Source organism: Bidens hawaiensis, unplaced genomic scaffold (assembly GCF_021521415.1).
Source record: "Bidens hawaiensis isolate Kalapana, Puna unplaced genomic scaffold, B.hawaiensis_p1.1 tig00035931_1, whole genome shotgun sequence".
Taxonomy (NCBI): domain Eukaryota; kingdom Viridiplantae; phylum Streptophyta; class Magnoliopsida; order Asterales; family Asteraceae; genus Bidens; species Bidens hawaiensis.
The window spans coordinates 28,030-100,118 of NW_027496259.1; the positions used below are offsets into that span (position 1 = coordinate 28,030).

A 72,089-nucleotide genomic window follows, 5' to 3' on the forward strand; every position below is an offset into this window, starting at 1 on the left:
CCACATTTACAGACATCTGTAGAAGAAGTGGACCAAACCTCTGCAAGAAGAAGACTATTTGTTTTTTGACGTTTGTAGACTGCTAAATAAACTAGTGGTGGTGTACAAACAGGTAGTGGGTGGTGGTGGACGGTGGTTGTGGATGGTGGTGGTGGTGGATGATGGTGGCGGATAGTGGGTGGTGGCGGTGATGGACGGTGGTGGTAGACGGTGGATAGTGGCGGTGGCGTCTGGTGGGTGGTGTATACAGCGGTGGTGGTAGACGGTGGTGGTGGAGATGGTGGTGGCGGATGGTGGACAGTGGTGGTGGGTGATGGACAGTGGGTGTTAGTAGGTGGTGGTGTTTAACCTTTTATAGATCTTAGAAGTAGATGAATCCAGTCTGCACCAAGAAAACATGTTCATTAGAGCATAGAAAATAGCTTACATGCTCACTAATAATTTTTATTTAATATTGAAATTGTCATCAACGGTTACTTTCATTTGATTAAATGTTAATATGAAAACCAGCAAAACATTTGTAAATTTCAAAATCAAACTTTTAACAATTCTTTTATAATTGTAGAAAAAAATAAAGGAAAGTGTCAAAGACTAACATTATTGGAAAATTATTTTATGACATAATCTTCTTAATTCAGCTGGCAACCAAAGACTTCGAACATTTTTGTAAAAACAACGCGTACGTGCTCATCTTCCTTTTCAATGTTTGCTTATTATTAAGTGTTTCCAGCTGGTTATTTGAATCACCAGTTATATAGCAGGTTGTTGCCTGTTGGCATATAAAAGATTATATATTGTTATTCCCTTATTCCTATCCATCAACATGCTTACTGTAAAAACTTATTTTGGTTACCAACTAATATTTTTTTTTTTCATTTCCTTTTGTTATTAGGCAAGTATTATAAAATAAAAAATAAAAGAAAAATATATAGCTCACGAACTTACTTATATATATATATATCTACCTATTCTAATAAATTAAAATAATTGTGAACACTTGTCAGCTTATGGTTAATTCTCACCATTTTTTTTCCTCCCAAACTGAGATCTTGATTAACCCTAATATATGTAATAGATAAATAATTATTCACATTCCTCTTATACTCTATTTATATTATATCTATATATGTTTATAAAAATAAATATTAACATATTCTTTTACTACATGTTTCAAAATACTTGGTGAAATCAAAAAATTAACAAACTTTGTTTGTCAAATATTGAAAAATAATATAATTTTAAATGTTATCATTAACATATTATACTATGTATATTGTGGGAGATTGTAACAAAAAGTAAAACTCGAACATGCTGTCATTTTACAAAGTTATTTTTTAATTATTAGATTATAAATATATGCCTAAAAGTCAATCCATTTTTTTTAAATCAATCTATTTATCTATTATTATTATTATTGTAAATTGTCATATAAACTTATAAATTATAAATCTATGCCTTAAATCTATCCATTTATTTTTCGGTTAATTTAGTATACTTTATATATGTTAAAATGTAAGGATAGTATATACCAATCAATTTCAGATATAACAAAGCTTATCATATTTAATTTCTTAGTATTTTTATCTAGGATTGTTCCAGGTTTTTTTTTGTGGAACTTAAATTTTATTTTTATGGGTCAAAAGTTGGTAAATAGATTGTTTGGTACAAGTTAACTACATTTAGGATCAAAATTTGTTACATGTCAAAAATGAGAAATCTGAGTATTTTTAAAAGTCTGAGAATGCAAATAAATTTATCATCAAATTAGTTACAGGTTCAAAGTGCTGACTTGAAAATGTCAAACGGATGAAAGTTAGAATTCTAAACATAATTCGGGTATCAAAATTATTTTCAAGGGAATTTTTGGAAATAATCAAAGGTTCGGGATTTGGCAAATTGACTATTTTCCCCTCGACTATTAAAATTTAAGAAAAGATTGCGAACACTTTCGACATGCCACCCCAGACCTATCAATGCTTATAACTTTTATCAAATTTGAAATATTTGTGTACACATTAATTTTTCCTTCAATGGTGATCAGAACGTTGTATGGGAAGCATGTCATGCAAAACTATGCTTAAATGAAGCAAAATATTCACAAAATTGAATTAGTTAACATGTTATTTTTTATTCTGTCATTATGACAAAGCTGAGAAGCTCCCTGAAACTTATCAAAATATTTTTCACGGTGTAGCTCAAAAAACATAGTTCATGAAGAACATCCGTCGTTATAATTTAATGTTATCTTTTCCTTCGATTGGTGGTAAATTGATAAACACATCATTAAAGGTAACACTTGTATTTAGCCTTAGTGGTTAGAACTACTATTTTATGAGAAGTCATATTCCTGAAATTGGTTAATAACCAAAATTCTTTCAATTATACATATATGACATTGAGAATGAATTTTTCAATAGAAAGAGCGTTCTCGGGTATATTTCTGCACGTGCATTTTTTTATTAAGTTTATTTAAAAAAATCATTTTATGATATAAATAAAAATTAATTTATGTACACATAGTATAGATACAAGCATATATGTAATATGTTTTTTCATATACGTTAGTGTAATTATTTGCTTTATTTGTAATTTTATAATTTGGATAATCTCGTGTATGACACGAGCTCTAAATCTAGTATATATATAGGGTAAGGTTAAAATGAAAACCCATTTGAGTTGTGAAAACCCTATGTAACATCGTTTTTTTTGTTACATGTAATATATGTTGTAACAATTAATACAAAATATCGAAACATTAAAAAAAAATGTTTTGCTATTTTTTAACATTTTTTTACTAATTTTTATATATGATTTCAGAATAGAGAAAAAGTTATATTTATATTTACATTTTTTATTCACTTTAATTGTGGACCACAAGATTTAAACATTAATTAAAAGCATGTGGTTGAGAATGAGTTTTTAGAGTTTTCACAACTCAAGTGGGTTTTCATTTTATATTTAGCCTATATATATATATATATATATATATATATATGATTAGGTTCATTCGAGAAGTATTCTTAGAGAGAGAAGTGCGAGAAATAAAACCAATTAATCACAAATTTTCTTTTATTATATGATTTATTTTAATCATAGGGGTATTTTATTATAAATGTTTTTTTATGTTTGGTAACTAATTATTAATTTAGAACAGTTACACTTTAATTCTTTATTATTATTATTATTATTATTATTATTATTATTTTCTTATTATAAATTATATATGATGCTCCGTAGTTACATTTATCAATATAGAAAAACCCATCAATTTATCAACAAACAAACTTTTTCTTAATTACAAATTTTACCATTTTTAATTATAATTTACCATTTTACCATTTTTAATCAACAAACAAATTTTTCCATTTTTAATTATACATAATTCGAAATCTCATAATCTATATTTCTTAATTACTGTTTATCAACAAACAATATACATCTTTTTTTTAGTTTATAATTTAATAATTTTTATAATTTATATATAAAACCAACAACGATCTAAACAATTTAAAGCTATCATTTTCGTTTTAGAGAAAAAGCGTATTATGTTCTAAAAAACAAGGGTTCATTGAAACAAAATAAAATTTCAAACACAACGATAAAAAACGATATAGTAAAAATCCATTATATACTACACATCAATACATAATTATAAATTAGTGAAATGTCCTACGTATCAAAAAAATATATATACACTACTCATTAAACAAGTGTAGGAAATATGTTTTTATATGTGAAAACATAAGTGAGTAGGCCGGTCATGCGAAAACATAATTGTTTGTATATGTTTTTTTTATGTAGGTTAATAATATACACATGTGTAGGTTAACTTATATGTTTTTTAGTGTAGGTTGTACACATGTGTAAGTTATATGCAGGTTATATGTATATGTGTAGGAAATATGTTTTTATATATGAAAATATAAGTGTGTAGGTCATGCGAAACCACAAGCGCATGTTATTTGTTTCTTGTGTAGGTTAATGTACGCATGTGTAGGTTATGTGTTTATGGGTAGGAAATATTTTGTTTAACCAAATAGACACATACACAGATAAACATGAAAACTACCAACACTTACATTTAAACGAACACCATTCAGACTTCCATACACTATCACATTTGAACTTACACAATCAGTGACCCTATGCTTTCATATTTTAAGATATCCAATAACGAATAATCACATACAACAAATATGATATACTACAAATCCAACATTATATACTACACAACAATACAAAACTATAAATAATTAAAATGTCCTACACATCAAAAAATATACACTACACATCAAGTAAGTATATTAAAATAAGAAATTATACGTATTAAATAAACCTACACATAGCTAACAGGTCATACACAAGCTACTTATGAGCACAAACTCAATTTACTCGCTGCTTGTTAGTAGCTTAGATACACATCATACACTATGTTACAATATATGATAACTACCATATATAACATACACACTACACTCTAAATATACATGAAAGAACACATTATCCATAGCCAATATACAAGAATCATTTTCTACACGATTCATTTTTTACACAATTTCTTTTATTGCTATATTAATTGAGGCATAAAAAGAGGGAAACAGATGAAAACACTTTCAATAATTTAATTATGCATATTTGTATCAGAAATTTCTACCCTTTTTACTTTTATATTTGTTATAACAATGTCCGAATAATTACAAATGTGCCATTTATGATTTCCATTATTGATTACACATAATCAATAGTTAATATTAAATTCTCGCACTTCTCACTGTAAAATCACTTCTCGCATGAATCATTTCCTATATATGTATATATATATATATATATATATATATATATATATATATGATAAGGATCCTAAGAGAACCATTGGCAAATTGAGAACTTTGAGAACCATTTTGGACCACTAAAAAAACCCTCTAAAAAATATTAAAAAAATTATAAAACAAACAAAACCGAATATTTTAAAAAAGTAAAAAAACCAAAATTCTTATATTTCATTCCGGTTTTATTAAAAAAAAAATCCGAATTTTTTTTATTCTTTTTAATTCGTATTATACCTATACACATATGTATACTTTCATTTAATCTCTAGTTACGTAATATACACATATGTACATTATCATTTACCTTAAATTATATATATATGTATATGAAAAAACACGTGTGTATATATTATACATATATGTATAATAAAAAAAACCGATTTTTTTTTCTTTTTAATTTGTATTATACCTATACACATATGTATACTTTTATTTAATCTCTAGTTATGTAATGTACACATATGTACATTATCATTTACATTAAATTATACATATGTGTATAGGAAAAAAACATGTGTGTACATATATGTATAATTTAGCTAAATCGAGATGATAAATAAGAAATTTGGTTTTTTTACTTTTTTTATTTTTGTGTTTTTTTTGTTTTATGATTTTTTTTATTTTTGGGTTTTTTTGTGGTCCAAAATGGTTCTCATAGTTCTCAATTCCCAAAAAGTTTCACATGATCCTGATCCTATATATATATATATATGTAGCTTACGAAGTTACACACACATGTATGTATGTATGTATGTATGTATGTATGTATGTATGTATGCATGCATGTAGGTGTGTATATTGTAATAAGATATAAAAAAATTAAAAAGTTTTTTGTTTTAAAAGTAGTTTTTTCGTATCTTTTAAGTTTTCTTATGCATGATCCCTTTATTATCTACACTATGTTATAATAATATATATAGTAGGAGGATTAAAAAATAATTTTATATAAATTTAAAAGTTTAAGTAATTACAACTTTTGAACATATGATACAATCCTTTAAGTTCCCTTAATGATTTTTAAACGATCATAACTTTTTTATACTTTCATAATTTTCTTAAATACTTTATAAAAATAATCATTTTATTCTTGAGTATGATAATGTTATAGTTTCTTTTAAAGTAAAAACAAATTTAATTATCTAAATAACTAAGAAATTGACACTTAATTTCATTAGGCCATTTAGGACACTCATAGTAGTGGCTAGTTTAACAAGCTGGTTAATATCCTTCAATCCAACATCAATAATAGCAGTTAGTATATTAACGTGTTGCTTATACCCTTTTCTAACATGTTTGAAATTGTCTACAACAAGATGGACTGAAAATATCTTTTTATATTTGTTTTGTACAAACAGTACAAAGTCAAGATAACTCCAATATTTCATGCACGTGTTTCTGTTTTTTAGAACTACATTTAAGTCGTTTTTGAATTTATAGATTCAAACACCAACAACTGGTATGAGTTGTAAGCGGGTAATAATAAGAAACGCAACTAGTCACTGTAAGATACCAAAGGAAAAATAATCAACTATTGATTGAATTGGTGTAGTATGGTATTATAGCCCAATAGGTGCATCGTGCACAATGCATGCATAAAATAGGTTTTCTTTCTTTTTCTTTTATCCCTGGTATTATGCAATTTCATAAGTGTTGATAATTTGGATCAATAAAGACCAAGTATCAAGGCAATGGCCTTTTCTCAAAAAAATGTGTATTAAAATAATTACATTATTATAATGAGTTGTAAAGTTTTGTGTTTTTATGCATTCTATGCCTTTTAAGTTGTTATGTGACCTTACTTATACTCATATACTAAGTTATATATTTAACCTAAAAATAAAAATATATACATGAAAGAATACACCTTCTCCGATGGGTATCTATTCAGTGAGTCATATGTTGGACTTTAGATATAACCAGGCGTATACCGAAGAGAAAAGGAAATTAATTTTCTTGGTAACCTTTTGGATTTTATGGAAAATTGGAAATGACGTGATTTTTAATAATAGGAGATCATAGGATTTACGTGTACTAGAGTTGATAAAAAAGAAAGCTTATCTATGGTTGAAAAACTCGTTGCTTTGATTACTCTCTGTATAATATTTAACTGTTTGCAACTTGGTCCCTTTGTGTCTTAGGTAGTATTAGGTATGAAAAAAATAAAGATTGAAATCAAATGGATCATTCCAAAGGAATAGAATATTAAACATGTTTAATTGTCATGTATCAATGAAATTGATCATTCCAAAATGAACATAATTCCTTTCATTTATAGTTTTTTTCATTCTTTGAAAGAGGTGTTATTTTTTATTCCTTCAAAAAATAAAATGAAAAAAAGTCATCAATAATAATAATAATAATTAATATTATAATTATTATGTTATTATCAATATTACAATATAACTATTGTCATTATTATAATTATTATTTTGTAATCGATGCTACTTTTCTATTATAATATAAGTATATAACTATTATTATTATATTATAATTATAATAATATTTATATTATTATATCATTGTTATGTTATTTCTCCTCTATTAATTGATGAAAATGGTATGTGTGTGTAGTTTATTATTTAAACAAAATAATATAAAGTGATGATTAATTTCATTCATTCATGGTAACCAAACAAAGCAATGGAATGATAATGATCCATTTCACTTTTTTGTTCATTCCATTACCCCGTTCATTCAATTCCGTTATTCATTCCATTATCTCATACAAAGCAGACCCTTTTACAGCCTTGGTTCTACTGGAAAACCGGACACTTGGGCTTTGTTTATAATACACACCATTTAACAAAAAAAAAATCACAAGTACAATGTTGAATAATTGCTGGTTGCAATTTTAAGTTGTATAATAATTCCTAAAATTTGCTAGATCATGTTTATGTTGTTGCATAGACTATTATTATTATTATTATCCTTGAATCCAAGTTGCATATAACATGACGTATATGATATATCATTAGTTCAAAACTTCATACTTTGTAAACAGTTTAAAATAAGAAAATACTGCATGTTTTGAATTGTCATCCCTTGCCGGTGAGCCGGTGTCCATGTCTTGAAAGCTTGACTGGGTACGTACGTAACAAGACAACTATAAGACCATGAATGGTATTTAAACAACCTTAATTACTAATTTTAAAGCAAACCCTTTCATGTGAATTGAGAAAACAAACTTAAAATGAAGTTTGGAAAAGAATTCACTTCCCAGATGGTGCCTGAATGGGAGGAAGCTTACATGAACTACAATCACCTTAAAACAATCTTGAAAGACATCTTGATTTTCCGGCGACTGCAAACATCTCCACCACACCAGTCCCCTGAAAATGGAGAGTTATTAGAAAGACACTTACTTTATAGAGCTTTTAGTGGACTAACGACGAACCGATTTAATAGTCACAATGACAGAAGCATTGATGATGATCAAGTGATTCTTGTAAGTCAAATACAACATGAGGAGCAACCACAGGAGAGCTGGAATTACGAAACCATGTTTTTCCGATCCTCCGAGGAAGGGGCAGAGAATGAGGTTATGTTCTTTAGAAAACTTGATGATGAGTTTAATAAAGCAATATGTTTCTACAAACGCCAAGTGGATGAGGTGATGATGGAGGCTGAGGAGTTGAATAAACAAATGGATGCTCTCTTTGCTCTTAGAGTCAGAATTAGTGCTCCTCAGTTTCACAGTTTGTCTACACAGTCTAATTCAGGTAATTAATCACTCAAGAACATGATTAAAAAAAACATGGGTTGTTTACTTGTTTAAGTATACATCTTACTATTTTTGGAAATTTTTTAAAGGTTTATCTTTTTAAAGGTTTATCCCCATTTGAGGAGATTCGGGAACTTGAAGAAACTCCGGAAAGAGACCAAACAAAGATGGTTTCTTTAGAGATTCTAAATCACGTAAAGATCAATGTCACACCAGAATCTGCATTATCAACCTTGAAAACTATATTTGATGCCACGAAATCTGATTTATCATTCAGCAAAAGAGAGGTTAGGACTGCGCAGGCGAAACTAAAACAAGCTTTTGTAGAGTTTCATAGAAAGCTCCGGCTTTTGAAAAGCTATTGGTAAGTTATTAATACGGGTTAGCTAAACGTATCCATTCCACTAACTTTTCATCATTGAAGATGCAAAATAAGATGTTTATTTGTTTACGGTGAAAAGAAGGAAATATTAGTGATGTGACAAGTTAAAGGATAAGGAGTAACTAAAAAATAGAGGGGGTGGAGTTAAAAACAAAGGGATATTCATTGATTTATGTTTAACCAGTTTTTTATTTGTTCTTGATAGTTTCTTGAATCAGCTGGCTTTCTCTAAGATCATGAAGAAGTACGACAAGGTCTTAAATTCTTAATGATCATAAAGTAATTAACGGGGTGTGTCAAGTTTTGACATTGTTATGCATTTAGGTCACATCAAGAAACGCATCAAAAGCTTACCTAGAGATGGTTAAAAGTTCTTACTTAAGCCAACCAGATGAGGTAAAACCAGAAATTATCATGTTTTAATTTGCATATTAATAAAAAGTTAATATTAAGTTTCTAGTTTTTCAGGTTATTAAACTTATGGAAAGAGTAGAATCTGCGTTTATTACACATTTTGCCAACGCAAATAGAAGTCAAGGAATGAGTAATCTAAGGTCAATAGCTAAAAGAGACAAGCATCGAGTAACATTTTTAGTTGGTAAGTTGTGGCAACATTAGAACATTTTGATCTAATTTCATGGAAACCATTGCAAGAATATGTTGTTATTTTATGATGTGCAATTTATCAATATAGGTTGTTTCTTTGGCTGCTCGATAGCACTTGTGGTGGCAATCGTCTTAACAATTCACGCCAGAGATCTTCTCAAGAGTGCAGGTCGTGACCAATACATGAATAATATATTTCCGCTATACAGTTTGTTTGCATACATTGTATTACATATGCTAATGTATGCTGCAAACATATACTTTTGGAAGCGTTTTCATGTCAACTACACTTTCATCTTCGGGTTCAAACCGACAACAGAATTGGGATATAAAGAAATCCTGCTTCTCAGTTTTGCTCTTTTAGTACTCACTCTTGCAGCTGTACTCTCAAATCTTGAAATGGAAATGGATGAAAGAACTCAAAGTTTCACAACTTTAACTGAACTGGTCCCTCTAGGTTTAGTCACTGTAAGACTTTCCTATTTTACTCTTATAAATTCTTCGAGCATGTATATATGATAACTCGTTCTAATTTTTATTTTGTAGGTTGTCTTGTTGGTCATGGTTTGTCCGTTTAACATCATGTATCGCTCAAGCCGATTCTTTCTCATAGTGAGCTTGTGGCGCTGTGTTTGTGCATCTCTTTATAAGGTCACATTCCCTGATTTCTTCTTGGGCGATCAGTTGACTAGTCAGGTAATTGACTATATATCTGACCACATGTTACATTTTAAGCGCTTACATAAAGCAATATTTTATGTTTCAGGTTCAATTGTTAAGGACTGTGGAATTCTATATATGCTACTATGGTTGGGGAGACTTCAAGAAGAGATCAAACACATGTAATCAAAGCAATATATATGAGTTGTTTTATATATTTATTGCGGTTGTCCCTTACTGGTTTCGATTCCTACAGGTAACCGAACTTCACACGCGCATCTTACCAAGTTTTATAACTTTTATTCAGTGCAACACACTCTTTAAAAGCTTAAACATTTTAAAAAGTTTTTTTGATAGAAAATCTTCATAACTGGTTTTCGTTATCACCTCATCAACATGAAAAAACTTCAAAAAGGTCATTAATGTTAATGACATATATGTTATCTAAAGCAAAAATAAGGCCAAAGTATGTAACTTTTTGAATAATGACTTTGGTCTCATGATATTGGGTGTAACACACTATGTTGTGCATCAGTGCATGCGTCAAGTGTTTGAACAGAAAGATTATGGTCCTGGCATGAATGGGCTCAAGTACTTGTCGACAATTGTTGCGGTTGTAACAAGAACGATTTATGTTCAGAGGAGAGGAACAACTATGAGAGTCATAGCTGCATCTAGCTCGGGTGTGGCTACAATTTATAACACCTATTGGGATATGGTGGAGGACTGGGGTCTTCTCTGTAAGAACTCCAAGAACCCTTGGTTAAGAGATAAACTCATTTTACCGAACAAATCAGTCTACTTTGTAGCAATGGTAATATATATTAATTCATGTAAATGTGATTCATTTAGTGACTTAACGAGTTTATAATCGATCTTTGGTTATGGATACTTATAAATGTCGACGAATTTGTAGGTAATGAATGTTATATTGCGACTCGCATGGATGCAAACGGTTTTAGATTTCCATGAAGCTCCTTGGCTCCATCGAAGTACAATGATATTCGTTGTTGCTAGTTTGGAGATTTTTCGTCGAGGTTTATGGAACTTTTTCAGAATGGAAAACGAGCATTTGAATAATGTTGGGAAATTTCGAGCTTTTAAATCTGTCCCCTTGCCCTTTAGCTACGATGACGGGTACAAGGAACTATGATTCACAAGCACAAAAACCATCAAATAAATGTTCAGCTTCAATTTGATTTATTTTAATGACTTAAACTTAATGTGATATGATTGAGGGATTTTTTTTTCCTTTCTGAAGATATAAGAATTTTCTTTGCATTTAAAGCTAAGTAAAAGATATTGTATATCACTGAATATTTAAACTGTTGTACTTAATAAAATCTAGTCGATATATACCAGTGTTGCGGCGATTAATCACTGATTAATCGCTAGTCCCCACTTTACTGATTAATTTTGGTCTAATCGGTCAATTAATCGGTCAATAGTCAATTCCTGCCAAAATAAACAATAATCAGATTTCATCGGCTTTTTTTGATGAGGTTTAGGCCAAAATTGGTGGTTTCCGACGAGATTCCGACAAAAATCAGCGGTTTTCGATGAGATTCTAGCAAAAATTAGCGTTTTCAGCGAGACTTCAGCCAATTTTTGGCCAAAATTTGTTTGTGCATGTATAAAACTAAAAATTATACATTATGATCCGATTAATCTTGATTAATCCCGATTAATCAACAGTCCTCACCCCACGCCCGACTAGTGACTAATGATTTTTATAAGACTGTGTATAACCATGTGTTCGCGGTGGGAAATTTATAAGGCTAGATTCATAATACTAGACATTTAGGTAGTGTTTGGTATGAAGTAATGATAGATGAAATGGAATAGGATCATTTCAAATAAATGAAATAAAACACGTTTGGTTGTCATTAATCAACGAAATGAATCATTCTTAGTGAATGAAATTCCTTTCATATATAACATTTTTCATTCCTTAGTAATGGATGTTTTCTTTCATTCATTCAAGAAATGAAATGAAAAATGATAAACAATTATTATTATTATTATTATATTTTTATATTATATCGTATTATGTTATTACCGTTTCATTAACTGACAAAAATATATGTGTGTATAGTTTACTATTTAATAAAATAATAATAATAAAGTGATTGTTCATTTCATTTCTACATGGTAACCAAACAAGATAATCGAATGGTAATTATTCATTTTATTTATTTGTCCATTCTATTCTATTCATTCGTTCATTCTATTATCCCATACCAAACATACCTTTATGTGTAAAATGTATTTAAAAAGTTTTGAAATTTGCTACATAAAAAAGGTAAACGATGTTACCTTATATACAAAAATGAAACAATTAAATAACTATGATAACTTGCATGTGTAATTCAAATAAAATTTACGCCACGTTGATAAAAATCGAAACGTGTGAACATGACGCAACAACATATTTAGAGTTTAAAAACAAATCATATTATGAAAGTAAAAAAAAAAAAAAGCTGATGCTCGATTTAATAAAAACATAAAACACGACGTAAATTAGTCTCACGAAATGATAGTCTTACACCAAATGAAATTTAATAAAAAAAAAAGAGAAGGTAAAAAAACTAATCCTACCAGACTTAGTTTTAAACCTAGTTTAGAGCATTCTCATCCAACCCCTCATTTAATGTGACGGGTGTTTTTATAATTTAAAGAATGATTCACGGTGTTGTGAGTGAATAGTTTTTATATTTTAAAAAAAATAGTGATTTTTCTGTATATTTAAAAAACTACTGTTCACCCCTATAATTTTTTAATATATTTTGAAAGTGGTTGTGAGTAAAGAAAAGAGAAAAGATAATGATAAAGGTATAAAATGTATTATTTAATTAAAATAAAAAGAGAAAATATAGTGGGTTTTAGTATAATTTTTGGTTCATGGATAGGGGGTGGGATGAGAATGCTCTTAGAGCATTCTCAACCTATACTCCATCCTCATCTTTATAATTACAATAAAAAACATTACATTTCTCTCTCATGTTTAATTAGATAATACTATTTTTATACTTTTATAATTATAGTTTTCAATCTCCTCTACTCACAACCAATTCGACAAACATTAAAAAATAAATATATGCAAACAAAGTTTCCCCAAATTTACAAAAAATCACTATCTTTTCTCTCTCCGTCCTAAAATTTACACTCACAACCACTCAAAACCTCACCCTATAATTTGCAAACTCCCATCATAAGATTTTGAAGGATAGGATGAGAATGCTCTTTTATTGAAATGCCGTGATTATATTATTGGAATTTAAGAAAACATTTTTGTTTAAAAGGTTGGAGAGAATTCCATGAATGGTCCATGTGGTTTGAGTCAAATTTTATGCATGGTCGCTAATGTTTAAAACTTGTATGTATGGTCCATAACCACCAACTTTGGTTTCATTATTGGTCCAAAAAGATAACCCAGTTAACTTTTGGTGTTAAATGTTGCACGTGAGGGGTAGTTTGGTCCATTTAATTCTTTTATCTTTCCATGTTTCCTTTTAGAGCATTATTATCACTTCCACGAGCTTTATATCTAAAATTACACTAAAAATTATTACATTTTTCATTTCTTTTTAATTAAATAATATTTTTTGAATCTTTATCATTACCTTTTCTTTCTTCTTCACCCATAACCGCTTCCAAAAAATATTAAAAAATTTATAGGGTGCTACAAGAACTTTTTAAATATACAGAAAAATCACTGCATTTTCTCTCTCATATATTTACAATATCCTAAACCACTTCTTAAATTATAAAACCCCACTCACATAATTTGGTGGGTAGAATATGAATGCTTTTATATAACCAAAAAAAGCTTTTTTTCACACACATCCTCAATCTCAAACATCAAAGCTAGATCTTCTAATCCCAAAATCAAAGATTGTTCATTGCTAATAAATGTACCAAACTAGCAGGTTTACACACGCGTTGCTACGTGCGTGTTGACCGATTAATATATTTAAGGAAATTATCTATACTACATTTATAATTGATGTCAAAATGTTTAGTTTCCTTTTATTTTTTATTTATTTAATTGTTAATAGAATAAAACATTTATCTCAACATAAAGTTACAAAATGTTTAGTTTCTTTTTATTTTTTATTTATTTAATTGCTATAGATTAAAACAAATAACCGTTGCATATTTTTTTCTTATTTTACACAAATTCCCTCTATTAAATAGTTAGATTTGAACCGCCACTGTTATTAATAAATTAAATAACATAAAAACGGTTATTATTTTGTTATAATTCTTACAATATAATTAAAGTTTAAGCAATATATAATATTTAGCCAAATTAAAAAGCGCCACATTAAACGGAACGACTACGGTTATCATATTTTAGTATTGTAACAAGTCATAATTAATCAATACCGTCATAATTTCTAACTTTCGACGCGTCTCCTTTAACCGTCACCATCACTTCCCCCACCGTTTCATACCCTATATACACCACTGCAACATACACTATATCATTATCATTCGATAACATGTGGATGCGAACGGACATCCTAAATCAAACAAACAGTCCCGTTTAGAACCCGCTTTCGGATCGATCCGATCTGTCATGGATGAAAATGTACTGCAAGTTTGACCGCGTGATTCACGGTCTGCAATTTCGAAATGGTATAATTTTCGTTGATTGATTTCAATGATTTACGCGTCGATGTCACCGGAAAAGATGGACGTGGCCGGGATACTTATGCCGAAAAGACGACGGTGAACGTGGAAGAAAGTGTATTTTTCATATATTTCTTATTCTCCACCTACCTTTGGAATTTACAAACATGTTTAAACAATGATACAAATAGAGGCCTTAGGTTGAGTTTTGATTAATTTTGTTCGTCAAATAGTGGCCACTTAATCGTTTTACAATTTACCATTGACAGCCAATAAATAAATAAATTTTGATTGATTTTATCTGTTGTTTTGTGAAAAGCAATTCAAACAAATCCACAGATCATGCGTTTATGATTAAATTGATGATTGAATTTAACCATCTTCATAAATAGTTTGTGGTTCATTTGGAAATTAATGATCAAAGTCAAGATAAAAAATATGAAATTTAATTGATGAGGATAAAAAGATTTACCATATTGTGCTATAACTTTTAATTTTAGATATTTTTATTTTATTTTGTTGTCTAGCTAAAGTTTTCTTTTTCAGATAAATGATTTTGTTTATAGTCGTGTAGGAATTATATTATGTTTTTGCATAAATATTAATTATAGTATGGATATGTTTTTGTTTATGATTGTGTATGCACTTTGATCTTTTTTTCCCAAAACTGTAACATGCATATTAACCAGTCTTTTAAGGGAATTTAGTACTAATTTTTTGAATTGTTACAACAATATTTAAATTTAAATATATTATATGTAACACATTATATTACCGTCTATATTTTACTCTTTTTGAATGTAATTCCTAAACACACAAAATAAAAATGATAAAGACATGACGACTTGCATTTCAAACCCTCCAACGCTAATGTGTGGATTTATTATTAAATGAATTGATGATGAACACGCTAATAGACATGATGACTCAATAGGTTATATGTGGAGACTTTTTAAAGAGTTGCATTGTACTCACACTTATATCAAATTAGCAAGTGATGTGTAGAAGTCTATAATTCTACATAATAAATTCAAGTGTTTAAAATGAGAATGAGTTTAATTTCATCTTCGTTAGACAAAGAAACAAGGATTATCTATATTTTTACATTTTTTTACCGGCATCTATTTTTCTTACTTGACAATTGGATTAATTATATAATATTTAATCTAATTTGTACGGTTTTGATTTATTTTATATATTTTGCATTTATTTTTCTAAGTTATTATATTAACTGAAATTATTTGTATGCCTTTTCCTAAGTAAAAGTTTAGATTATATAGTAGAGAGTTAATGCCATGGTTTAAATAAATTTCGAATAAACTTTTACCAACACCCCCGAGATCCCGTCTTATGTTTTGGTCATATTAAGTCTCAACTATCTTATTTATACGTACATTCCAAATCCATTGTTTCATCTTTCAGTTATAAGAGCACCCTGCATCACGGTTTTTTTCGGTTGCTATATGAATATTGATACTATGCCAATGAACTGAACTGAGTCAATACCAACCGGACTCCCGCCGCAACGCGCGGGTAATTCTGCTAGTGTCACACATTTATAAAACATCACATTTTCAAATGTTTTTTTAGTTAAAGAATAAAAAAATAATTAAATTATATGTACCATGGTGTGCTATAAAATTTACACAAAAGTTATCTTATTTACATCGTAAATAACCGAAAATTTTATTTTCTACTGTCCTCTGATGTGCTATAAAATTAATAGATGTAATGTTAATTATTAGGAAAAGGTGATAAAAAATAAATCTTTGAATTGAAAAGTAATTTAAAGCCTAGGATGCGAACTTGAGAGGAAGAAAGTGGGTATGTATGGTAAGCCTCACAAAAGAAAAAATAATAAAATATGAATATGAAAGGATCGAATTAGATGAATTAAATAGAAATCTAGAAAAGGGTTTAGCATATCCATTTTAATTATTTTATGTTTATTATTTTCTTTGATTATTTATTTTATTTGTTTTTAATTTACATTATTTTAAAGTAAGTAGAGAAATATAGGGTGCATGATCATTGTGCATTTAGAATGACTTCAGTTTTGTTGAGGGTTGCAGTAACTTAACATATATTGTAAGTTTTAGTAAATTACTTTTACCATTCCCTTATGGTAAAATCTCTATATCAAGGGTCTAAGCATAAGTTGTCGACAACTGCCATCATTATCGGACAGAAAACAATAAAATAATTTACAAATTCTCTCTCCATCTTTACTAATCTACCAACCATGATTTAACGCGATGAAACGAACAATGACGGTAAAGTATATATGCCCCTGTTAGTAAAAACATGCATGTCGCTGGCTGGAGAGCAAGACCCTTGGACACTTCCTTGGTTTTGTAGAACATGTCTTCGGCTGGAAGGGCCACCGAACCGTCCGGACCCTCCTCTTGTTCCGTCGATGTTTAGAATTCTCGTCGCCTTAAGGTTCAGAGTCTTGTAGCGTTTCGTGCCAAACTCATCGCCCGACATGCTAGCGGCTAGCGCTCTCGCTTTCACATGCCCATCATCGGTGATGAGAACGATGGACATGGCGATGTATTTATAGGTTTGGGAGTGGTGGTGGTTATCATTAATTATAGTTATAAGGCAGTTATAGGAGAACAGACGCAACAATTAATGATCATTGTTTTGTTTTCTACCGGGTGTCTACAAACGACACTAAATTTTATTTAGTTTAATTTAATCGAGATGACATGAAACCAAACATTATCCTAAAAAGTAAATATGTTACGGAATAACTTTGTGATAAAACTTTTTGCAACGGTTGAAGTTGACGGTTGCTTCAAGAAAGGGGCTACGTGGGGAGGTTTAAGTTAGGCCACGTATCAATGATGCGAGTGATTCTAATGATATGTTTGGCAAAACTAGCTAGTGGCTAGAAGCTGGAGGCTGGAAGTTGTAGCTTTTTAGATATATTTAGGTATTTGGCAGAGTAACTGTAGCTTTTAATAAAATGTATAAAATGACCAAAATAAACATAACTAAAAAACATAATTGTAAACGTAATCTCTCTCTCTCTCTCTCTCTCTCTCTCTCACACACACACACACATATATATGTGTGTGTGTGTGTGTGTAAGTTTTTTCTCAAATATATAAAGCATGGTTATTTTCTATTAAATAAAACATAGTCATTGGCAAACAGTCGAGAATAATATATAATATTATTAAATCATTATTGTCGTGCATTCCATATCAAAGTAGCAATATTGTTGCGAACATGTTTCATCTCATTTGTTGTTCCTTCAAATAGACCGCTGGTACTTGTGTCATGGTTACTAACATCATGAAGCTCATCTCGTGGTATATAGTTCGGATGTTGCTCCATTGTAGTAAACATGATATCTTCTTGAGAATTACGTATATAGTTAGGCAACGCAAATGTTGCCATGATAACATCAATTTGTGTTTGCACGCAATACTTGGGCATTGTACCAAGTATCTTAAATCGTTTCTTCAAAATTCCAAATGACCTCTCAATATAACTTCGTAAAGATGAATGTGATCGGTTGAAAGCTTCTTGCATATTATTCGGGGGCTCCCTTTGAAATTGATATTGATGGTATCTTGTCTTGGAATATGGAACAAGGTACCCTTTTCTGCCTGGTATCCTTTATCAACCAAATAATATCTACCTGATAAAGGAGTTGAAAAACAAAAGACGTTGGAATTTATTCAAAGTAACATGAAACAGTTCCAAATACATGTGTAAAAAATTATAAATATTACCTTCAGGTGGGTGTGGGAAGTTGAATTTACTATCTTGGGTTGCGTTAATGAAAACGCATGTGTCGTGTGCTGAACCCTCCCATCCGATCGATACGAATGTGAAACACATATCAAAATCACATGTTGCCATTACGTTGAAAGTTGGTACCCTTTTTCTACCAATATAAGGTAGTTGTTGACTCTCTGGGATGCAGGCCCTTATGTGTGTACCATCAATACATCCGATACAATCCTAAATATAATTTGAAATTAGTTAATAACAAAGTACACAAGCATAAATGACATTAACCAATTTAATACCTTGAAATACGGCATGTATTTTTGCCGTTCAATATTTGAGGTGGTACAAATTGAAAAGTTGGATCTTTTGGTCTTATAATGTCGCGTGCTAGACCTTGAAAACATTTATCTCTACCAGCTATTGCCTCTAGAACTTCATGAAATGCTCTACTAATAGTCTCCCTAGAACGTTGAAAACGCTCCCCAACATCCCTGTTAGATAATCCCAATGCCAATGTATACAGAAATATCCCTACCTTCTCACAAGTTGTCACTCTATCACTCGACTGCAATCCATAGTTTGATTCAAGCTCTCTACATAATTTCATAAACACGTTTGGATGCATTCTAAATGCATTTACACATCGTATAGGATTGCCATTTAAAACTTCCATTATCCAAGCCTGCCCCGTTTATGATGATGTCATGCATGGTTCCTTGTATAAATGCTTATAATAGTATGCAGCAACTAGATCACTTATATTAGTTGAATCCAACAAAAAGTTATAACAATGTAATTTGTGCTTCTTCTTGCTTGTTTCATCATCCATAATAACCCTGATAATAAATTCAATATCAATAAATTCAATATCAGCTTAACATATAAACACGTAAATAGCTAAAACATAAAAGCATATATAGCTTAACATATAAAGACGTAAATAGTATTCTCGAATAAATATAAATTAAAATGAAAATATATCAAATAACTTCCATAGTCATGGCACTAAAACATCAAGGTAAAAAAACAATAAGTCAATTCAAAAGCAATAAAGTTCAAATAAATAGAAACAATAATGTCTTCATAACATGCCCTCAAAGAAAACTTTAGTCGGTGAGCCTTTGCTTTCGTTGCAGCCACGCTAACCTACTAGCATCATGTCGCATATTTATAAACATTTCTATTTTAACGGGATCTTCAAATAAATCCATTGCAAAGAACCACAACTCCTCATCTTCTCTCATTAATCCTGCATCTACCATCTGGTTAAGCACACCTATAGAGCTTCAATACTAAACTTAGTACTTTGACTAAGTTTGGAAGAATCTGATTCTAATATTTCTAGAGCACGTTGTTGATTCATGTTACTTTGAGTTAAATGGTCTTTAAGCATTGAAGCTCCCAATGAGTCTCTCCCTTTACGTTTCATCTTAATTGATTTAGGTTTAGTGCTTACTTTGGTAGGCTTCTCAAAATTTTTTGCTACCTCACTTGGGCTTGATGTTGATGCATTAGGTTGACGTACTTCATTCATCCAGTTCTCCGAAGAAATTATTTTCTTGAGTTTCCAAGTTTTCTAGATTTGAAGGTATATCATTGTATACTTGATAATCGCCCGTATTATCACCTCCGTCAACATTGTTATCCTCAAGGTTCTCAATATGCACCTCACTGAATGTAGTTGGGTCCATAGAGGGTGCCACACAATTTTCCCCACTAGCAACCGCATCTCCAAATAACTGATCCCACTCTTCTTGTAGTTGTGCAGATGGTTGATTATTTTGAATTGCTATAACTTTCGAGTTTTCCTACAAAATATAATGGTGAATCATTAGTTATCATTATGACTGGAATATTATACGGTATTTACATGTTAAATGAGTTATGTTATGTCACCTTAATTTTTCTACTCCACCATTCATCAGAACAATTAAGTTGCCTGATACTTTCATTCCAACCTAGACCAGTCTCTCCGTTCTTAAGTGACTTCCAAAGGTTGTACTCTTGTCTCATACCATCATACTTGTTCTTCAAAGCTTTGTCACTAACGAATTTGTGATTTATAACATTTTCAAACTCTAGATGAAGAGAAACCCATTTGAATGAGGAAGTTCGACCATGCTTCGTGATGTATTTGTTTAAGAACCGACAGAATTCTAATACCATTTCTTTTGTCCAGTTTTCTCTTTTCCCTTTCTCTTTTTTAGAATCCATCTAGAAACCGTACATACATATATACACAATTGTAAAATCAGTTAAGTAGCTAGATTAGGAGCTATCTATCCATCCTATAAGCTAAGGGACTAGAAAAGCAAACCTAATCGAAAGTTTCCTGGTAAATTAAATTATAATCACTTAAGTATAAGTTTTCATCAGGCAAGATCTTATATAAGATGGCCTATTTAACCAATCAAGTATTATAACTTCTAACTTTTCTGTGCACTAATTTGGTCATATGCAGAATTGATTTGTTGAATCATTAACCAGAAGGTTATAAATTATCTTCTATTGTATTTAAACTAATGGGTTTATTTGCAAAAGCAACATCATAAATATAGATAATATGCTAGTAAATTAGGTAAAAGCTAAAGAGTTATACTCTATATAATTGATCATTTGATGAGTTATGTTTTGTCAAACCTCGATAGATACCCGACGGGTTTTGAGCCGAGTACACCCGACGGGTATTTTTAATAAATTAATGGGTATACTCAAAACCCGCGGGTATGCCCAATACCTGACGAGTTTGGGACGGGCTTTACTAATCGAGTAAGGGGTAGGGTATACCTAGACCCGAGCCATTACCATCCCTACAATAGCCTACGCTTCCCCGAAAAAAATCGAGACACAATTCGCATAACAAATTTGGAACAAAATAGATATTCAATTTATTAATCATTTAAAATTATATGATCAAGCATAATGAGGAGATGCATATCATGTTTTCTCAAATAATACAAATATATGCAGTTTGTCTATCAATTAAATAATCGAGCATATACATGTTTTCTCAATATACTACAAATTATATGAGGAGATGCATATCATGTTTTCTCATATAATACAGATATATGCAGTTTGTCTATCAATTAAATAATCGAGCAGATGCACATGTTTGCTCAATATAATATAATTGAATTATATGATCAACCATAACTTTCAAAATATATGCAGTGTTTATCAATTATAATAATCGAGCAGATGCACATCATGTTTTTACAATATAATACAAATTATATAATCAATCGTAACGATCAAGGCATATCCAGTTTATTTATCAATTAAAACAATCGAAAATCAGAATCATACCTTTAATTTCACTACTTTTAGATCAAGTAAAACAGGTAGAATAAGAAGCATGTACGTCAGATTGATAATTGATAAGAATCGTGAAGGTAGGTTTTGATATATATACAAGATAGAGAATAAAATATATATTGGAAGGTTAATTAGGTAATTATAAACCCTAAAAGCTTGTAGAGTTTTAGAACGCTACTAATACAAGCGTTTCCATGTAGAGCTTTTTATGCTAATCTAAAAGTTTCAAGCTCATTTAACCAAACAAGGCTAGAAGCTGAATAGGAGCTTTTTCTTAAAAGCTTGAAGCTAAAAACTCCTAAAAGCTACTTACCAAACATACCTTAAATATTAGTAACTTAAACAGAGTCTATAATTATAAATAGAATTTCAAGTTGAACATTATCTTTGGAATAAAACCAAATCCCCAACTCCTATAAGCCATAACATTCCCAAATCTTATTCTCAATCCTTCAAAGTTTAAATAGAAATCCATACGTTAGTCACGTTCGACATCGAAGGTAACATATTTACTCTACAACCGATTCAAGCAGTTGCCTCTACCATGTTCGTCTGTTTTTCTCTCCCTTTTCTTTCAAGGAAATTAATTTTTTTTGTCTTTGTTATAGTATATATAAACGATCTAATGTGACAGCACATAGAAGTGGGTTGTAACGCTTCTCGTATACACGACAACACAAAAAAAAAAAAAAAAAACCATAAGCACTCGTTATTCTCCGAGAGCGGGCCGGTTAAGGCCCGGGTTCTTATAATGCTTCGGTGCCGGTTCATCCCCAGACGTGGCCAGCGCTCCCGCTATCTCATACCTGGCCAACATCCGGTACATGGGCCGCGGTGCCGAAACTAAGCATTGAATGCAATGAGTAATAATATAATAGGCTGTAATTATATTAGAAGATTAGGTGAGGAGGATGCGCGGATAAGGCGATGTATTTATAGGATTAGAAGGAGTGACGGTTGTCGATTATTACGGTTAGAAGACGGTTAGCGGTTATTGAGAAACGACACAACGGTTATTTAATTGGTGTCTTGAAATGTCACTTAAAATTTAGTTTTGCGGATATTTACGTGATTCATTTTTATTTTATTTAATTATTTGTTGACATAATACTTATCATCCGGCAAGAATTAGAATTCTCAAAAAAAAGAAGGATGCGTTGGTTAACCGTAATCCTTAAATTCTAACAATACTATAATTATAAAATAGGTTTAGGAATATAATACAATAAAAGGATGGCAAGATTGCAACGTGGAATAACAAAAGAATTGCAAAGTGTCCCTATCAATTTTAATTGTAACAGATGGAATAGAAATCCATCTATTCTAATAAAGTAAAATAATTGTGAACACTTGTCATGTTTTGGTTAATTCTTACCATTTTTTTCCCTCCAAAACTAATATATGTAATAGATCAATAATTATTCACTTTCTTTTTATACTCTATTCATATTTATATTTTTATAAAAATAAATATTAAAATATTCTTTTACTATATATTCCGAAATACTTGGTGAATCCAAAAATCAACAATAAACCATGTTTGTCAAAGATTGAAAAATCATGTAATTTTAAATGTTATCATTAATATATTGAACTATGTATTTTGTGGGAGATTGCAAAGAAAAATAAAACTTGAATATGCTTTCATTTTACAAAGTTATTTTTTAATCATTAAATTATAAATATATGCTTAAAAGTCGATCCATTTTTTTTAAATCAATCAATTTATCTATTATTATTATTATTATTATTATTATCATAAATTGTCATATAAATTTATAAATTATTAATCTATGCTTTAAATCTATTCATTTATTTTTCGGTTAATTTAGTAAACTATATATATGTTAAATCGTAAGGATAGTATATACCAATCACTTTCAGACATAACAAGGTTTATCATATTTTATTTCTTAGTATTTTTATCTAGGATTGTTCCGGGTTTTTTGTGGAACTTAAATTTGATTTCTATGGGGCAAAAGTTGGTAAATAGATTGTTTTAGTATAAGTTAACTACATTTAGGATCAAAATTTGTTACAGGTAAAAAAATGAGAAATCTGAGTATTTTTAAAAGTTTGAGAATGCAAATAGATTTATCATCAAATTTGTTACGGGTTCAAAGTGTTGGCTTAAAAATGTCAAATGGATGAAAGTTAAAATTTATACGTGTATTTTTTTATTAAGTTCATTTAAAAAAAATCATTTTGTGATATAAATAAAATTAATTTATGTACAAATATTATAGATTCAGACATAGATGTAATATATTTTTTCAAACACGTTATGTAATTATTTGCTTTACTTGTAATTTTATAATTTGGATAATCCGTGTGTGACATGGGCTCTAAAACTAGTTTTATAATAAAAATATATTTTGAAAAAAGGTTGGGAAGTATGTTTGCAACCAATTCTAAATGTAGTAGATAGATAGAATCTATACCATATATTGATTGCTATGTAATTATATAATTGGAATTATGTGATTATGTTTGTTTTGTCCTAACCATCATGGGTGGTTTCATTGAATTAACTCAACAAGATTTTCAAACCATAGATCCGTTATCCAACCAAAACTATCATGGGTGTTGTGAGTAGATTAGGGCTGTCACTTTTACCCGAACCCCGAAACCCAATCCAAGAAACCCGTACCCGAACCCGAACTAACCTGACCCGAGAAACCCGAACCCGAGAAAAGTCTAACCCGAACCCAAACCAAAGTAATTCAGGTTGGTTCTTGGGTCCGAATTCTAGGTTTCTGGTCAACCCGAATAAACTTTTAGTTTTAAAACCACATATATTTTTAGGTATTATAGGCTAACCTTAGCCTATAATATGAATTGATTGTTCTCATTATAATTTTGCCAATATATTTAGCCGCTGACGTTATTATAATTTTGTCCAAATCAATTGTTCTCATTCCACGTATTATGAATTGATTGCTTATTGTTTATTAATGTTTAAATTTATGACTAAAAGCAACTATAATCCAACACCCTAATTACGGCATACTGAAAACGATTATGTCGGTCTTGTTTATTATGGTTGAACATTGTTAAATTTTACTCTTTTTAGGATGTTTTATTCGCTTATTTTTTTCGTTGTTTTATTTACATTTCGAGTAAAGAAAAATATGTTACATTTAAATTTAGCAATATAGTTTTTTTCCTAGGATACTCGAAACCCGATTAACCCAACCCGAAAAAACCCGAACCCAAAGAAACCGTGAGAGATTTTGGTTTCGGGTCTAGATTTAAAACTTTCAAACCCGAAGAACCCGACCCGAAAAACCCGAAACCCGAAAAACTAACCCGAAGAACACCCCTAGAGTAGATGACAGAGAAAATGCAATGATTTTTCTGTATATTTGAAAGATCCTGTAGCACCATATAAATTTTTTAATATTTTTTGGAAGTGGTTGTGAGTGAAGGGGAGAAAAGGTAATGATAAAAGTATAAAAAATATTATTTAATTGAAAAGAAAGAACAAATGTAATTATTTTTCATGTAATTTTAGATTACTGTAAGGGATGAGAATGTTATAAGAGGAACGAGAGAAAGATGAAAGAGTTAAGTGGACCAAACTACCCCTCACGTGCAACATTTAACACCAAAAGTTAACTGAGTTATCTTTTTAGACCAATAATAAAACCAAAGTTGATGGTTAAAATAATACATGCAAGTTTTAAATATTATGAACCACTAGGTTAGTTACCCGTGTAGCACACGAGTTGTAATAAATAAATTTATTTAAATAATAACACAATGTCAAATAAAAAAATTATGTTTAAAAGATACAAAGATATGTTATACGTTACAATATATTACACATTACATAATATGAAAATAAAAAGCCGTTACAAAAGTCATAAATCTCTAAATATATTCTTGTACACAATATTTGTAGTTTTATTTGTAACTTTGCTTTCCATGTCAGAACTTAGGAGTTTCATATTGTTTGTGCTTTTAACTCTAGATAATGTAACGCATAACTAACCACAAGTTAAAATAAATTGTCCCAAAACAAAGCAACCAATAGTGACTGACCGCCTTTATTAATCATCATTCCAAAACAAAAACAAAGTGAAAATTTTATTATTTGAAATTAATCATTTTATCTACAGGTGAAGGATTTTTCTTTTTAAGAATAAAAGTGTGAGTTTTAGTATTACTTCTGGATATGTTTTCCGCTTTTATAACACGGTTATCATATTGCATTTTCACATGTATTTTAGTTGTATTGCATAAACCACTTAAGCAACATCACCGCAACATCGTCTTTCAGGACTAACCTATGACTTGACAACGTTAGATTTTGAGGCGATTTATAACATCAGAAAACTAATACTTTCTTGTAATGCATCATTTTATGTCTGATAGATACCATCTGAACAATGGTAATATTTTAAATCGTCCGGAAACATGGATAGCAAATGCTTGGTAATTTCTTGAACGACCTCATTTTTTGGTGCAAATATAACTCGTTGACTAAAGTAATATATATTCTTGAAATCTTTAATAATAGAAGGATATGCAAAGTCAATTTATCATCTGATTAACAGTGTATTAATATCTAGCATTTGTATTCTCAAGGTAAGAAGTTGTCTCATCCACCTAAAACAACAAAACATGTAATCTAGTGTTTATATATTTTTGTGGATTTTTAAGTCAATGAAAAAAAAGAAGTTGTAATGTTTATTTATTTTAAACCAACCCGTGGACGGGAACTCATTATAATCATAAACTGTTTTGACCTGACCATGTTTGATACTTTATCCGGGTAAAGAAACCCGCTCGTTTAAATTAACATAAACTCTAAGAATACATCAATAGTGAAATTGTATTTTAAGGCTTAGAAAGAAAAAAAAAACTTGTAATTTAGTAAATGTCATATATATTTAATAAGTTAAAGTTTATTGAATTTAAATTGTAAATTAATCTTGCCTCTTCATTCAATAATATCATTTCTTATAAAACCTCAACATTAATTAACTAATATAATATATTTAAAACCTTAATATTTGGAATCATTATTCAAAATGAACGTGAAAATTGGTTCCTTATAATTAAAAACCTAATATTAATAACTAATACAATATATTTATATAAAACAAAATAATATATTTATGATGATATTAAATTTTTTAAATATGAAATAATTATTAAAAATAAAAAGTAAAAGATTAAAAAGAAAAAAAAATGAAATAAAAAATTATTAATAAAAAAAGGAATGTATTTAATATGAGTGAGAGGGGGGGAAATTTTATAAGAATCATCATGGTGATGACATGTGACATTTAGAAAGTTTTGTTTATTATATAGTATAGATGCATAAAATTTGACGCAACCCATAGAGACCATTCATAAAATTCTCTCAAAAGGTTATAATAGTAAGACAAAACTTCGCTAGCTAAAACTACTTACAAGCATTTTAGCTAAGAAAATACTTAGAATTGAAGAAAAAAATATTGTTTAAATGTTATAAAGATTAAAAAATGAGCTAAAACTAATTCTAGACATTAAATAAAAAGATTTTTGAAGAGATAGGGTCTTAATCTCATTTATGGATCCGAATACACCATAAGATGGTCTTGGATACTACTTGTGGGACAGCCTCATCGCTCGCGGAACAGTGTTGCCATCTGCGAACCCGTCTTTATCAACTTATAAGAAGTCTGCAGGCATCCCTCACAGACAAGAAACCAACTACACGCGGATGAGACAAGCAGTACATACTGGCAGGTCCAATAGCTAACCACAGTCCAATATTCCCCTAGGATGAAGGACAATCACGATTGCACGAGGGGCCAATAACAAAATGATAACACAGTACCTTCGGCTAACAGCTCCTCCCATAACCAGTTGTCACGTCCAATCAGAAACCTTGTGCAAGCTCTTCCACAAGAATAGGAGGTTCTAGTGATAGTGACAGCTCAACCAACCGTTATCTACCTCTCCGGCTACAAATGTCACATTTGGACCAACGGTTTAAGGATCCTCATTCTCTCACTCTTATAATTACTCTCTCATAACTTATACTGATTGACACGCTGGATGGTGGTTACGAGAAGACCCCCCCCCCTAATTCCTTTTTTCATATCGAGCTCACAATGTTCTGTTTTGCAGGCTGAATCAGAATTGCTCGTGGAGATCAAATCTAACTATAACTCCCGGTTGAGATATTAGCTTAGCCACTCTAGGTTAAACTAGTGTCACTTCAATTTTAAAAATAGGGCCACGTTTGAAATTTGTATGGGTTAGTTCCAACAACTTGTATTGTGTTCACCACGTGGTTTCAAAGCCTAAGTAATGATCATGCTCGACTAGTTTTGATATGACTTCCAAACCTAAACGATTAGTACTATTTTTGATAAAGGTAAACCAAACGGATACATTTAGATTTTAAGGGGGTGTTTGAGATTCCTTATTTTATCTTCTTATAACTTATATAAGTTATAAGTTGTAAGTTATAAAACTGTAACTTATGACTTAAAAACTCACAATATTTAATTTTCTCAACAAACACTTTATAACTTATTAATTAGTTATAACTTATAAGTGATAAGAAGATAAAATAAACAATCCCAAACACCCTCTAAATTATATTAATAGTTTAGACAGATGGTTTTTTAGTCATGAGATAAAATAATAATTGAAAGAATATATTCATTTCTCTTAATTAAAATTATCTAAGAAAAACTTTAAAATAAATAAAAATGCAAAGTTTTCTAATAGAATCATAAAAGAATGAAACAAGATCCACTAGCGTTATTTTCATATTGGATGGACCATCCAACTGTCTCCAGTGTCCGCTTCTGTAAAGCTTGAATGGGTAACAAGATATCTGTAAAACCGTCAAAAGGCATCACAATCAACGGCTCTATAATTTGGCATTTTTATAAACATAATCAATCCCTTCAATTTGAATTGCGAAAACCAAAAATTCTATTGGGAACCTTTAAATTCAACAAACTTTGCAACTTTTTGTTCCTTGTTTACCTGCCATTTTATTGTAACCAAAGTTAAAATGAAATTCGGGAAGGAGTTTACTTCACAAATGGTGCCCGAATGGGAAGAAGCTTACATGAACTACAACTTCCTTAAAACAATCTTGAAAGACATCTTGAATTTTCGACGTAGGCGGCCGAAACCCACATCTTCACCAAACCCGTCTCCAAGAACAAGGAAGTTGTTGAAAAGACATTTTTATAAAGCATTTAGTGGGCTGACGAATGGGTTTGGAAGTTACAATGAGAGAAATAACAAGGATGAAGTGATTCTTGTAAGTGAAATACAACAAGATGAGCAACCACCGGAGAACCGGAACTACGAAACCATGTTTTTCCGGTCTTCCGAGGAAGGAGCAGAGAATGAGGTTGTGTTCTTTAGAAGACTTGATGATGAGTTTAATAAAGTTGTTGGTTTCTATAGAAGTAAGGTGGAGGAGGTGGTGATGGAGGCTGAGGAGTTGAATACACAAATGGATGCTCTTTTTGCTCTTAAAGTCAAAATTAGTGATCCTCAGTTTCACAGTTCTCCTACACCATCAAATTCAGGTAATCAATCAACATGATAAAAAAAACATGGGTTGTTTTATAGAGGTGACAATCATGTTGGGTTGGCGGGTTAAAATATGCAACCTGAACCTGACCTATATTATTATTTGTGTAACATTTCAACAACTCGCACATACATAAATTTGGGTCAACCTAACTTGTTTATTAAAGGGTCGTGTTAGTCAACCCATGTGTCGGGTTCGGGTCATGCCAAGACCTGTCGCCCCTAATTGTTTACTTTAAGTATCTTGCTAATATTAGAAAGTTTTAAGCTGGATTGCCATTGGAGGGGATAATGGAACATGAAGAAAAACAAGAAAGGGTCCAAAGGAACCACACAAAGATGGTTTCTTTGGAGATTCTAAATCATGTAAAGATGAATGTCACGTCAGAATCTGCGATGTCAACCTTAAAAACAATATTTGATGGGACGAAAGCTGATTTATCATTCAACAATGAAGAGCTCAAAAGTGCACAGACGAAACTGAAACAAGCTTTCGTCGAGTTCCATCGAAAGCTCCGGCTTTTGAAAAGCTACTGGTAAGTATTGTATATGGATTGGCTAAACGTATCAAGTAACTTAAATATAACTTATGTGACAAGTTAAAGAAGAGAGTAAGTAAAAAAAGGGGGTTAGAAAATAGTGATATTGATTGATTTATGTTTACTTTTTGTTTGTTCTTAACAGTTACTTGAATCAATTGGCTTTTGCCAAGATCATGAAGAAGTATGACAAGGTCTTAAATTCTTGATTGTGATCATATATTGTGTTAATGAGGTGGGCCAAGTTTTGACATTGTTATTCTTTTAGGTCACATCAAGAAATGCATCAAAAGCTTATCTAGAGATGATTAAGAATTCTTACTTGAGCCAATCTGACGAGGTAACATAAGAAATTATTGTGCTTTAGTCAGGGTGATCTGCTCGATTTTTTTTTTTAATTTGAGCCGAACCAAACTCAGTTAGTTCAAAACCAAGCGGTTCGATTTCAACCGAATATAGCATAATTTTATTATTATTAAAATTTTTTTTACCATTATTTGTTATTGTATTGGCAGTTGGGCTAGAATAAAATTAGGCTAAAGTTGTAATTAAGTTGAGCTATATAAGTTTGGGCTGAATAAACATGGGCTAAAGTTGTAATTAAGTTGGCTAAACGACAGCACTTAAATAACCATTATTTGAATTCATAAGTCTAAAACCAAAAACCCAATTCGGTCTCCTCAAAAACTAAATATGCAATTCACTTTGTTTTTAAAGGGTTTTGATTCGGTTTTTAATTTAGTCAGTTCCAAACCAAATAATGAAGACACCTACATTAGTATCTAGATCACGAAAAAAGTTTTTATTTTTCTTGTTATTTCAGGTCGTTAAACTCATTGAAAGAGTAGAATCCGCGTTTATTACACATTTTGCCAATGCAAATCGAAGGCAAGGAATGAGTGATTTAAGGCCAAAAGCCAAAAGAGACAAGCATCGAATAACATTTTTAGTGGGTAAGTTGTGGGTTCGAAAACAAATTTTGATCCAAACGATGACTTGTGTGAATCGTTTCTAATGTGATGTGCAACTCATCGATACAGGCTGTTTCGTTGGCTGCTCGATAGCACTTGTGGTGGCAGTCATCTTAACAATACACGCAAGGGATCTTCTCAGGAGTCCAGGTCGCAACCAATACATGACCAACATATTTCCACTATACAGTCTCTTTGTATACATTGTGTTACATTTGCTAATGTATGCTGCCAACATGTACTTTTGGAAGCGCTATCGTGTCAACTATGCATACATTTTCGGGTTCAAACCGAATACAGAATTGGGTTATAAAGAAATCCTACTTCTCAGCTCTGGTCTGTTAGTACTCACTTTTGCAGCTGTGCTCTCAAATCTTGAAATGGAAATGGATGAAAGAACTCAAAGTTATGCAACTTTAACTGAACTGGTCCCTTTAGGTTTAGTCACCGTACGTAAGATTCTCTTTGCTCGCCATTTCATATAACGCAAACATGCATGATAAGTAGTTCTAAATTTTGTTTTTTTAGGTTGTACTATTGATAACAATTTGTCCGTTTAACATCATGTATCGCTCAAGCCGGTTCTTTCTAATAGTGAGCCTATGGCATTGTGTTTGTGCACCTCTTTATAAGGTTACCTTCCCGGATTTCTTCTTGGGCGATCAGTTGACTAGCCAGGTAATTGATTGCTGACTAATTGACTTCATGTTAGGTTTCAAACGAGTCGAGCTCAAACTTAATAATGCGTGTTTTCAGGTCCAGTTGCTCAGGACGGTGGAATTCTATATATGCTACTACGGATGGGGAGACTTCAAGAGGAGATCAAACACATGTAACCAAAGCAATATTTACGAGATGTTTTTTATATTTATCGCAGTTATTCCATACTGGTTTCGATTCCTACAGGTAATTGAACTTCACACACATATTGTTGCCAAGTTTTGTTTTAACTTTGGTATGATATTTGGTGTAACACACTATGTTGTGGATTAGTGCATGCGTCAAGTGTTTGAACAGAAAGATTATGGTCATGGCATGAATGGGCTCAAGTACTTGTCGACAATTGTTGCGGTTGTAACAAGAACAATTTATGTTCAGAGGAGAGGAACGGCTATGAGAGTCATAGCCGCGTCTAGCTCGGGTGTGGCTACAATTTATAACACCTATTGGGATATGGTGAAGGATTGGGGTCTTCTTCGTAAGGACTCCAATAACCCTTGGTTAAGAGATAAACTCATTTTACCAAACAAATCAATCTACTGTGTAGCAATGGTAATATATATTAGTTGATGAAGATTTATTTCATTTAAAACTGAGTTTATAATCTTTTTGTTTAATTGTGTATACTTATTATAATTGTTGATGAATTTGTAGGTAATGAATGTTATACTCCGACTCGCATGGATGCAAACGGTTTTAGATTTCCATGAAGCTCCTTGGCTCCATCGAAGCACAATGCTATTCGTAGTTGCTAGTTTAGAGATTATTCGTCGCGGTTTATGGAACTTTTTCAGGGTGGAAAACGAGCATTTGAACAATGTTGGGAAATTTCGAGCTTTTAAATCAGTACCCTTGCCTTTTAGCTACGAAGACGGGTACAAGGAACTATGAGATTCACTAGCTTGGCTATACATATTTTGTTAATTTAATACAAGGTTATAAGTATTGTATAACATTGTATATTTCAAATTAATGTTGTGTTTAATAAAAATTATTTTGGTTTTCTTTTAAATATGTGTGTTTTATTTTATGGGTGGAACCATATATTTTTTATAATTCATCGACTCGATTAACACGTATACAACTTGATCATTGTCTGTTAACTCGTTTGACATGCACATTTATAAATATGTTAAATGAGTCGTGTTTGGGTCATACGAGTTAATATATTTATAAAAATTAAAATACGAGCTGTTTTGGAGTTTATACTCGTCAACCCGACAGATTTGATATATTTAATTAATCAAATTACAACTTTATATATACATTTCCTTTCTGGAAGAGAATGAAATGTGTGAGGGCTTCCAAGTTCCAACCAAGAGTTTTTTTCAATAACAAAATTTCGCCTTCATTGATGAGCTGGATATGAACCATCTTTTAGATATTTATTATTTCATAAATACACCGACACCATCCATAGAACTATTAATTACTTTTCGAATATTCCAAAATCACTGTTTAACATTTTAGTGAGAATTATGGTTTTCGTTCATGTTTAAATTGGTAATCCGTCCAAATGTTTAAAATTTTCCAACAGTCTTTATATCAATCTTAACTCAATAAAAGTGATTTAAATGTATTAAAGAAAAAGAATGTAATAGTGATATATAAATCATTAATATATATCAAATGACTTCATAGAAATGCTTAGATTACATCGAAACAGAAGTTAAGCAAGCAACAAGCTGCGCCGCTACCCCCTTTTGAATTGCAAAACCCAATCTTTTAAAAACCGCATTTACTGATTTTGAAGTCATAACATTACTACATATATAATGTAGATATTTAAACAATCATATAAACCCTTAATCATTACGTATCATCGTTTTCAAAGTTAGAAATATATATTTTATAGGGTTGAGTTTAAATAAAAAGTATCATTTTTCTAAAAATGCGGAAGGAGGGTATAACCCCAGCATTTGAAAAAACCCAATGAAACCCCTTCATCTTTCTCTCATCCTTCACCACAACCACCAGACTCCTCCACCGCCACCGTTTTTCCACCGGCGTCACCACATCTACAAACTTCGGCACCCCCCCCCCCTATATGCCACCCACTGCCACCACCTCTGTACCTTTCATCACCTTGAGTCCCACTGACACCACCTCCGTCACCCACCGAAGCAATTTTGATATCACCTCTAGGCCAACCACTGCTACCCACGACACCGGAACCGAATCAAGTCAGCTAGTCGGAAAAACCTTCACTGGAAACTGAAACCTGCCGCCATCGGTGGATCTCCGTTCGAAGCGGTTACCCTCCGTCACATGGTACACCTCTTAAAAGACAGTCACCGACGTAATTTCCCGGCAAATGCAGACAATCGCCACCGCCGTAGAGGCTGATGCTTACTATGTATTTTTATAATTGTGTTTTTTCATAAAAACGTAATATGTTAGGTAAATAAGAGAGATACTTAAAGCAAATAATATGGTGGAAATGAGTTTATACGTAGGCTATATGCAGTTCTTTTATAGTTCTTTTATAATTGTGTTTTTCATAAAAATACAATATGCTAGTTTCTAAGTTTTGCTATTTAACTCTACATCTAAAACACAATTGATTAAAAAGATAATGAGATTAAAAACACAGTAACATTAAAACACACAATAGAATCCACTTGAAAAACACATTGGTAAAACATAACGAAAATAAAAAAACAACTATTTTAAACACAATGGAAAAAAATTGTTGTGTTAAAAACACAATGAAAAAAAAAAACACTATGAAAGATACAATAACACAATTTTTATAAAACACAATGAGAAAAAAACACAATGATGAAACCAATAACACAATGTATAAAAAACCTCACTATTTTTTTTATTTTTATATAACAATATGTGCTCACATTAAAGATAAAAAAAATCCTAGTTATTATGGTGATTTTTTTTTAAATGTCGTATAAAAATTATGGACGTTTTAAAATAGTGGAGTAATTGGCATGTACATTGCATGTGTGAAGATAAAATCAATAAATATGTTATTCCCTATATGCCCTTGCCCTTATTTCCCACTTGATTTTTCACCTAAACTAATCTCAACCATCCAATTTTAAAATCAATGGACACAATTATTTGCTATCCTTCCTACAAAAACAATACTTCTTATTAGAGGGGAAGGGACACTCATAGGTATTACCCATGCACTGGTTAATCTCGTACTGTCATCTCATTTCTACACTCATGTACCCACAAACCACAAATTCACCGGCAGCACCTACCCACAAATACCCTAGAACTTTTTGTGTTTTTGTTTTTTATAATAATAATTAATTACTCATTTATTTTTTCCAATTGTCATATATTCTTCATGGCAAAGGTTTGCCATGAATTGCAATTTGACAATCTATCCACATAGATAGGGTGGGTTTGCTTTGTGGCTTGAAACCCATAAAGCTTACCCTTGTATGTGCCCCTTCCCTTCTTATAACCTAACCCATATTTTATATACCCATTTTGTCTTTTAATTTTCTTTTTTTTTAACATCGAAACGGAAGGCAAGCATGCAACAAGCTGCGCCGCTATCCCCCTTTTGAATTGCAAAACCCAATTTTTTTAAAACTACATTTGCTAATCTTGGAGTCATAACATTACTATGCATGACCTGTTGAACACGGGTAAGTAACTCCACAGCTTCAGGCGCAAGGAAACCAAAAGTGTAAAAAGCAAAAGGAATAAATACATGTTGGTTGTCAACACACGTCTTTTTATGTTTAGTCACCTTGCCTGAAGTAGCTTTTAAAGCAGCTTGACCGGCTGTGAAAACTCTACTCCCTAAGCCCACCAGAGGGAAAACCCTATTAAATCCACATACGCATGTTTTCTTTCTATCCATCCAAACACCAAAATATCAGCCGGTCGAAAAGATGATCTTCCCTCCGACGAATTAGTCAGAAAATTTAGTCAGGAAATTTACAGTTGTTTCTTACTTAGCAGAAGCACTATATATTATTGTTAAAGATAGCGAACAACTTTAATATAACATTATTGCTATTTTGAAATCTTGGAAAATACTATACACGTAAAAACTTATTAATCAAGTTTTGATTTCTACACAAATTTAGATAATTATAAGGATTTTCATTTATATCATTAATTTCCTTTTGAAAGGCATTATATATATATACTAATTGGCAAAGTGTGTCATACTCACATACTAGGATAGTGTCTGTGTTACACACGGATAGAACATATTTAAAACGTCATATATATGTATGTTTATATTATAAATTAGTGAAATGCAAATGTCATATTTATATAAAAAAGGATGCATTTACATAAATTATGAGACATTAAATTGTTACTTTAATTCAAATACAAAACTATGCAAATACTAACAAAGATAAATAAAAAGTAAAATATCTTTATAACTTATAACATGAGAACAAAAAACACATATTAATTGAAAGTTAGTTGTCTAATTAAATCAACATCCAAAATGTCATGTCTCTTACACAATAACTGAATATAACAAAGTAAAACGTTGTGTAAATTTCAACACAAATACATTAGAAAAAAAATAAACAATTAGTCATAAGGAAATTAATTAATAAAAAGAAAAACTTTACATAGACATAATTGAAGAAAGCATACCTTGATGGGTTTGTGTTATCCAAAACAATTTGGAACCGGTAAAATGCCAAAACCTATGAATACAGTACCTTAAATTAGTTACAAATTCAAACAATACCCCAGTTTATATCCTAAATTACTGCAAAATTAATAATAATAAAACCCGTATTTGAATTAGTTATAAATTAAATATTTTGTTAATTAGATTGCATATATATTTTGTTTCAAATGATTTTGATTTTAATAATTTTTATAAATAATTTTGAATGAATAGTAATGAAAGTTTTCATTCTATTTTGAGAAATATTTATTTTATGATGAAACCGTTTAAAATTTAATGAGTTAGTCAAACCTATAAAATAAACATTTATTTCAAAATTTTAAGAGATTTAAAAGAGCATTTAAACAATTTATAAGTTATAAACATTTGTTTCAAAATTTATAAAGTTAATTGATTAGGTATTTAACCTTTTAAACTTAACATATCTAAATAAAGTCAGCTATTATTAAAGGAAATATTTAAAAATTTTAAAATGAATTATGATTTATTTCTTTGTGTGTATTGATTGATAAATGCTCGTTAAATCAATTACTATTGTTTGACTAATATTATACCAAACAAAGAAATGTGTTGAATATAATAAACTAATATTTTAATTGTTATAATCAGTTAGGTTCCCATCCATATATAATAAGATTTTCAAATTTTAATTTGATAGGTTATAAAAACAAATTAATATTAGTGAAACCGGGAAAAAGGCATATTAGGAACAAAAAATCACAATATATAAACATAATTTTAAGTAACCAACATATTAAACATCATATCGATTAATCGATAATTTAAAAAAAAATCAAACCTTTAAACCCTAAATAGATTAAAACGTTAATCGATTAATAAGAAAAGATTAAATATCAAACCTATTAACCATTAGTATAAAAAATCATGCAGTTAAATCCTAAATCCAATAACATTGAATCGATTTGATAATGCTCTTCACAAAAATCGATTAAACATTAAAATATAAATCATACCTGATAATTGCAAACGATGAACAGATTTGATGTTTTTTGGATTATGAAACCGACAAATCATGAAGAACCGGTTATAGATGAGGCGAAGAATCTGTTTACAAACGATGGGGAGCGTTTTAGGTTTTGAATGAAGCATACGTCTTTTAAAGAAGAAACGATGAACAATTTAAACCTAATAAATTTAATAAGTTTTTTAATTCTAACTGTAATTAGAATAATTAATATCATAATTACACTAATAAGTTACAGAAATATAAAAGTCAATATCATTGATTAAAATTTTATTGTGAATATGTGAAAATTAGATTTATGAAAAGTTGATGGCATGAAAGCATATGTGGACAACCTAGGTGAAAAGCATGTGGACAAAATTGTGTTGCTTTAATATATTAGTTAGATTCATACTATTCATAAGATATGCATATTTTACTGCCTAGAGTATTAGTTTGTTAAAGCTTTCTCATCCAACCCCTCATTTAATGTGAAGAATGTTTTTATAATTTAGAGAGTGGTGTGTTGTGAGTGAAGGGTTTTTATATTTTAAAAAAAAAAGTAGTGATTTTTCTGTATATTTGAAAAGTTACTGTTCATCCCCTATAATTTTTTAATATATTTTGAGAGTAGTTGTGAGTGAAGAAAAGAGAAAAGATAATGATAAAAGGTATAAAAAATATTATTTAATTGAAATAGAAAAAGAAAATATAATGAGTTTTAGTTTAATTTTTTGTTTAAGAATAAAGGATGAATGAGAATGCTCTTTTGCACCTGAATTTTGCCACATACCTAACTTGAATTCTGCCATGTACATACGGGTCCTAGATTCCTATCTACCTTTCTTTTATCTTTGCTCTTAAAATTTTTACTATTGCCATCTTATTTTAGTTGTTTAATTTACTACTTTTATTAAATTGAGGCATGGTACTACACTCCTTAATATTATTTTATTAAATACAATAATTAAATGTTTGGTGTCGTTAACTTCAGATTCAGCCACCTGACGACATCTTATTGTTCCTTCGTATTTAGGTCTTTTTCTTAGGTTTTTTTTCGTTTTAGTTATGGTACCTTAATGAACATAACAGAAGCCGAGTGAACATCAATTTTATGAATTTTTTTTAATTCCGGTATGGTAAAGAACTTGACGGAAACAGACCGATCGTCAATTTTTTGTTTCTTTGAATTTTGGCACGGTAATGAACATGACGGAAACCGACCGAACGTCAATTTTGTGTTTCTTTGAATTTATGTACGGTAACGAACGTGATGATAACTGACCGAATTCGTGTGCACTCACAACCTCAACCCTGGAGTTTTACCAACACCTGATTGTACCGACCGACGACTCCCCCATTGGTTCTCCTCAATTTTTATATTTTTTAGTTTCTTAGCTCATGTATCGTACCGAGCGTATCCGAGCCGACCAAATTTGTGTCGGCTTACCACCTCAATGCCCAGGACCGACAACACATTGATTTTACCACCGCCCAAGTTTACGGACCAAATAAACGTCGAATATTTTGGTGTTAGTTCTAGTACAATAATGCATGTAATCGAAACCAAACGAAATCACATCGACTCAATGCTTGAGTTTTATCACTGTCCGAGTTTTACTGATTTACCCGGCGCGTTGCACTAGTTTATATCATAAATAGTTATTATGTTTGTTAAAAGACTATGGCTATATCTTCTCTTGTTCTCCATGTTTATGAGTATATAGCACATAACATACATATGTATGTATAGCACATGATACACGGGATATAATATGCATATATACATTTTCAGTGATTTGAAAATATATAATGAATAACGTGATAACGGGGAGATGCATTATGCAAATCATAGAGTAGAGTAAGTGAGATAAATTGTGAGTAACCCCTTATATAAATTTACATGTGCAATTATTATTATTATCCGATTTCCTTGCAAGTCGTATCACTCACAAAAAAATCCTTCAGCCGGTTTTCTCATCGTCATTTTGATTTATTTGGAAGACAAGGGGTGATAGTCTTTTCAATAGTACGTAAATCCTATTGAACGAGAGAGAGATAATGGAGATGATAAAATCAGCTACGTTTCTTTAGATTAACAACATCGAGATGCACCTTCACTGTTGAAAGGATCCTACTGTAGCCTTGATGGTTTTCTTTTTTTTGGAACAAAAAGCTTATATTAAGGAACCTAGCAAGTGACTAGACCCAACATAGAGCAAACTCACAACAAACAACAAACCACCAAAGGGCGGAACAAAAGTAAGCAAAATCACATCCCGCTACACAATCCTAGAACAATCAAACAAACATCATTCAAACTAGTCTAGACCTTGCAACTTTACACGGTGTTTGATCCACGAGAATGTAGTAACTCTAGTATTTTCCAATCCGTCACCCCATATTTTAACATTTCTAGCTTTTCATAGTCAGCACCAAGTAGTAAGATAACCATATGGGTTGAGTTCCTCTTACTATATCCTTCTTTTACCGTTAAAAAGAGAGTTTTACATCTTATTTCAATAATTTAATGCTCACTTGCTCCAATATTAAAAAAGAAGAAAAAAAACAAAGACATCTTATATTTGACGCACAAGATGCATCAATTTCACCAAACGAATTCATTTTAATATAATATAATATAATATAATATAGGTGTGCGTAAAACTGGGTAAGCTTTTCTCTTTTAATAACGACCAAATCACGGCATTGTGTTACATCTCACACACAGACACTCACGTAAGAAAACAGGGCTGCAAACGCTCACGGATCTACCAAATCTTTGAAGCAAGTAATGGATTACTGCTTCAGATCTGTCACACGATTCTCAATTTCCACCATTCTTCTCGCCATCTTGCTTTCTTCATTCACTTGTACAGGTTTGTATACTTTATAATCAATTTGGCTTGGTTTAATTCCATTCATTTTGACTCTTGTTAGTCAAGATTTGTACTTCAATGGTTCAATTGACTAATATGTGTGGGATATTAGATTTGGGGTTCAATTTGCATAATATAGTGGGAAAGCTGGTTACTTGATTAGTGGGTAATTGGGTATTCATCAGATTAGTTTTTGCCATTAAAAAAGATTCGATCTTTATTGATTAATAATAATAGCTCAATTGAATCATGGGTCTGTGAGATTTCAGTGGTCAAATCAAGTTTGTGATACAAATTCTTTAATTTATGCAAATTGGTAATCAAGATCTTGAATCTTTAATGACCTGTTATGTTTTTTAATCATAGTTTTAGATCTCATTTTCTTTAATGGATTGAGTGGTCTTGTTTTGTAGACAAAGATCATTAATCTTTATTAAGTTAAGTCTGTGTTTGACTTAATTTTTTAAATCTTCATGACCTGTAGTATGGGCTGGTTGTTGAGGTTCCTAGCAAATGGTTAATTAACAATTACTGTTTTCTATAATATTATATAATTCAGATCATGCATCGCATCATGTAATGATTTTCCATCTTTTGTAATATTTCGGTTTTCTACTCTTGACCCGTTCATTTGTTTGTTAATTTGCAGAAGCCTATGATGCACTTGACCCGAATGGGAACATTACAATCAAATGGGATATTATAAGTTGGACACCTGATGGTTATGTTGTAAGTATCAAACAGTAATGTTTTTTTTGTTCTTCTGGTATAGACTAGAGGGTGTTTAGATTGCTTATAAAAACTACTGCGTTTTTCCCACAGGCGGTTGTTACAATGTACAACTTCCAACAGTACCGCCACATCCAACCACCAGGGTGGACCTTGGGTTGGACCTGGGCTAAGAAAGAGGTAATATGGTCCATGATGGGTGGTCAAGCCACCGAGCAAGGTGACTGTTCAAAATATAAAAGTGCACAACCGCATTGCTGCAAGAAAACTCCAACCATTGTTGATTTATTACCCGGAACCCCTTACAATCAGCAAATTGCAAATTGCTGTAAAGGAGGCGTTATCAACTCGTGGGCCCAAGATCCAAACAATTATGCCAGCTCATTCCAGGTTAGTGTTGGTGCAGCCGGAACCACCAACAAAACGGTCAAACCACCCAAGAACTTCACCTTGCTTGCACCTGGTCCCGGCTACACATGTGGGCCCGCTGTAGTTGGTAAACCAACAAAGTTCATTACTCCAGATGGTAGAAGAGTAACTCAAGCCATGAGTAAGTATACAGTATACTTATATACTTTTATTAAAATATATTACCTTTAACAAAAGCCTAATGTCTTAAATCTTTTTTTGGCTAGTGACATGGAATGTTACATGTACATATTCGCAATTTTTGGCTCAAAAAACTCCCACTTGTTGTGTATCTCTATCTTCTTTCTACAACGAGACAATCGTACCCTGCCCTACATGCACGTGCGGATGTCAAAATAATGCTACTCACCCTGGAAGTTGTGTAAAGTAAGCTTTGTTTTTATTCATTATTTTGGGTCTATGGCTAAAAGCCGATTACTTATGTTAACGGGCTAACTGTTTTTGCAGTGCAAACTCACCATATCTAGCTTCGGTTGTGAACGGTCCTGGTAAAAACAGCTTGACACCTTTGGTTCAGTGCACAAAACATATGTGCCCGATTCGAGTTCACTGGCACGTGAAGCTTAATTACAAGGAATATTGGCGCGTGAAGGTCACCATTACAAATTTTAATTACAGGATGAATTACTCGCAGTGGAATTTAGTTGTTCAGCACCCCAACTTTGACAACCTTACTCAGATTTTCAGTTTCAATTACAAACCGTTGACTCCTTATTCATCCATAAGTAAGTTGACCTTTTTATTAATCATTTCTTGATTTATTGAAATGCAAGTTGCTAAGTTCTAAGTTATGTTTTGTTAATGTTTTAACAGATGATACTGCTATGTTATGGGGGGTTAAGTTTTATAACGATTTTCTGAATCAAGCGGGACCGTTGGGGAATGTACAGTCAGAATTGTTGTTTCGCAAAGATAAATCGACTTTTACATTTGAAAAAGGTTGGGCTTTTCCAAGAAGAATATATTTTAATGGTGATAACTGTGTGATGCCACCACCTGATGCATACCCGTATCTGCCAAATGCTGGTTCACGTTTAAGGTTCTCTTTGTTTAGTGTAGTGTTGATGTGTTTGGTGGTTTTGTTTGTGTTTGTTTAATGCTTGAAAAGCCCTTGAAGTGTTCATCTGTTGGTCACACTGCTGTTTTGTCTTGTAGAGTAGTTGAAGTTATAGTGTTGTATAATTTAAACAGACATTTGGTAAGTTAAATCCAATATTTGATTTTGGTTTTGTTACCTTGTTTTCTGCTTTTAAGTGCATACTCTATTAAAAGTCTTTGTGGTGAATGTTGATTCTGTACGAAATCTTGATATTATCTGCACAGTAAGTTTGTTACTCAAAGGATGCAACAATATTTGAGTTTGTTGCATTCTTTTTACTAAAGATGCAAAATGCATTGTGCTTGAGAGTTGAACTGGGCACAAACTTGAAAACTTTACACAAACCAAAAAACTGCTTTAGACACATCAACATGGACAAAAACGGGCCGTATTGTTTCGCGATCTCATGTACGCAGCCTTACCTTACACCTTTGTTGTGCAAGAGGTTTCTACGGCCACGACTAGAACCTGTGACCTCAAGGTCAGTCGCCACATATATCCTTGTGTTGACACAAACACAACCCATTTTTACTTTGAAAAGAATTTTATTTCATTTTTGCATATTAGTGCTCTAAATGTATAAATTTACAAACAAAAACATGCAAATGTGTATTAAACAATTACTGTTAAAATTTGATATATATACCCATTACCCAATTATATAAGTTATGACATGGAGTTAAAACACATTCCATTAATCCTTGCCTTTTACTATTGGCTTTAAACTTGCAGCAATCTTGATGTTTTGTTTAAACATGATTGAGGATTATCCAATGTGAGAGATTGAAAGATAAAAGTGAGGATTTAGATCAAGTATTTGGTTTTAAAAGTAAGACAACTGATTTTATTAAAGAGCTAGATATAAAGATATACCCCCTGATTATGATAAATCATAACAAATGAAATTTGTACAGTGTTACTAATGGAAATAAAATGTTTGTAGATCATACATAATTTGGATGTATTCAAGATTCTAAAACACAGAAATATTGGAGGTCTAGAAAGCAAGCCTCAATAAGGCTTCAAAACATTTAATTCATTCAGAAAACTCATCAAAACAATTCAAAGTTAAACCAACTAAAGATTTACACAACACCAATTAAACAGCATTCAAACTCATCATCAAACTACCTACTAACAACGCCTGTTCAACTTAACCGCTTCGTCTCGTAACAAATAGGGTACCAATGGCGCCGGTGGCCTCTCCAAGACCATGTATTCCTCCGTCTGTCTTCCGCCTAACTTCGCCAACAGGTCCGCACATTGGTTCCCGTCTCTTCTGGTATGAATAAGGGTGCCGCTTCGCTCCGTCATCAATTTCTTAATCACATCCAGGATGGTCTTGAGCCCTTGTTGATCATCCCTAAGCGTATAATAACCCGAAATTAACCCTATCACAGTTTCGCAGTCGGTCTCGATCAACAAGCGCGACAGGTTCTTCTCCGCCACCAGACGTAAGCCACTGTATATGCTCCACACTTCGGCCTCGAGACTGGTAAACGATCCGCCCTCCATCTTGCCCATGTAGCCGCACAACCATCTTCCTCTGCCGTCTCTGATCAAACCCCCGAAGCTTGAGGGACCGGGATTCCCTCGTGAACTCCCGTCCGTGTTTAACCTGAGAAAGTCGTCGGCTGATAGCATCGGTCGCATGTCAACAACATTAATGTGATGATGCACGTTTACATGCTACGGAAGAACATCGACATGAGTCGCCATATTCTTCTTTTTTTTTTTTTTTTTCTGGAAATTGATCGAAGAATTAGAAATATGTGTTGGGTTTGTTTGTGTGTGTGAGAATGCGAGACTGATCAGTTCTTGTTTATATAGTTAAACCCACTTAATTACTTGCTCGGTAAGTTTCTTTTTCAATACATAACAAACAGAAAATAATCAGGCAGTTTCCAAATTTAAAAGATATCAATCTCTGTTCAAAATTAAAAAAAGATATCAATTAATTAATAGGGAAGATACGGGTATAATATAATGATAACTACCGGTAATAATTTGTAAAATAAATTAATTGGTAACTTATTGATTGATGATTTATCTTTTAAAGCAACATTACAAAAAAAGTCAATCGGTACGTGTGTGTTAATATAACGATAAATAACAATGAATCTATAAACTCAATTAATGTTAACGCTAGTCGGTAATTTGTCGAAAAAGATGTTTGTCAATAACTTTTTAGAAAACATGCTTTTATTTTAATGTTGAAATACATGAATAGGTTAAGGACAAATTATCCCCTCATTACCAACCTCATAATTAGAGTGTACAAAACCCCCTTTTTTTTTTCAAAATCGGTTTGGGTCTCAGGCGATTCCATTTTAGGTAAAAAAAAAAGTCGAACATAATATTTCATCACACATGCATGTAAACTATTTTAGATACATTTAATTTATGTTGGGGCAATTGATTTAACGGGAGAGAGAAAGAGAACACGATAGACACTTACATAAGACATGATATTACAATTAAATCAAAACTAGTTTTTCTACCTGGCGTGTTGCGCTGGGGCAGTTGGCAAAAAACTCAATCATTGAAAAGCGGGCGTTGGTAAACCCGAGTGTTACGACGATGAATCGACATGAATTCAGTTAGTATCGACTGCGTTCGGTACGATATAGACACCATAGGTAAAAAATGAGCGTTAAAACCCAAAAAATTAATTCGTCAAATTAACATATAAAAACATTAACATATAAGAAAACAAAATATTAAAGACGATGTTTATTTGGTTGGCAAACCCGGGCGGTGGTAAAAAGCCAAGCGTTGTCGGTCCTGACTCCCGAGCATTGAGGCGGTAACTTGACATGAATTCAGTCGTTTTGATTACGTACGTTACGGTACTAGAACTTTGAAACGAAAAAGAAAATATAAAAATTGAGATGGACCGACGACCATTTTTTTGAGGGGTGGGCGTCGGTAAACTTGTGCATTGGTAAAACCCGAGCGTTGTCGGCCATGGGCTTTAAATAAGGCCGTGAGTCTATGCGAACTCGGTCAGTTTCTTTCAGGTTTGTTATGATACAGAAACTAAAACAAAAAAAAATTGACGTTTGGTCGGTTTCTATTACCTTTATTATGGTAATTGAACTAAAATAGAAAAACAAAATTTCTCAACCAATACGGTGCCGCCAAGTGACGAGGCCACTTGTGACACTAAAGTTGTTCTTTCTATATATAGTATAATGTACCACTGTAGATATAGTTCTTATACGAATGTACGTTACTATTTAAATTGGTTTGTAGATATAGTTCTTATACGAATGTACGTTACTATTTAAATTGGTTTTAATGGGAGTGTGCTATTCTATTAAGGGGCTGTTTGGTAGCCACTTAAAACAGCTATAAAGAGGCTACCTTTTAATGACTCATAGCCTCTTAATGGTTAAGAGGTAGTCTCTTAACCATTCAGACTTAAGGTTGTCTTTTAACCATTAAGACTTAAGGTTGTCTCTTAACCATTAAGAGGGTATAAGCCATTAAGAAGTAGCCTCTTAATGACCGTTAAGAGTTTATCAAACAACCCCTAAGTCGGCATGATCTTGGGACACAATAGTATAAACTTATTTGTAGAGGTGCCAATATGAGTGGGTTAGGTTGAATTTGGATGATGGGTTAAATGGGTTTGGGTTAGGATGAATTTTTAAAATAGAGGGTTAGGATGAGTATGAGTCAAGATGGATAAAATTAATCAATTTTGGCCCAAGTAAAGGTTAAAATGCAAAGGGTTTAAAAATCCCTTAAATAAATATTCAAAACATTTAATAAAAAATTAATAACTCAAAATAATAAATCAAAAACGCAAAAAGTAAAATAACTAAAATGTCTCCCCTGTTGTCCTCGTTCATTACAAAAAAGAAAAAAAAAAGAAACTTGGTTTTGTCTCAGTTCAGGTTCGGTTTTTTTCAGTTTTTTTTTCGCTTTGGTTTTGCTTTTTTTCATTTCGGTCGGTTTCGGTATATGTTCGGTTTCAATGATTTCGGTTTCGATTTCTCGTTTCTATTCTTTCCGTGGATAAAAGCTTGTTTTAGTCAATTCTAAGTTATTTGTAAATCGAAATTATGGTTATGCAAAAAGTCACAATATTTAAATAAGATTCATTATGAAATGGTTTTTATGAACGGCTTATAACATGACAATTTTTTGACATTTTTTGATATTTTAGTTATAAATGGAAACAACAAATATCTTTTATGATATGTCGAAATTCATCCATTTTATTATTTCATAAAATGAACAAAATGTCATAAAAATATTAAATATTAGTAAAATGAAAATATTCAAGTTGGATGATTATCTATTGAGATCTGAAGGGCATGATTTGAATAAGCGAGAACCTTAATGAGAACATATCCATCCTCACAGATTGACTCACCAAAATTCAACCACAAATTGAAGATCAAAACTAGCTACAAATCCAAAGACCGATCTCTTAGTATTCTTAGATTAGTAAGGAAACTTGCAAAGCAATTTCCCTCATTAGATATCTTGTTTAATTGTATATATATGGATATATGAGGTGTTGCTACCCCCCCCCCCCTTTTTTAAAGCATAACCAATGTTACTTGTATAAAAGTTCGATAAAATTTACCTTAGAGTGATCACAAAACTAGCCTTCGGAAGTGTCATGAAATTTAACTTATATTTCATTATTTTGTATTGGCCCATTACATCCTGCCAATCATTCTCGCATATCAAACATGTCTTTTTTGAGTTTTTTTTTTACCCACCTTGATTTTGAGTTTTTTTTTACCCACCTTGATTTACAACGGCCTCCCACTCTAACGTTAGGGCAAATAGATATAAATAACTCATTGAGAAAAGTCGGCACCTTCACCGATAATGGGCTGTCTAGCCATAGCCACACTAGCACCACCATTCGTATCAAAGCCCACGCATTTGCCCAAAATCATGGTGGCATCACTTGTTTTAGAATTAGATATATCATTTCATCCTAGCATCTTGTTGTAAATAATAATACACTGCATTTGCTCTTAAAAAAGTATAAATAATAGAGATGGATATAGCATAGGTTGAGGGTAGCATCTCAACTTTCTTAGTGAACTACATCTTTGGTGCAAAAAGTTCTTTTTTCTTATTAATTTTATGAATCGGCTACACTGATTTATTTAGCACGTGCTACCTTTCAACTTGTCTTCTGGATCCGTCTCTAAATTTATTTAATAATAATGTGCTACATTTGCCTTTAAAAAAACTTAGAGAGCTTCAAAATTTGGAAATTTAATATATGATAGCATCCATATAGGCAGCCATATATCTAAACGTACCCATTGTTTTGCTAAGCGTACCCCCCCACCCTCTAAACGTTTATTTCCTTAACATTTTTAGTTGGCATATTGGTCTCTCTAACATTCTTTTTATTTTATAATTCCCTTAAAATTCAAATAAAAAAGTTTTAGGTTTTTATTTTTGTTTTCGGTATTTTATTAATTTTTTTAAATTATTTTTATTACTTTATTATCTTATTAAAACTTAGTTTCTTTTTTATTTGTATTAAAATGATCTTTTCTAATATCAAAGTTTAACATTTACCTTGTACAAGGATTTGAACCCACGGACATTACATTGGTAACGGAGTACACTATACCACTAGAATGCTAGACCAATAGGTCATGGATATGCACCAAAATAATTTTTAAAATTTATTATATATGTGTGTTTGTAAATACTAATTATGATATTATTAATATTGGAACTAATATTGATAATATAAAAAAGGCTAATTGGATTTAATAATCCCATCTAATTCAACTTTATTTATTGCCACTGGTGTCCAAATTTAAAAAACTTGTCTCTCAGTGATCCACCATTAAAAAAAAACTTAGCGACATTAAGTTTTTTCCCGAATTTCAAACTAATTTTTTAGTGCTTTTGATCGGAAGAAGAATACGACTCGATTGATGTAAAACTAAGCTCGAAAATATGCTCCAACAAGATTAATTTGAAGTTCAAACACCCGATTTGAATCATTAATCAAGCTGTTTGATACATCATTTCGAGTTAAATTTTACATCAATCGACATATATCCTCCTTCCGATCAAAAGTCCTGAATAATCAGTTTGAAATTCAAAAAAAAAAATTTAACGCCGTTGTGTTTTTTTAAAGAGGGGCCATTGAGAGCCAATATTTTAAAATTTGCGATCACCGGTGGCAATAAACGAAGTTGAGCTTATTTCCGAGCAATAATAGTTAGTTGGGATTATTAAAATCCAATTTTCCTATAAATATATAGATATTAATAATTTAATAAAAGACAAAAAAAAATAAATAAAAACTTAATATTTGAGAGAGTGAAAATGCATCAGGAGCTAATATGTAAATAAAAATATTAAAGGAAAATACTCAAAATAGTAGTTGCCTTAAAGTGTTTGGTATGAAGTAATGATAGACGGAATGAAATGAATAATTCCAAAGAAATGAAATAAAATATATTTTGTTGGTATTAATCAATAAATGAATCATTCCTAAAGAATGAAATTCTTTCCATATATAACAGTTTTTATTTCTTAGTAAAATGTGTTTTTTCTTACATTCTTTCAAGGAATGGAATGAAAAATTATCAACAATTATTATATATTATTTTGTTGTAGTATAACTATTATTAGATTATAATTATTATTATATTTTATTATCATATCGTATTATGTTACTACCGTTCCATTAACCGACAAAATATATGTGTGTATAGTTTACTATGTAATAGAAAAATAATAATAAAGTGATTATTCATTTCATTCCTACGTGGTAACCAAACAAGATAATGGAATGGTAATGATTCATTTCATTCCTTTGTTCATTCCATTCTCTTGTATATTCTATTCCCTTATTCATTTCATTACCTCATACCAATCTGACCCAAAAAGTTTAGAAGGTGAGTATGTTAATTTAAAGTAGTATGGAGGGGTGTCTCATGTGCCTTTGGGATTCCACCTTATTTTCAATGCAAGGTTTATCCGAGCATTAAAATTACTTTGTGATTTTTTGAGATACTACCGACTCCTCCGAGACATTCTACATTTCTAATATTTATCCTCATCAATCATCATGGCCTTCCACTCAAAATGTCTCTTCGGGGTGATCTTCTTAACCTAAAGAACGCTCATCTTGGTGTTTGGTTTTTTCTTAACGATTTTAACGAGTTCAGAAGTCAAGACGAGAGGTTTAACTCTTCTTTTGCTTGTCATTGGCTACATGCTTCAATGATTTTATTCATAATGTCAGTCTGCTCAAACAATGGTAAAGCTTATGAGGGACCCGGGGTGTCCCCGGACACCCCTTTAATTAAGCTCAAGCCTCGCCACTGTGCTTAAATACTCCATGGTAGGGCTACATTTGTCAAATCCTTTTCGTGTCCCCAAGGTACAAATAGAAAATACTTGAAGGCAACACAAGAAACTGCTAGAAAGGACCATGGACGATGATCAAGTGTTCTTAAACAACAACGGTATATGTTGAAACACCCGACACGTAAATGGAAATTTCATAGAATACGGAGTGTCATGTACCCGTGCATAATTCCACATAACATGATAAATCAAAGGATCAAGGCCGGCCAAGCCAATTGCGAGTTTAACGAAAACACTTTGAGGCGGCAATTGGATTAGAAGAAGTTAGCGACGAACAAAAGAACGCACACAATAAGCTTCGAAGTGGAACATGCTACCCTACTTCATCCCAACATTCAAATCTAGTTTTTATTGTACGTTTATTTAAATATGAAATTAATGACGTGATGGTTTCCACATCCTCTCTTTTCCGGGCTGGACGATCATCCCCCAGTTCCATACCGTCCGGACTAAATAATAAACTTTCTTTTCTTTTCTTTTTCTTTTTGGAAACGCCCGGGCTTTTCAAAAACCCTATGGCTCGTAGCTTGCTCGATAAAAACTCGAATAAAACTAACCAAAAAAGCTTATTTGGAAAGACATGAGCCAAGCCGACTCATTTAGTTTCAATTATGAACTAAGGCAATGAATATCCATGATACGTATTTTGAATATTAAATTCGATTCGACTTTATTGTAGTTATTACCCCCCTGACCGACACTTTCTGTTTCATGAAGAATGATTGTCGTAATGGTAGGTCCAGCCCATAAGAAAACAAACAAAAACTAACAACTGAGTGGAGGCTTTCATGATTCATTCATAGTAGTAGATAAAACTTAACTTCATTAATCAATAATAAATCACATGTGTGTTCCATCTACATCCTATCTCCTTTATGAATTGTCAAATATGTTTTGATGTACAACTGTAATAGGCTAGATGAAGACATAAAAATGGAGGAATATTTTGGGCCATAACATGATTGATTTGTTGGTTCAACCTGTTGAATTTTGTTTCTTTATACATTGGTTGTATACTTATAGATAATTCTATGATCACTCTTGAAATATTGCTTAAACATATATGAACTAGATAGATACAAATCCTAAAAAACGTGGTAATTTACATATTTGAATCATAAATATGCAAAATTCATCGGAGGTTCAGCTTTGTTATGTTCCTCTGAGGCGTTTTCTCTATAAACCCGTCGCCTTCCATCTTTAACATTTCGAGCAAGAACTCGTTCCACGTGTCCACAGGGCCCGGCATGCACCAATGGACACAATCCGCGTAGCTTTTGTTATCACTGGCTGGATGTCCAAAATGGTTCGGGTGTCCATCGGGCCTCAGTATCATTGCATCACTCGTGTCAAGCAATCTAAGTTTCAACCCCTTTTTTTCACCTTCCTTTTGTGCCGCCTTGAACTCGTTCACTTGAGTAGAATACATCGTTAGCTTGTACCCGTCCAGCCTCATTTCTTGGTTCGTGAATGGTCTCGTTCGCACACAATTTCCTCCGTTGTTATACTCTCCATTCTCGAAATGTTGTGGTGAAAATGTTCTTAAAAATGTTAACCCTGTGTAGTTCTGGAGGTTTAGCAGTGTGGTGAAGGCTGTTTTGAATGCCATTTGGTACGCGTAGTAAAGACTGATTTCTGTAATGTTTTCTTGGTTGCAGAAATGACAACCTATAAGCTGACCCTTTTCATAATACATAAATGGTCTGAAAAACCACTGTCCGGCTGAAAATATGGTGATGTCAATGTTATCTAGCTCTGATGTCCATGCATCATCCGGCTCGTCTAAATACAGGTTCATTAGACTGTTGCGGGTGAATTTTTCCGGATTGGGGTCTTTGCTTTTGACCAACAGAGGTGACCAGATTGCTACTAGTGTGAAATTGTAGGGAGGAAAGTGCCATCTTCTGAATCTTGTATCACTTATATTTGAAACATCAATGGGATAAGCTTCCTGGTAATCAGATACATCAGAATTAGGTTTTTAAGAAACAAACAAACATCGTGTAACCCGGACACAACCCAAACAAACAATCTTGTCGGGTTGAACCGAACACGCTTAAAATCGTGTCAAAGTCATCAACTTTAACCCGCACACACTTAAAATTGTGTAACCCCAACACAACCCATTTAGCATATTTAGATAAAGTTGTCAAATAGGTTGGTGAGTCGATGGGTAATAATCAAGTTGAAAAGGTGTTAATTTGGTTGGTGGGTTGTAAATATATGTTTTAAATGGTCATGAAGAGGTTAGTGGGTTAACATGTTTAACTAGACTGGTTAAACAAGTCAACTCGAAAATAAACCAGTTTTTTTAACGGTTAAGATAGGGGTGTCAATTGTGTCGGGTTGATAGGTTTCGGGTTGACGGGTTAGCGTGTTGAGATTCTTTAACCTTAACCCAACCCATATTTTTATTTGTGTTGTGTCGTGTCGACCCATTTAAATTCTTGTCGTGTTCAGGTTGTGTTTTAGGTCAACCCATTTTACGTTCATATACAAATATGAGTAATATATATTGACTTAGTAATACATTAAACAATTAATCACTCTTGCATTCTCGGGTTTAAAAAATAAGGAAAAGAAATGATAAGATTGGATAAGGGAAAAAAGAAAAAGAAATTATATACTTAAAAGACATTCTCGAGTTAAAATAAAAGAAAAGAAAAGAAAGTGTTAATTACATTCTTGAGTTAGATATAAAGGAAAAGATAGGGAAAAAAACTGTAATTTTACAATTGTGTCCTCATTCTTGAGTTAGATAGAAAGAAAAAGATAAGTAAATTAGTAATATATAAACTTTCCTTCACAATCCGGCCATATTTGGCAGGAAAGTTTTAGAGAAAAAAAGATCTAATTTTTCTTTCCATTCTCTTTCTTTTCTTTTAACAAAAAAACTCAAGAATGAAACAAGAGAAATTTTCCTATCTTTTCTTTTCTAAACCCTTAAATAAAAAACTAAAGAATGCAACATTAATAGTCTTATTCATATAAAACTTGTTAATAATTTGTGATGAATCTTGTTATTTTTATGTATTTATCTTTCATTCCCGATTAACAAACTTATGTTCAATACTTAGCTAAAAATAAAAACAAACGAACGAAATAACTAGAGAATAGACAATTATAACTAATAAATGAAACGTTGGAAGAAAAAAATAGTGTAAAAAGAAATTAGTTTTACTTTCAAAAGTAAATTGATATATGAAAAATTAAAACTCTAAGTACTTAATTTTAAAATTTAAAACTTCTTATCTATAAAATCAAAATAGTAGCTTCTCTAAAATTGTTAACGGGTTAACAGGTCAACCCACTTTTTAAGGGGTCGGATTCAGGTTGACATATTTTTTAAACGTGTTGGGTTCGGGTTGACCTGTTTAAGAAAACGGACCGTGTCAGCCGACCCAAACCTATATTTTTTTCGTGTCAGGTTTCGGGTCGTGTCAGGAATTGGCACCCCTAGGTTAAGATATGTCAATCCAAAACCTGATTATTTTCATTTAGTGTCTGGGTCAAGTCGGAAATTGCCGGGGGTCTGGAGAGAGTGTGATAAGGGCAAAGCGCTAACGGTATTTCTATCTAAGGGGATAGAGATTGCTCTCAGTGAGACTTTTGGATCCAATCAGATTTAACTTTTAGTGATTAAATTCTTAAACATTAACAAAAAAAAAAGGCCCTTTCAATAAACTTTTGGACTTGCTTTTCGTTAAATTTATAAAAGTTGATGGCTCGTGTAATAAATAAAAGTTAATATGTACGGATTTTGCCAGAGGTTATATCTATATCTGATATGCATTATTGAATGAATTATGTTGTTACCTTTTCTTTTGGTGCATATGTGTTTCCAACCCACTTTTATTTCCACCTGCTAAATCTTTCTATTTGTTTGTTTTTTACTTTCAATAATAGACGTTACTTGCCTTACTAAAAAGACTGGGCCTTTTTGTGTCATTATTTTCTTTTTTTGCATTATTGCTTACTTTCTCTCGTGTTTTTCCTCTCAACTTATTACATGAAAGCATCCAACTTTAATAATAAACTATTTCTACTATTTGGAACACTCAAGACCCTTTCAAATATTTAACGGATACTTGATATATGATGTTCCAGCTACCGAAAACTACAATATGTCATAGTCACCACCGGGTATATTTTCGGCTTTTTTAACAAATATAAATTATTTATAACATAATAATTGATTAAACTCTATTGATAATGCCGTTTCTTGTCATGGTCTTTTCTTATTATGGTGATACGTCTCACTCTTAGTCTTATCTGTATTCATACATTTCTAACCCCTAATAGATTTTTAATTTTTATACATACATAATTCATGATATATACATACATAGTAACATATAACCATATATATCTTTATTGTAGTCAATATATGTAAGCCTCAAAAAGTTGGACCATTAAGGGTATGGTCTTAATTCTTTATACTTGTCTAAAACAGACAAAATGCTACATAACAAAATGCTACTTGTCAAGTACTATCCACCATTTGCTTTTGCTTTCAGGGTAATATCAATAAATCATCCAATTCACCACTTAATATATACGTGTATAAAAGTATGTATCTTTACAAGTAATTTAAGTATTTTATTACTAAACCGCCATGTACGAACGCTAAACTAGTTATTCAAGTTGATGAAATTATTCACTTAATACAATGAACTGAGGATTGTTTAGAAAACTTACACTTGCTAACATGCAAACCAATGATTGCATTTGGTTTCTTCCAACCGAATCACCGATAAATGCCAAGCTTTTCCCTCTGACAGCCTCCAAGAACTCGACCGCGTCAAATTCGGGCAAATCACATTTATCGGGCTGCCATCTCCACTTCAAGAAGCCCGTGTCGGGCCTCCCGTATTTCATACAATTTTGTCGATCATCGATAATGCATTTCGTTTCATTCGTATAATATGTTTCCCTCTCATCATCAAACACCCAACTTCCTTGAAAAACGTTACACTTGCCATCATTAGCAGGTGTGGACGGATTAATTAACGAGTGATCGGATAAGTTTCCGACGTATAGGTGGATTGTGATTAAAAGGGCTAAGGTGATTGTTGGGAGGATGAAGTGCTTGGTGTTGATGAGTGGTTTCTGGAGGTTGCCACCATTGGTGGTGGTGGGAAGTACAATAGGATTGGGCTTCATTGGTTGAAATAAGTTATAGGATTGAGTTTGAGCCTTTGAGGTGCTATATTTATATTCACTCAAAGTGTTGATGGTGACAAGTATTAGTAAGTCATTACCTTTTAAGTTTTAAACTTTAATTATCAAAATAAATAAATAATATTCAAGAGAGGTTTTGTATGAGCTGGATAGCAAATCATTACCCTTCTAAGGACAAACTTTGGAGAATAATCTTGTTTTCCTTTTTCCCCACCATTGCATGATACACAAACTTGTATATAAAGTGGATTATGTTCTTCATAGAGCATGGGTACTTTGGTCATTTTGTATTTTGTATTGTGGGTGGGTCATTGGTGGGGAGTTTAATATTTTAATGGTGTATTGGACGACACAAGTCATAGTATCTGTAAGAGCAACTTCTGTATGATTACCAACTACTAACCCTCACATGGTCTCTAGTTTATACCTCGACATATGTTCTTGCCAGAGATATATGGTTTGTTTTCATGTGGCTATTTCATCAAGGCATTGTACTCTGTGCAGTAGTTTTTGTACATCGAGGTTGGATTATGAAACCAACGAAACTTTTGTATCATGTTATCTTTGAAATAGTTTTTTTATTAAAATAAGGCATTCGTGTTGAGGTTTTTTTAAGAGGATTGACAGGCAGACATAAAAAATAAATGCAAGAATCTTTGGGTTTTAATTATAAAAGTGCATATGTTGGGAGAGGTCCATATGGTGGTCAATCATGACATCGGTTTTCCGTATGAGGTGAAGTAACTTCCTTCCCCATGTTCCCTTTTGGCAAATCAATTATTGTTTGCTTATTACATAGGATGATTCTCATACATGGGTCGGGCTAGGTTTGCTCGGGTCGGTTTATTTTGTTAAGAAAAGTAAATTGTCTGAGACCCAAACCAAACATTCGCTAAACCAATCCAAATCCATCGAAAGAGGTGAGGTCTTTTAAAACCGAACATGTAAAGACAGCTTAAAAAGTATCGGTTGTAATCTTTAAAAACTTAACTTTAACTGATTAATGTCGACAACTAAGCATCCCAATTGCCTCAGTATTACTATAAACACAATATTGATGTTGTATATGCTCTTTATTCTCAATCTTTTAAATTTAGCTTTGGTCTATCAAATTTGTTGAACTTTAAAAAGAGTCTTCTTTAATTAAAATTCTTCAAATTAATATGCTTATCTTGATTTGGTGTGTGTTCACCTTTAATCAACTAACATAAAGAAAAGAAAATATTATTTTCATAAAGTATTTTTATTTAATGTATCCAACGATGCTAACAAACGTTTTATTCATTTTGGGTGTCGGTGACAATGTGCTTTTGCAACATGTCGTTGTTTAATCTCTACGGGTTGATATTACCATTTTTATTAAATTAGTCGATTTCATTATGATTTAATAGTTGGAGCAAATCCTTTTCAACATTTTTTTAATATGTATTGGCCCAACTAATAATATATGATTTAGCTAAATTAGAATTGTATAAATGGGGTTTCTTGTGGATAAGTTCTAATGACAAATTCTTATATTTTTGTATTATATTATATCCAACTAAATTATATATATATGTGTATATATCAACATGTTTAAGAAGATAGGTGATATTCTTATCATTTTTAAGTAGGATGTCCAAAACAACTTGAATCTGATCGGGAAACTCAAAACCCGAAATAATATAGCTAGTCAGGTATTCAAGTATGAGATCACGTTTAGAATCAATTTTACAAAAAAGATTTACATGTTTGGAAAATATGTGGTGTAATGTGATACTAATTCGATTATTTGAACTCGTTTAGCAGTAACCAAATTGAAAATATTAATGCAGTATGTATTTTACAAAAGAATATATAAAATTAAAAAAGAATCTAAAATTATTTTTGAAGAGGTATGTACCCGCCTCAACACCGAGCAAGGCGGGTCAACCCACAAGATAAAGACATTATGAAGGCACAAAGCCAAAACCTATGCGCATGGCGCATACAAAACATGCTCAGGCATCATATGCTCAGGCACACATATGCTCGCGCATCACATCAGCGCGCGGCGCATATCACATGCTCGTGCATATCACATCTGCCCAGGCACACATATGCTCGCGCATCACATATGCGCGCAGCGCATCGGCGCGCGGCGCATATCACATGCTCGTGCATATCACATCTGCGCATGAAATATCTGCGCGTGAGAATAAAGAGAAGACCTCGCGCATCCTCAGGATGGGCGCATATCACACGTGCGCATAATCAACCTCGTCCTTATCCAAATCAGGATTAGGGCAACCTTGATTGTGCACGTCAGACAACCTTCCAGAAGGCATCTTTTTAAGGAGAAAGAATATGCTGATGTCGACAGCTGCCAAATGAAAGGTCGATAACTCAGCATGACACATGTGTTACCACGTGATTACAACCAACGAGAAAGCGCCAGGTGTCCCAGAGGACACGTGGCGCAGTGCGATTGGAGGAGGCCAACGAGGTTGAGCCCAATCAGTGGAAACCCTAGCATTATAAATACAGCATCAACTCCACTTTGATGACACATTCATACTCAATCATTGACAGTTACAAGCAGTGATATCACATTCAATCATATTGAATTACATTCACTCACAATCAGTTACAGACAAAACACACAGTCTCACAATCAGAGGGTATTATTCAGCTATTCAGCCATACTCTTGGGATTCCTTTACACACATTATCATCTTCTCCACAATATACTGATTCTCACGCCGGAGGGTTACCCCAAAGAGGACCCCTCTGTCCCTTTCTGAGGGGTAAGTAACGGTGCTGTTCATTTTGTAGGTGGAAGAACACAGATCCAGAAGAACCATCGGTGAAATAGTATAATCACACCCGAGGAAAGTAGATCTGCTACCAGTGAGTAGATCCACGTTTCTTCATTGGCGCCATCCACTGTTACAACAAACGGCAATCAGATCTCATCAGATCTATAAAAAAAAAAAATCAATCACCATGGTTTCTGGCGTTCGTAACGGTGATCAAGCTCTGGAGGATATTGAACGTGAGGGTGTTAACGACGGACAGCAGGTTCTGAGGGTTCCGCGTGATTCTACGCGTACCACCAGCAATCGTCCCTTCGTCACAACCCCTCACGGCCAGACTGAAACTCCTCCAGACGATCTCACGTTACAAAATATGGCCGGCGCGAAACTGAAAGGACCAATGGGTCCAGAAGAAGAAACAAATGATCCGAATGAATGGCTCATAAACGAGCAGCGGCGTCTGATGGAAAAGTACAATGAAATGGTCAAGCAGAAGAAGCTAGCCGACCAAACACAAAGGCAAGCTTTTGATAAGCAGACTACAAAAAGGCCGCGCGCGCCGGAAGAAGGACATTCTGTTCACACTGCACACACTGAGTTCAGTGATGAAGAAGTGCATAGCATGAGGAAGACACGGGATACTCATGCATGAGGCTCACAGCTCCGCGCGCCTGTGAACATGGCGCCTGGAGCCAGAGCAGATCTGGATCTGCACATGCCGTACAGCCCACCGGTCAGAGGGCAAGTGGACGTAACCACGCCCTACAGACCAGCCATCCTGGTAAAACACTCAAAGTTTACTGCGCGCATCGCGCAGGCTCCCATCCAGCACAAGACCAAGATGCCAAGTGGTCTGGGCAAATATGATGGCACAACAGATCCAGATGACTTTTTGCAAGGTTTCTATAACACGGGAAACCTAGAGAGCTGGACGATGCCAACATGGTGTCATATGTTTGCTCGCTGCCTCACGGGCGCAGCGCGGGTATGGTTCGAGAGCTTGCCGACAGGGCAAATTGATGGGTTCGAGGAACTATTAGAAAAGTTTCAAGCCCACTTCGTACAGCAGCGCAGGCACACGCGCGATCCTGATGACATCATGCACTGCATACGCAGGAATGATGAAACGATTGAAGATTACATCACTCGTTTCAATCAGGAATCCCTGGCAATCGGGGGTATAACTGAGCAGCTCCTGCGCGTGGCCTTTATACAAGGCGCGCGCAGTGGTCAACTCCGCCGGGCTCTCGTAAGCAAAGATGGTATGCCCACCACGTGGGCCAAGTTAATGGAGGCATCGCGAGTTTTCGCGAGAAATGAGAAACAGATTGCCCAAGATAGGGCAAGAGAAAGAGCGCATCAGGCTGAATCACCGCGCAGCAAAGAGAAGAGGGCCAAACAGAACTCTGTATGGTCCAGGTTGCAGCCAACAAGTTTTTCTTCCGCAGAAAAGCAAGCGCAACCAAGCTCACCCCAGCCCCAAAAAGATGTTCGTAATCGCGGGGAGGGTGACAAGAGGGAGGGCGGCAGAGACCCAAGCAGACCTCTGCCAAGAATATGGACTCCCCTCACTAAAACACCTTCACAGGTGTTAAGTACTGAGAATGTCCAATTCAAGCCCCCCAAGCAACTACACTACAAGGGACCGCAAAACAGTGGCAAATATTGTGAATTTCACAGGTCCCCGGGCCACAACACCGACGCATGCCATCATTTAAAGGATGCGATCGAGAAGGATGTAAAGTCAGGCAGGCTGGCTCACTTGGTGAAAAACCAAAGAATAGAAGATGAGCAACCGGAAGGAGCCTCTGCCAGCAAGAAATACAAAAGAATCTGTGTGGCTGAGGGGGGACGACAAGGGCAGACGTCAAAAAAGAGAAGCGCGCAAATCCACGGGGATTGGCGCGAGCAGCAAGTCATCTTCCCAAGAATCAGGGGAGGCCCTTCAATAAGCAGTCCTCTCGTCATCACCACACACATTGCTCATTACGAAGTGTCAAAAGTCCTGGTGGACACTGGAAGCGAATCTGACATTATGTATGAGCAATGTTTCAGAAAGTTAGACCCGGCAGACCAAGCGCGGCTCGAAATTGTGAACGCACCAATCTGTGGTGTTTCAAATGAAATCATCCATCCCCTAGGCCAGATTCAGTTTGAATTAACTATGGGGGATGATGAGCACAAGCGAGCCGAAGTTGTCAACTTCTTGGTCTTGCCCACCACGTCATGCCACAATATGATCCTGGGTAGGGGAACGATTGCCCAATTTAATGCTGTACCGTCGCCAGCGCACGGCGCATTGGGGTTCCCTACACCAACAGGCGTAACATTTGTTTACCGCGATCATTTGTGCGCAGTGACAAGTACGCCGCGGGAAGGGAGAATGAAACTTCCAATGGCAGACAATGCGCCAGAGAAGTGGATTTTAAACCCAAAATTCCCAGAGCAAACGGTCACAATTGGCGCTACCATTTCAGACGAAACGAGATTGAGAATGAAAAGGTTGCTCACAAAATACACGTCGGTTTTCGCGTGGCAACACTCCGATATGACGGGGGTCCCGCGAGACTTGGCGCAACATTCTCTTAACACGTTCAAGTCGGTGGAGCCAATTGCTCAGAAAAAGAGAATCATGGGGGATGAAAAGGCAAAGGCCATGAATGAACAAGTTGAGGACCTGTTGCGCGCAAACATCATCCGCCCGATCCGATACCAGACGTGGGTAGCCAATCCTGTGATGGTAAAGAAAAGCAACGGGTCATGGAGGATGTGTATTGACTTCAAGGACCTAAACAAAGCATGTCCGAAAGACTGTTACCCCCTACCAAACATCGACGCAAAGGTGGACTCCGTGGCGCCATTCAACCTCAAATGTTTCCTGGATGCCTACAAAGGCTATCACCAGATTCAAATGGCACCACAAGACGAAGACAAGACGGCCTTCAGGACCGACAAGGGTGTTTTTTGTTACACAAAAATGCCCTTTGGTCTAAAGAATGCGGGCGCCACCTATCAGAGACTTATGGATTCGGTTTTCAGTGAACAAATCGGAAGAAATCTAGAAGTCTACGTTGATGATTTGGTGATCAAGAGCAGGGTGGAGAGACAAATGCTCAAAGACATCGAGGAAACTCTTCAGCGCCTAACGGAAGTTAACATGAAGCTCAACCCGAGCAAATGTACTTTCGGCGCGGAAGAGGGGAAATTTCTTGGTGTAATGGTCACTAAGGATGGTTTCAAGGTGAACCCTGAAAAGGTGGAAGCCATCCTTGACATGCCTTCACCATCCACCATGAAAGAGGTTCAGAAGCTGAATGGTAGACTGGTGTCAATCAACAGGTTCCTAGCGAACCACGCCAGCAAATCTACTCCATTCGTTAACACTTTGAGGAACTGCTTGAAAAAGAGCCAATTCAAGTGGACGCCTGAGGCTGAGCAAGCTTTCACTGAGATAAAAGAATGTCTCATAAAGCTGCCCGCGCTCACAGCACCACTTCCTGGCGAAACCCTTACATTGTACTTGTCAGCTGGAGATCGCGCCATCGGCGCAGTATTATTGGTGGATCGCAAGGGGATCCAAACGCCAATATACTATGTGAGTCGGGTGCTCACAGACCCTGAGACGCGCTATTCCATCATGGAAAAGTTAGTTTTGTCACTAACACACGCGTCGCGCAAGCTCCATAGATACTTCAATGGTCATCCTATTGAAGTTCTGACCGGTTACAACATCCAGCAAGTCTTGCGACGCCCTGCGCTCTCCGGAAGGCTGACAAAGTGGGCGCTGGAATTAGGTGAACACACGATCACCTATAAGCCCCGTCCAGCAATAAAGGGTCAAGTTTTAGCGGATTTCATCACGGAAATCCCAGAGGGAAAGATTGAAGAAGCTCAGCGCGAGGTAGACCCTCCGCGAGCAAATGATGAAGAAGATGTTTGGAGGCTATTCACTGATGGAGCCTCCAACAGCGAAGGATCCGGCGCAGGCCTCAAACTGGTGGACCCTGATAATCATGAATATACTTATGCTATTAGGTTGGACTTCAAGAGTACCAACAATGAGGCTGAGTATGAAGCCCTGCTGGCTGGTCTGCGCATTGCGCGCAAGTTTGGAGTTAAAAGGCTAGAGGCCCATGTTGATTCTTACTTGGTAGCTGCTCAGGTCAACGGCCTATATGACGCCAAGGAGAACACAATGCCTCTATATCTAGAGCAGGCAAAAAAGCTCGTTGAGCAGTTTGACTTCTTCAGAATCATACACATCTCGCGCAGCGAAAACAAGTCCGCTGACGCGTTGAGTAAAATGGCATCAACTAATTTTGATCACTTTGGCAAGGATGTCAGGGTGGAAGTATTGAGCAACCCGTCAGTGCAAACACAATCGGTCCTTGTAATTCATACAACCCCTTCATCCTGGATAACTCCAATAATGGAATTCATGAAGGAGGGGAAGTTACCGGACGATCGCGCGCAGGCGAGGAAGATAAGACACAAGGCGCAGAACTATGAACTACTTGAGGGTACATTATATCGACGCTCTTATCTTGGACCGCTCATGAAATGCCTGGATGCTGAAGACGCAAGCTATGTGATTAGGGAGATTCACGAAGGAATCTGCGGAATACACGCTGGCCCGCGCATGGTGGTTGCCAAGGCAATGAGCGCAGGCTACTATTGGCCAGGCATGTACTTGGATGCGCTAAAAGAAATCCAAAAATGCAAGGCATGTCAGAGCCACGCGCCAAACACCATGCGGCCAAAGAACAATTTGATTCCTGTGACCTCCGCATGGCCTTTCCATAAATGGGCCATTGATATTGTGGGGCCCCTGCCGCAAGCGCAAGGGCGAGTGAAATTTTTGGTAGTGGCAGTAGACTATTTCACAAAATGGGTTGAAGCCAAGCCACTAGCAAAAATCACAGCTGAGGTGATGAAACAATTTATCTGGAGCCACATCATTTGCCGTTTTGGCCTTCCTATGGAAATTGTGAGCGACAATGGCAAACAATTCACTGACAGGAAGATATCCAGCTGGCTCAAAGAATTGCACATCAACCAAATCTTCACTTCGGTCTACCACCCTCAGGGGAATGGCCAAGTGGAGCGCGCGAATCAAAGTTTGTTAAATGGGCTGAAGAAAAGGTTGGAGGGAGAATCCCATTCTTGGGTCGAAGAGTTACCTAATGTCCTGTGGGCGCACAGGACATTAAGCAAAACTAGCAATGGCGAATCCCCGTTCAGCCTAACCTATGGGACAGAGGCTATGATCTCAGCAGAAATTGGATGCCCATCCCATAGGGTACTCATGATGAGCAAGACTGATAACGAGCGCGAAAGAAGATTGGACCTCAACTTGCTTGAAGGGCGCAGAGAAGCGGCTATCATCAATGAAGCCAAATACAAGAAAAAGCTGGAAAAATATTATAATCAGCGCGTTAAAGAATGCCACTTCAAGAAAAATGATTTTGTCCTTCGAAACAATGAAGCTAGCCGCGCGATACCCACAGGAAAAATGTCCCCCAATTGGGAGGGACCTTATCAAATTTCAGAAGATTTGGGGAAAGGCGCGTACACTTTAAAAGATTTGAATGGAAAAAAGATACCGCGCGCGTGGAACGCGGCACAGCTTAGAAAATGCTTCATGTAAAAGTTCAAATATGTAATCAAGGCTTTTAAGCCATCATGAATGATGATTTGCGCTATCTTTCAATATTTGTTCTATTACCTTTGCATACATGTTTCACACTTCCTTTATTAATTTGGAGCAATATGACAACACTATATTGACTTCAAAACAAAATAAAACGAAGTAAAACATACATGCGCGAGCCTTAGCTCAAACGCGTTAACGAGTCTTAACTCTAAAACGTCAGGGCCTTAGCCCAAACCTACGAGCCTTAGCTCAAACACGTTAATGAGTCTTAACTCTAAAACGTCAGGGCCTTAGCCCAAAACAAAGAGCCTTAGCTCAAAACACTCAGAAACATCCATCTTACATCCCGCGCAGCCTGATCATAAAAATCCTTAAACACAACTAAGGCAAAGTACATGCCATATCATAGTTGTTAAGGTCTCAGGTCGAGGTCGCGCTCGGAATCATAGTGGGTATCTGAGTAACACATGCTGACATGTAATGGCTAAAACTCATACTTCCATATAAAAACCGCGCGACAACGACGCGCGAAAAAGGAATTGTGAAAAGTTATCGCGCATGTCAGCATAAACAAGATACTGCGAAACCACTTACAAAATAGGACTATGGTTAAGTGAATAATTTCCTTACAACCTTGTTCTTATTTTAACGTCCAAGCATATCTTATATCTATACAAGCAAACATGAAGAGATGAATGGAAATGCGCAAGATGTAAAAAAGAGAAAACAAGTTTCATTCCATAGCATTGAAATTTACAAGTATGATGAGTTACAAATTACAAGTAAAAAAAAAAAATTATAAAATTTGATGAAGGGCTTCTCAAGTCTCCACGTCGACGTCAGCCACTTCATCACCCTCATCATCTCCCGCAGCATCTGGCGCGGCCTGCTCCTCATCTCCGAACTGACCATAGTCAAGTTCTTCCTCCTCATTGGAGTCTTCTATCACGACGGTGTCAGGAGCAGATTCTTTCGCAGCGCCAGAGCCGCTGGCAGGGGCAACATCCCCCGCGCCACCATCATCGCTACCAGCCCTCTCGCATTCATCGAGCAACTTCTTTAGCGCGCCGAGGTCGGGCTGGTCAGCAAGCGCAGCTATCTGCAAAATCAATAGAAAAGTATTGAGTACAAAACACTTGGAAAATTAATCAAGTAAAACTCATTAAGGTCAAGGTACCTGCATAAGGATGGGGATGGGAGTATTCATGTACTTCTCCCCCACCGCGGCCATGTCCGCGCAGGCCGCGTCGCTCTTGTAAGGGTACTCGGATGGGTTCTTCTTCAACATGCCATATTCATACCCATCCGTAAACCCTTCAGCGCGACCCACCAAGCGCGCGGCAGCATTGCAGTCCATCACAAGGGCCTGAAACTCGGCGGAATATTTCATCGCCAAAGCGCAACGAGTCATGCCCTGTGACACCAGCCATTGGCGATCCTGCGCGAGGCCAGCAACAGACGTCTCGAGGGCAGGAACCTGGGAGTTTAATAACTCAACAGTTTCCTTGGTCTTTTTTAGCTCCTCCTTATCAGACGCTGTTGCCGCCAAAATTTTTTCTTTCTCCGCCTGCGCAGCACCAAGTGCTTCCTGGCTGGACGCTGCCGTCGCCAAGGCCTCATCTCTATCGGCCTGCGCGACCGCCAACTCCCTCTTCAGGCGCGCAACCTCGCTCTCCAGTGATGATTTCTCAGTGATACTCTGGACGATAGCTTGGTCACGCGCCTCAGCCTGCTGTTCCAAGACACGCACTCTACGCGCGTACTTGGCAACTTCGGCCTCCGCCACCTGCTGCTTCTCCCTAGCAGCTTGGAGCTCATGCCCGCGCTTAATATAGGCGGTGTTGGCACTTGCTCGGTTTTCGCTGAGCTCCGCCTGGAGTTTCTCAGCTCGTGCGCGAGCATCAGAAAGGTTCCAGGCGGCCACCTTAGCCTCTCGCTGGGCTTCCACAAGAGCATCGCGTACTTTAATATAATCACGACGAAGCTCCTGGGAGGCAGCAAAGAAAGCCGACCCAGCGAAAATATGGTCATTCAGCAAGTCCGCGCGGGTGCGCTCCTCCTGATACCTCCTTTCAGTAGGAGGCACGGCATGAGCCCAGAAGTCCTCGCATACGCCCAAGGATTGGAAGGAGCTGTCTTCATTAATACTCCATCTCGGGCGGTAAACGTGGTCATCTCCCTGCAAAACACAAGAAATGTTCTAAGTCATAAAACATACTTATATGGAGGTACGCGCGGCGGAGCAACAAATTAAAACATACCTGCGGGGATGAAGCAGAAAAGTCAGCGCCAGCCCCACCAGAAGTATGCGCTGCGAACTCTTGTGACATCGCAGGGCTGGCGCGGTCTCCCAAGGAGTCTTCAGCTTGAGCCCCCTCATCCTCCTCATCTTCTTCAATAGGCCTCTTCTCCTGCGACCTGGAGGGCTCCAAACCAGTCTCGCGGGGAGGGCTGCGTGTAGGAGGAGGCGAGGGAGGTCTCGACGCCGCCAGTTCGGCGCGCAATACGGTTTCCTGCTCCTTGGTAATCCCAATAAGGGGAGACTCAGCACTAGCAGGAGCAGGAACAGAACCAGCGGCACCGGCAACGGCGCCAAGAGTGTCACCAGCAACTTGTGCGCCAGCTACAACTCCTATCAACAAATCAACAAGGAAAAATGGTTTATGACTGAATACAAAAGAAAAATTCAGAAGACAAGTGTGCAAAACATACCTTGGCGCAATTCTGTTCGCGCGGCGAACATCGCCATAAAGTTCATTCTACCCTTTTCAGAGGGTAGAACAGGGGACTCTGAAGCAGCCCCCGGCGCAGCCTCAGCACCTTGTGGCGCCTGCGGCTGATCTGCTACCGTCGCCGGTTCTGCAAACATTCAAAGGAGCAAAGGTTTAATAACAATTCAACCAGATGAAGACAAGCAAAGTATACCTGTTGCAGGCGCGGCACTGCTTCTCTCTTCAGCCGCGCGAACGGAGGAGGTGACGCCACCATACCTCAAGTGGACAGGAGGTCTGCCCACTCTCACAGGCAGGGAAGCTAAAGAAACCTTGGTGGTAAACACCTGGGTTTCCTTAGGTCCCTTCGTTTGAGCATGGGGATGAGCGACAGGGGTGTCATCTTTCTTTTGTTTCTTACTGGCCCCTGCGCCAGATTTCCCCTTAGCTTTGCGTTTTAGTAGGGGCGCCTCCTCTTCCTCCTCCTCCTCTTCCGCGAGCTCCAGCTTCTTAGTTTTCAAGCGCATCTGCAAAAACAAGCAACAGAACTGTTAATAAACTTGAGTATTCTTAAGGAATGAGCATAAGTGCGAAGGCTTACCAGGCGCGTCACTGTCAAAGTCAAAATCCAGATCCACTGGGATGAACATGTCATCGAAGCGATCTGGGAAACCAACCTCCCCAGCGCCAAGCGCGACGGAGCCACCCTCCACTTGATCATCATAAGCGGCAAGGATATAATCCTTGGTGACTGCGCAAAAACAAGTCAAGTGATATCAGCAAAAGAATTATGTTCGCGCAGAAAAATAAATAAAGCAATGAAATAAACTTACACAACCCGTCGACTTGGATAACGGGCTCAAGCGCGCTATCGGCCCATAGCTTACTCATGCCGACCCCCACCAGCGCCTCCTCGCAAATTTTCTTCGCGGGGGATGGTTCGGCGGTCAGTTTCTTAACCCAGGCGCCAGTTGGGTTCTTGAGGACACCCTCATCCGCAGGCGCAGAAGAGATAGAGCGCATGGTCATACGGATGGGGATCACACCAGCCCTTATGTAAAAGAACCTCTCAGACCAGTCATGAAGGCTCTTGAATGAAACAGTGGAGCACTTCACCTTCTGACTGCGATGAATAAAAGAGAACCAATTGTCTTGGATCTTGGGCTTGTAAAAATACTGAAAGCGCCGAGGAGTGGGCTCCTCGCGCTGGGATTTGCACATGAACTCAAAGTGAGTCACGCGCACGAGTCCAAACGGATGGACTTGGGATATATGAATCCCATAGAACTTCAGCAGTGCACCCACAAACCTTGTTATCGGGAGACGAAGGTTGCAGTGGGTGAAAAAGTGGCTATATAGGGATATATAGCCGGCAGGCGGGTCCGCCGCCGTTTGCCCGGCCCCAGGCAACATGCAGCCAAACAGGGGGAGAAAGCCCTGAGAGGCGATGAGGCTGTCGAGATCGGCCTGCTTCAATTTGCAGGGGATTTCATTCCACCTTTTGGTGGCCTTGGTCCTCCCTACTTCCTCTGATGTGGTCTCAACAACCCTCTTACCCTTCCCCTTTTGCTTCAATGTCGACATCACCACAGATTTCACACGGCGTCTTCGAGAGGCAATAGAGGTGATTGAGGGGCTAGACGAGTCTGAACTATCAGACATACAACTGCAGCAGCAAATAATAGAAGTTTCGAAACGATGAAAACACTCAATTCGGAATATGAAAGACAGAAACTCGAAAATTAGCAACAATGAAGATGAAGATAAAAAATTTCCTAAGGGCCTGCTTTTATAGGCCCAGGAGAGAGAAATTTGGCAACTGATCGGATTTTCACGCGCCCCCACTCGCAGCTGTGAGCCAACGTGGTCGCGGCACGTGTCCTTGACACTGTTTGAGGGGACATGAAAACGTAACGGACCTGCCACGGAGCAGAGGCGCGCCCCCACTCGCAGGTGCAAACCAATGAGAGCGCGACATGTGTTCCAGACAGCTGTGTGAGGGGACATGAAAGGCAACTGTAGCACCTCGAGCACACGAAACGTCTGACACGTTTACGGCGCACGTCACCACCAACCAACCACGTGCTTGGACCCTTCGTTTCAACCAAATGGATAGAACTTCGCGCAACGATGGAAACAACCAAGAAAACGACAAAACCCCTTTTAAAAGACCAAATCAGTAAGTCTAATATCTATCTTACCGCGCTCGCGCGAGATAAGACACACATTAGACTGGGGGGGCTTGAAGAGGTATGTACCCGCCTCAACACCGAGCAAGGCGGGTCAACCCACAAGATAAAGACATTATGAAGGCACAAAGCCAAAACCTATGCGCATGGCGCATACAAAACATGCTCAGGCATCATATGCCCAGGCACACATATGCTCGCGCATCACATATGCGCGCGGCGCATCAGCGCGCGGCGCATATCACATGCTCGTGCATATCACATCTGCCCAGGCACACATATGCTCGCGCATCACATATGCGCGCAGCGCATCGGCGCGCGGCGCATATCACATGCTCGTGCATATCACATCTGCGCATGAAATATCTGCGCGTGAGAATAAAGAGAAGACCTCGCGCATCCTCAGGATGGGCGCATATCACACGTGCGCATAATCAACCTCGTCCTTATCCAAATCAGGATTAGGGCAACCTTGATTGTGCACGTCAGACAACCTTCCAGAAGGCATCTTTTTAAGGAGAAAGAATATGCTGATGTCGACAGCTGCCAAATGAAAGGTCGATAACTCAGCATGACACATGTGTTACCACGTGATTACAACCAACGAGAAAGCGCCAGGTGTCCCAGAGGACACGTGGCGCAGTGCGATTGGAGGAGGCCAACGAGGTTGAGCCCAATCAGTGGAAACCCTAGCATTATAAATACAGCATCAACTCCACTTTGATGACACATTCATACTCATTCATTGACAGTTACAAGCAGTGATATCACATTCAATCATATTGAATTACATTCACTCACAATCAGTTACAGACAAAACACACAGTCTCACAATCAGAGGGTATTATTCAGCTATTCAGCCATACTCTTGAGATTCCTTTACACACATTATCATCTTCTCCACAATATACTGATTCTCACGCCGGAGGGTTACCCCAAAGAGGACCCCTCTGTCCCTTTCTGAGGGGTAAGTAACGGTGCTGTTCATTTTGTAGGTGGAAGAACACAGATCCAGAAGAACCATCGGTGAAATAGTATAATCACACCCGAGGAAAGTAGATCTGCTACCAGTGAGTAGATCCACGTTTCTTCAATTTTGAAGTTGTTAAATGTACTTATATTATTCAAAATTATCGAATTATTAGAAGTGGAGTAAAGTCTCGTCCGTGATAAAAGTGTCATGCACGAGCCAGAGTTTTACCACATTAGGCCTTCAGGTGTTGGGTTTTCATTAGAATTGGAGGTGAGTCGGGTCATCAGCGTTGTCTACGATCGCGGGCGTGAGTAGCCTTTTACCAATAGGTGTACCTGGGTGGTCAGACTTTGTTGATGATTAAAAAATCAACTTTTAGATCAGTTTAATGTGGCGTTTCAAGTATGGAGCATTCCAATTGTAATTCGGATACTCCACCGGCTGACCCATGGATGGTTATGGAACCCGTGGACGCGATGGATAACGGGTACAAACACAATTTATAGCATCACCATCATATGTCTCCTACAGTCCTAACCAACCTATTATAATCCTACTTTTAGGAGGAGATATTTAAGGTAGCATAGTATATGATAAAAGATTTCATGATAACTTAATATAAATGTGTCCATTAAGCGAATGATATATTGAACGTGTCATAACCGATAGCAGGATAAAGCCTAATGCTTTGAAATATAAATCTCATAAAAGATTGCAAAATATTTTTTAAAACATGTGTTATTTATAAATAATTCGTTTATTAAAATTAAAGATCAAAGAGACACTAAAAAACTATAGTATATTATCATTTTTTGTCTTCGGTCATTTTTATCTTTTTTTTAAGTCTATTTCTTTTGCGAGACACTATTTTATATTTTTAATGCATAAATATCCCATCAAGGCATCAAGCATTAGATACGATTCTCTCATATTAGGAGTGCATACGAGTTTAAACTTAATTTAAGAACCATTAGCCTTAAAGAAATATATAAAAGTGGAAAGCAATAGTACACTGATGACTGACTTATCTACAAAAGTTGAATGCTTTTGAAATATATATCGAATATTGGTCAGGTATCAATTTTTTAATTAAAAATCGGCCCCTTATCTTGAAAAAATTATTTAAGGAACGTAAGAAGATAATAAAGACAAAATACGATTACAAAAAATATCTTAATACCATACCGATTACCGAGTAGAGGTGCACACAGAAACCGGAACCGGTTTCTACCCGAAAAGCTAACGGGTTTGATAACCGGTTACTAGCTGATCCTAACAAAGATTAGTAAACGGTTTATGTTATTGACTTCAAAACGGGTTACTGACCGGTTAACTGAACCAGTTAACCCATTTTTTAATTAATATTTTTATTAAAAACCGGTTTTTAAACTACCGGTTAACTGATTTTTTTTATTAATTTATCAAAACCGGTTAGTACCCGACCCGATTAGCCGGTCTAACCGGTTATTTCCCGCCAAAAAAACCCGGTTAGAAAATTAACCGGTTAACGGTTAACCGGTTTGTGCACCTCTACCGAGTACAAACTACAAACTAAGCAAGTTGCAAGCCTAGCCTCTTGCTGAGCTGGGCTCAAAAAGGAAAGCCCCTGGGCCCTGGGCAATTTATTTTACAGTTTAGTTTAGTTTAGAGGTGGACATAAAACCCAGTTCGGGCCCGGTATACCTGATCTGCAGGTACAAATCCGGTTTCAGTTTCTCAGTGAAACTGAACCCTGACCCACAGGAACCGGTTCCACCTTTGGTAAAAACCTGACCCGACCAAATAAAACCCAGCATTACCGGTCAAAACCCGATCATACCCAACATCGGGTCTTACCCGACTCGATTCTTCACTTTGTTGACAAACCCGAAACCAGTTCATGAAAAAACCTGGTTTTCCCACCTCTAGTTTAGTTTCTCTTGAAAACTCACAAAATTAGCTATTGAACATCAGCTAGTTAGAATGTTGAATCAGACCTGATCAAGACGTGCTCAAGTCCTAGCCCAAGCTTTATTTACGAGAATGACTAGGCTCACAAATCTAAACGAACCTATTATTTAAATTAATATAATAATTTATTGTAATTTACAAATATTACTTAATGAATATTATTATATATTAATCAATATTTAATTGTTTTATTTTATAGATGTGGACGCTTTCATATACCTATCATAGAAACGAGTTTATTTCTAAACTATTAAAGGTATTTACTGCATATTCATTGGCAACCGTATCTTAAAAATTTAGTCACTTAAAATTTAATACAAACATATAACTAAAATGCAAATAAAATACAATAGACAAATCAGGTTTGAGCTTAAGCTAGAAAAATAACTCGAGCCGAACTTAAGTTATAGATATAGATCTTGAAATGAAACTTCTCTTAAGTTGTACAAGTCAAGATCATGATTTCTTAAGTTAAAGGAGTCAAGCTAGAGCTTTGGCAAGCACGTGCTTGGCTCACTTACACTCCTAACTTTCAACGGTCCATCTGGAGATTATGGCATACAGATTAACATAACTAGAACCAGTTTAGCATTAGTGGTACTAAACAAACTAGAAGAAAATCAAACTAATCCTTTGTGTAGTAGCATAATTTTAACCATAAAAACAATAACATGAAAATCTGAAATTTATCGTACACATCGCATTCGAAGATACTTGCATTGGACACAAACCCACGGAGTTTGTGGTGGATCTAAACAATATGAATGAACGCAGCGACTGTGACAACTATGACAACTTATTAAAAGTTCTTCAGGTTCACGACAACTGCACTGGTAGCAAACTGGTGGTGGTGGTGGTGG

The 72,089-nt window shown here is 34.8% G+C and overlaps 5 protein-coding genes and 1 pseudogene across 8 annotated transcripts in view; 3 read left to right on the forward strand and 3 right to left on the reverse strand.

Annotated features, from left to right (window-relative positions):
- Positions 1–7,847: 7,847 nt before the first annotated feature.
- Positions 7,848–11,351, forward strand: LOC143587943 (phosphate transporter PHO1 homolog 9-like). Of its 4 annotated transcripts, none has more exons than XM_077069088.1 (10): positions 7,848–8,548; positions 8,656–8,914; positions 9,138–9,186; positions 9,257–9,328; positions 9,401–9,530; positions 9,627–10,006; positions 10,085–10,234; positions 10,305–10,454; positions 10,734–11,012; positions 11,115–11,351. In XM_077069088.1, the coding sequence occupies exons 1-10, from the start codon at positions 8,020–8,022 to the stop codon at positions 11,349–11,351; spliced, it is 2,235 nt and encodes a 744-aa protein (XP_076925203.1). In that variant the 5' UTR covers positions 7,848–8,019. The 4 variants fall into 4 exon arrangements, with proteins under 4 accessions (XP_076925203.1, XP_076925205.1, XP_076925202.1 ...); XM_077069090.1 differs by having other exon boundaries at positions 7,848–8,524; positions 8,692–8,914; XM_077069087.1 differs by having other exon boundaries at positions 7,848–8,516; positions 8,606–8,914.
- An 8,335-nt stretch (positions 11,352–19,686) lies between these two features.
- On the reverse strand, positions 19,687–20,794 carry LOC143587944 (uncharacterized; annotated as a pseudogene).
- Positions 20,795–28,884: 8,090 nt separating this feature from the next.
- Positions 28,885–32,576, forward strand: LOC143587945 (phosphate transporter PHO1 homolog 9-like). The gene is made up of 10 exons (XM_077069091.1): positions 28,885–29,419; positions 29,773–29,991; positions 30,140–30,188; positions 30,263–30,334; positions 30,818–30,947; positions 31,035–31,414; positions 31,494–31,643; positions 31,722–31,871; positions 31,959–32,237; positions 32,340–32,576. Exons 1-10 carry the CDS (start codon positions 28,923–28,925, stop codon positions 32,574–32,576), a joined length of 2,163 nt encoding a protein of 720 aa, XP_076925206.1. The 5' UTR covers positions 28,885–28,922.
- Positions 32,577–40,011: 7,435 nt separating this feature from the next.
- On the forward strand, positions 40,012–42,497 carry LOC143587935 (protein COBRA-like). Its single transcript, XM_077069080.1, has 6 exons — positions 40,012–40,164; positions 40,814–40,893; positions 40,987–41,443; positions 41,529–41,688; positions 41,770–42,047; positions 42,136–42,497. The coding sequence occupies exons 1-6, from the start codon at positions 40,080–40,082 to the stop codon at positions 42,417–42,419; spliced, it is 1,344 nt and encodes a 447-aa protein (XP_076925195.1). The 5' UTR covers positions 40,012–40,079; the 3' UTR covers positions 42,420–42,497.
- Positions 42,498–50,916: 8,419 nt separating this feature from the next.
- On the reverse strand, positions 50,917–55,015 carry LOC143587946 (protein trichome birefringence-like 19). The gene is made up of 2 exons (XM_077069092.1): positions 54,497–55,015; positions 50,917–51,749 (listed from the first exon to the last, which is right to left on the reverse strand). The coding sequence occupies exons 1-2, from the start codon at positions 54,959–54,961 to the stop codon at positions 50,931–50,933; spliced, it is 1,284 nt and encodes a 427-aa protein (XP_076925207.1). The 5' UTR covers positions 54,962–55,015; the 3' UTR covers positions 50,917–50,930.
- A 16,831-nt stretch (positions 55,016–71,846) lies between these two features.
- Positions 71,847–72,089, reverse strand: part of LOC143587952 (uncharacterized) — a 3,418-nt gene continuing 3,175 nt past the window's right edge. The window contains exon 7 of the mRNA XM_077069098.1: positions 71,847–72,089. Within this exon, the coding sequence (XP_076925213.1) occupies positions 71,916–72,089 (174 nt within the window). The 3' untranslated portion in view covers positions 71,847–71,915.

Coding starts and splice junctions, on each gene's coding strand:
- LOC143587935 (XM_077069080.1), top strand. CDS start 40,080: ATGGATTACTGCTTCAGATCTGTCACACGATTCTCAATTTCCACCATT. Junction 41,444..41,528: donor AAGAGTAACTCAAGCCATGA/GTAAGTATACAG, acceptor TTTTTTGGCTAG/TGACATGGAATGTTACATGT. Junction 41,689..41,769: donor CACCCTGGAAGTTGTGTAAA/GTAAGCTTTGTT, acceptor CTGTTTTTGCAG/TGCAAACTCACCATATCTAG.
- LOC143587945 (XM_077069091.1), top strand. CDS start 28,923: ATGAAATTCGGGAAGGAGTTTACTTCACAAATGGTGCCCGAATGGGAA. Junction 31,644..31,721: donor GCGATCAGTTGACTAGCCAG/GTAATTGATTGC, acceptor GCGTGTTTTCAG/GTCCAGTTGCTCAGGACGGT. Junction 31,872..31,958: donor ACTGGTTTCGATTCCTACAG/GTAATTGAACTT, acceptor GTTGTGGATTAG/TGCATGCGTCAAGTGTTTGA.
- LOC143587943 (XM_077069087.1), top strand. CDS start 8,020: ATGAAGTTTGGAAAAGAATTCACTTCCCAGATGGTGCCTGAATGGGAG. Junction 8,517..8,605: donor GTCAGAATTAGTGCTCCTCA/GTTTCACAGTTT, acceptor TACTTGTTTAAG/TATACATCTTACTATTTTTG. Junction 9,531..9,626: donor TCGAGTAACATTTTTAGTTG/GTAAGTTGTGGC, acceptor TTATCAATATAG/GTTGTTTCTTTGGCTGCTCG.
- LOC143587946 (XM_077069092.1), bottom strand. CDS start 54,961: ATGAAGCCCAATCCTATTGTACTTCCCACCACCACCAATGGTGGCAAC. Junction 51,750..54,496: donor TGGTTTGCATGTTAGCAAGT/GTAAGTTTTCTA, acceptor TCTGATTACCAG/GAAGCTTATCCCATTGATGT.